At 52.8% G+C, this 69,495-nt stretch overlaps 3 protein-coding genes and 1 pseudogene across 3 annotated transcripts in view; all 4 read left to right on the forward strand.

Moving 5' to 3' along the window:
- Positions 1 to 8,995: 8,995 nt before the first annotated feature.
- Positions 8,996 to 26,165, forward strand: GPR157 (G protein-coupled receptor 157). The gene is made up of 4 exons (XM_036256541.1): positions 8,996 to 9,472; positions 21,165 to 21,378; positions 24,368 to 24,562; positions 25,001 to 26,165. The coding sequence occupies exons 1-4, from the start codon at positions 9,090 to 9,092 to the stop codon at positions 25,211 to 25,213; spliced, it is 1,005 nt and encodes a 334-aa protein (XP_036112434.1). The 5' UTR covers positions 8,996 to 9,089; the 3' UTR covers positions 25,214 to 26,165.
- A 3,256-nt stretch (positions 26,166 to 29,421) lies between these two features.
- Positions 29,422 to 30,169, forward strand: LOC118626838 (annotated as a pseudogene).
- A 10,079-nt stretch (positions 30,170 to 40,248) lies between these two features.
- SLC2A5 (solute carrier family 2 member 5) lies at positions 40,249 to 57,133 on the forward strand. The gene is made up of 12 exons (XM_036256762.1): positions 40,249 to 40,303; positions 44,147 to 44,245; positions 44,789 to 44,949; positions 48,760 to 48,884; positions 51,382 to 51,534; positions 54,818 to 54,943; positions 55,040 to 55,227; positions 55,324 to 55,434; positions 55,904 to 56,005; positions 56,236 to 56,311; positions 56,701 to 56,828; positions 56,930 to 57,133. Exons 1-12 carry the CDS (start codon positions 40,271 to 40,273, stop codon positions 57,131 to 57,133), a joined length of 1,506 nt encoding a protein of 501 aa, XP_036112655.1. The 5' UTR covers positions 40,249 to 40,270.
- Positions 57,134 to 66,749: 9,616 nt separating this feature from the next.
- The window catches only part of SLC2A7 (solute carrier family 2 member 7), a 17,717-nt gene continuing 14,971 nt past the window's right edge, over positions 66,750 to 69,495 (forward strand). The window contains exons 1-3 of the mRNA XM_036256870.1: positions 66,750 to 66,779; positions 67,862 to 67,960; positions 68,049 to 68,209. Of these exons, the coding sequence (XP_036112763.1) occupies positions 66,750 to 66,779; positions 67,862 to 67,960; positions 68,049 to 68,209 (290 nt within the window). The remainder of the gene's footprint in view (positions 66,780 to 67,861; positions 67,961 to 68,048; positions 68,210 to 69,495) is intronic.

The following is a 69,495-nucleotide window of genomic DNA, read 5'->3' on the forward strand; positions in this document are numbered from 1 at the left end:
CAGAGATTAAAAAAATTTCCAGGACCTGTTGCTCACCTTTGTAGGTCAAGGAGATGCTCGATTCCCGTGGGCGGTTGGTGAGAACAGATGCACCTGGCCGCCCTCTAGGTAAGACCCCAGGTAGAGCCCTGGCCGGTTTGGCTCAGCGGTTAGAGCATCAGCCTGCGGTCCGCAGAGACCCGGGTTCGGTTCCCGCTAAGGGCATGTACCTTGGCTGCAGTTTGTCCCCGGCCCTGGTTGGGTCGTGTGGGTGGCGGCCACTCGATGTGTCCCTTTCACATCGATGTTTCTCTCTCTTCCTCTCTCTCCTTCCCGCTCTATCTGAGTAAAAAATGGAAGGGTGTCCTCGGGTGAGGATAAAAAAAAAAAAAAAAAAAAAAAAAGACCCCAGGTAGGCACCCCGCCTGAGAAAGGCAGTCGGGGCCACTGCACTTACCTCACCAGGGCCCAAGTGGCTGTCTGGCTGCTCCGTAGTTCCAGTACTTGTCCCATAAACATTTATCAAGGGCCTACTGTGTGACAGATACAGTACATAACATAGACCAGGTCCCTGTCCTTCCCAAGAGTGCAGTCCACAGAGACAGATGACAAGCACTGCATGCAACAGACTCTGCGTGCTCAGAATCTCAGTCACGTGTTCCTGTTGACTACTGTGTACTACACAGCATGTCCCGTGTAATGGATACATGATTCTTTTCATTGAAAGTGTTTGTTGTTTTTGTTTTTTTAATACTTAACAGTTTCTATTGTGAACAGGCACTGTGAAGCACTTTGCCTGCATCTGTCCCATTAGGTGTCCTGTTCCAAGCCAAGGCAGGTGAGGCGCAGGTGAACTGAGTGGTGTGCCCAAGACCCACGGCTGATGAGGGGCAGACAAGCTAGGGGCCGGGCCTGAGGAAGTTGGGGCTTTCCCACCACACTGTCCTCCCCAACCCACCCCCAGTACCCCCAACAAGTCCTGGTCTTTGCTTAACAGTATTTGTTAAATACAAATTTTATTGTTTCTCACGTGTATTATAACTGCCTCTTTGTTGGAATTCCTGCATCTCTCCTGCTCCTTTGCAAACCATTCTCTACTTGACAACACAGTGTTTAATAAAATACAAATGTGCCCAGGCCGGTTTGGCTCAGCGGTTAGAGCGTCGGCCTGCGGTCCAGAGAGACCTGGGTTCGGTTCCCGCTAGGGGCACGTTACCTCGGTTGCAGTTTGTCCCCGGCCCTGGTTGGGTCATGCGGGTGGCAGCCACTCGATGTGTCCCTTTCACGTCGATGTTTCTCTCTCTCTCTCTCTCTCTCTCTCTCTCTCTCTCTCTCTCCCCCTCCCTCTATCTGAACAAAATATCAAAAAGTGTTCTCGGGTGAGAATTAAAAAATAAATAAAAAACACAAATGTGGCCCTGGCCAGTGTGGCTCAGTTGGCCGGAGCATCATCCATACACCGACAACTCTCACATTCAAGTCCCAGTATGTTGTTTTTGTTTTAATCCTCACCCGGGGACATTTTTCTATTTATCTTCCAGTAGAGGGGGAGGGAGGGAGGAGGGAGAGAGAGAGAGAGAGAGAGAGAGAGAGAGAGAGAGAGAGAAAGAAATATTGACATGAGAGGGACACATCGACTGGTTGCCTCCTGCACGACCCAACCAGGGCCTTACCAGGACCAGGGACGAACTGCAACCGAGGTACGTGCCCTTGACCGGAATTGAACCCGAGACTCTTTGGTCTGTGGGCCAACGCTCCAACCGCCAAGCCAAACCAGCCAGGGCCCATGATCCCTTTTTATAAGGCAAAGGAGACCTCGCATCCTCTGGCAAATTCCGAAGAGCTTCTGGGAGGGAGGAGTCCTCATGCCTCACCAAACCCCCATTAAGAATCACTGCTTCTTCATAACAGTATTATTCACAATAGCCAAAAGGTGGAAACCACCCCGGTGCCCATCGGCAGATGAGTGGATGCACAAAATACCCACGCAGCAGAATGTTGTTTGGCCATAAAAGGAGATGACGAGCCCACAGATATGAACCTCAAGACGTTATGGTGAGTGAAGAAGCCAGACACAGAATCTCGCCTGTTGTCTGATTCCCGGATGTAGAATGTCCAGAACAGGGAAACCCACGGGGACAGAAGGTAGATGAGTGGTTGGCAGGGGCTGGGGAGAGGAGGCCATGGGAAGCTGTTGCTTAAGGGGCACAGAGTTTCTGTTTGGAGTGATGAAAACGTTTTTGAAATAGTGGTGATGATTACACAAACTTGTGAATATCACTGAATTGTGTACTTTAAAATGGTCGAAATGGCAATTGTTTATGTTAGATACATTTTAGCACAATTTAAAAACTAGAGTCAGATTTAAAGGCATCTTTCTGGCTGGATACACTGACTCATGCCCACTCCTGGCAACGGCAGTGCCCGGGCTCCCCTTGCTGACGTCCCCCAGCCTTGGGGAGCTCTCAGCTCTCCCGGCTTAAACCCCATCTTCACGCCGACTGCCTCCAAATTTCTCTCTCCAGACAGGCTCTCCCCAGAAGTCCAAGTTGCCCCACTTGGCATGTCTAACAGGAATGTAACAGTACAGAACTGAGCCCCTGCGGTTGTTCCTTCACACACCTGTTCCTTCCATTGAAGAGCAGCTGTCCTTTCATCTTAGAAATCTAGACTCTTCCTTTGCTCACACTGACATCTGACCTTTCAGTTAATCCCGTCATCTCTGCCTCCAGAACATAGCCATGACCCCTCACCTAGATGACGCAGAAGCCTCTAAGCCGGCTTTATTCTTTACAAGTAGCTCACACCTCTGCTCCGCCTTCCAATGGCTCCCGTGTCGCTCTGTGTAACTGCTGAAGTCCTCATGCTGACTGGGGGCCTCGTGTGGTCTCCCTGCCCCTCTGCCCCCCCCCTCCCACACTGCCCCAGCCACACTGGCCCCTTGCTGGTCACTGAACACATTAACCATCCTTCCCCCTCAGGGCCTTTGCACATGCTGTAAAAAAACAGGATACCAGAAATGAAAAACAGACACCTGTGCAGGGCACTGAGCATGAACGGAGCTGGCAGGACTGGAAGTTGCTCTGGGTGAGTCAGTGAGTGGTGAGTATTTGTAAAGTACACCACTCTGGACATTAAAAACCTGTCCACTGAGGACACACGAAACTTATAGCACAAAGGAGATTAAATCAAACACCAAAGAAAATGATGCAATCAAGAGACATGGTAAAAACTGCCACGTCACGTGGCATACTGTTTTACAGCAAACTTTTTATTAGGTAAAGAGTATACTCTAAAATAATGATAGAAGTATGGTATAGTAAATCTATAAACCAGTAACATAGTCACTTATTGTCATTATCAAGTGTTATACATGGTACATAATTATATGTGCTATACTTTTATAAGAGAGGCAGCCCAGGAGGTTTGATTACAGCAGCATCACCACAAGCTCAGAGTTCCCAGTGAGATCCCACTTCCTGGCTTGTAGACAAGCACCTTCTTGCTGTATCTTCACATGGTCGAGAGAGAGGGAGCTCTGGGGTTTGTTCCTCTTCTTACAAAGACACCCATCCCACCAGAAGGGCTCCATCCTCATGACTTCTGGCCTGAAGAACTTTCCAAAGGCCCCACCTCCTGATACCATCACATTGAGGGTTAGGGGGTGAGACAAACCTTCAGTTTTAGTGGGCCTTTAATTACACCGAACTTAGTGTATGAGTAAATAACCAGGGGACAGGAGTCTGGAGTTGGGATCTTTAGAATTCTGCCCCCAGACGTGGTCAGGATGGAGCGGCAGCAGAACCGCCCCTCCACCCCCCCAGTAACAAGACATCTTTCCTGCGGGCAGTACTGTGCGCTAAGCTGGTCCCACTGCAAAGTGGGTCCCGAGTAGAGGTACCGAGTAAAACAGCCTTTCTCATCAGTGCCTTAGCTTTTCTTGAGTTGTCCTGGGTGGCTGGAAATAGTGGTGATGATTACACAAACTTGTGAATATCACTGAATTGTGTACAGTGGCCGTCCCAGGAGCTGGTGCCACGGCAGAGCCCATCAGAACCAGTGTCTTCAAGGTCTCTGCAGGCGGGAGGGCCAGGTGCACAGCTAGCTAGGGGCAAAGCCTACAGAGTTTGGGGTGGGGACAGGAAAGGCTCAAGGTGATGGGGGAGAGTTGAATCAAGACCTGAGGACTTGTCTTAAAGGAAAATACCTCCAGCAGATGGTGCCCTTTGAAGAGGAGGCCCTGATTTCAGAAATGTGGCTGGTCAGGTTCGTCCTGGTCTTTCGCCCGGTGGCCCAGTGGCCACGTGCGCATGCCCAGGGATTGCTGCCGGTGGGAGAGTATGGAGGGGCTCCCGTGGGCTGGGCTCCTCTTCCACGGCCACTGCTCGTGACACCTGAATAGGAAGAGGCAAGACAAGGAGCCCTCACTTTTAAATAGGGAAATGAGAAAGGTAACCGGCCCCCATCTCTACCGACCACATGAGGAAAGTCCCTGTTCTGTTCTAGGGTTAAGAATCACATATGTGGCTTGTTACTCGGGTTGGAGTTGAGCTCAGAAAATCACCCAGGGTGCCTTGGGTTCAGAGACGCCTTTTCGCAATTGTCGGGGGAGGGGCATCGGCTGCCAGTCGCTGGGGTCGGGAGAGGGAGGAGAGAGAAACCAGAGTCCATCTGCTCCTGGGGCCACCGGCCACGGTTTGGGGGCCTCTCTGGGTCTGGGCCCTAGATCTGCAGCCAGATAGCGGGTGCAAGGGAGGTTGTCACAGTGTGTCAGGACCTTGGACGTGGCCCCTTTGGATGCTGGACATGGAGCAGCAGACAGCTGCCAGCTGTCTTGGCGTGGATGCCAAAGAAATGGCTCAGGGTCTCAGACAACTCCGTCTGAGTTTCTTATCAATTCTGCCACAGAGCAGGAGGGAGGGGGACGAAGAGAACACTGCATACCACATGGGGTGGGCACCGCGGAGGCAGCTCGGAGCAGAGGTTCCTCTGGTTCTGCTGTTGTTGATCAGGCCTCTCTGGAGGACGAGGAGGATAAGAGACGCAGAGCCCTGGGACTCTGATGACAAGCTGGGAGTCAAAAGTCTCTGGCTCCCTTTGGGGGAGGCCACACTGGGTGGCTTAAAATCATCCAGCAACCTAGGAGTCATGATTTTTACCTCCCGCTTGATGCCAGGACCCACTGGGGCAATATCAGTGAGGTCAGACTGTGGGAATTAGCTTCAAACGTAGGGCTAAGCGACTTGAAGCTATATTATTGCCTGCCTGGCCCGTTTTTCCCCAGTAGTGGAGGTTCTTTGCATATTGACTTCCAGTGCAAAGAAAGCCAAGCAGTCTCCTGATCAAACAGTGAGCCACTCGCCTGGGGAGGGGAACAGAGCGCTTCCATCCCGATAAAGCAGGAAAGAGCTCGCCAGGTTTGACCTGCCCACAAAGCAGCTTGCCAGAGACCTCTCCTGTTCCACTTTCTCCCCTAAATTCCCTAAGGATTACATGACTATGATCTGGGGAGAAAGTCCATGCCAGGTTCTTGCCCAGCCATAATTCCAAAGCCCAGGGCTAGTTGCACAACCCAAGCTTGAAACTATTCATACCAGTAAAAAGCTGAGAGGCTTCACTGACAGCCAGGGTCTGTTTATGGCCTGGGGTCCTCTCAGGAGGAGGTCAGCGGCTTCTGGAGTGACGTGGAAGGAAGGCAGCTGTTCTCGGCTCTCTGCAGGGCCAAGTCCATGAACACGCTTGCTCAGACTGCTGAGAATTGCTTTTAGTAACTGGTTTCCTAATTAGGAGAGAATTTACGCTCATTCTAGCATGGCTTGTAATAGCCAAAACCTGGAAACAACCCAAATATCCCAAAACAGTAGAATGGATAAACATATTATTTTTATCGTGGAAAACTATACAGCAATGAAAATGAACTGCAACTTCATGCACGAATGTGGATGAATCTCACAAAAATGTTGAGCAAAAAACAGAAGATGCAAAAGGTAACCGAGTATGATTCCATTTGTATGAAGTTCAATGACAGGCAAACTATACTATTTTGTTTAGGGACACATACATGAATGTTGTTTTTTAAAAAGGCAAGAGAATGACAGAGGAGGAAGAAAGAGGTTTCTGGTGTGCTGGTAATGTTCATATTTCTCGCTCTGGATGGCTACTTGCTTTATAATTATTTATTAAATCATACAGTTGTATGTTAGGCACTTTGCAGTATGCATAGTTCATAATCAATGATTTTAAAAGCTAGCTACAAGAAGATAAACCTACACCTATGATAATCTGCCTTTTATGACTGAAAGGCAAACTCAAATCTAAAGAACTCTGAAAATTACAAAACATCAGTGGAAGAAATTAAAGATGACCTAATTAAATGGGAAGACATCCCATGTACACGGATAAAAATATTTAACATCATTAAGATAGCATTATTCCCTCCGATTTATCTACAGCTGCAACACAATCCCTGTCAGAATCCCAGCGGGCTTTATTTGCAGAAACAGAAAAGCTGATCCTCAAGTTGAGACAGAATTGCAAGGGACTCCAAACAGCCAAAACAATACTGAAAAAGCAAAAACAGTGTTGGTCCCTAATTCCACAACATATTACAGTGCTATAGTAACTGAAACCAGGTGGTACTGGCAAGAAAGAAAACTTCCTGTAGATGGTCTTTTTTTTTTTTTTTTTTAAGAATGTTTACTTTTATTTATTCATTTTTGTTGTTGTTAATCCTCACCCAATGATTTTCCATTGATTTTTAGACAGAGTGGAAGGGAAGAAGGAAGAGAAAGAGAAACATTGATGTGAGAGACACATCAACTGGGGCTGGGGATTGAACCTGCAACCCAGGTACATGCCCTTAACTGGGAATCAAACCTTCGACCCTTCAGTCCACGTGCTGAGCCAAACCAGCCAGGGCTTGGCTGTAAATCTTCGTGAGTTTGGATCAGGCAGTGGTTTCTTAGATAGGACACCAGAAAGCACAGTAACAAAAAAAAAGTTGGTAATGTGGACAGGGACAAAATAAAAACTCCTGCGCTTCCAAGTACACTATCAAGAAAGTAAAGAGCCCAGTCAGTGTGGCTCAGTGGATTGAGGGTTGTCCCATGGACTAAGAGGACAGGGTTCGATTCCCGGTCAGGGCACATGCTCAGGCTGCAGGCTCGATTCCCCAGCAGTGGGTGTGCAGGAGGCAGCCGATCCATGCATCTCTTTCACTCTCTCCCAGTTTCTCTCTCTAAAAAAATTTTAAAAATCAATAAAACCATATTTTTAAAAAGCAGATAAACCATGTCAGGAGAATGTGAAGAAACTGCAACCTTCATATCATACATTGTTGTAGTAATAGAAAATGGTGCAGCCACACAACGCTAATCATTGAGTAAGCATATGACCCAGCAATTTCACTTCAAGAGAACTGAAAACATATGTTCACACAAAAACTTATACATGAATGTTCATAGCAGCATTATTCATAATAGCAAAAAAGTGTCCAAATGACCATCAACTGATGAATGGAAAAACAAATGTGGTCTATGCACATGAGGGAATATTGTTGGCATAAAAAGAAATGAAGTACCCTGGCCGGTTTGGCTCAGCGGTTAGAGCGTCGGCCTGCGGTCCGGAGAGGCCCAGGTTCTGTTCCTGCTAAGGGCACGTACCTCGGTTGCAGTTTGTCCCCGGCCCTGGTTGGGTCGTGCCGGTGGCAGCCGCTCGATGTGTCCCTTTCGCGTCGATGTTTCTCTCTCTCTCTCTTCCACTCCCTCCCACTCTGTCTGAACAAAAAATGGAAAAAAGAAAGAAAGAAATGAAGCACTGATACCTGCTACCACATGGATGAACCTCGAAGACATGGTAAGTGAAAGAGGCCAGTGACAGAGGCCACCTATTGTTTGATTCCATCTGTGTGGACCCTCTGGAAGAGGTGAATCCGTAGGCACAGACGGTGAATTCGTGATTGCTAAGAGCTGGGCGAGGGAGAAATAGGCAGTGACCACTAAATGGGTTTCTTTTGGGGAGTGATGACTATGTTGTGGAATTAGACAATAACCATGCTCACATAAACTTGTGAATCTACTAAAAACGACTGACCTGTGTATTTCAAGTGCCAATTTTATGGTAAGTTATTTCTCAATTAAAAATATGAAATCATGAGAAAACCAATTAATTGGGACTGCTTCTTTTTAAAAAAAAATTACACCTAATAAGATTATTATTATTTTTTTATCCTCACCCAGGACACTCTTCAATATTTTGTTCAGATAGAGTGGGAGGGAGAGAGAAAGAAACATTGACGTGAAAGGGTCACACCCAGTGTCTGCCACCCGAACAACCCAACCAGAGCCGGGGACAAACTGCAACCGATGTACGTGCCCTTAGCTGGAACCGAACCTGGGTCTCTCTGGGCCACAGGCTGATGCTCTAACCACTGAGCCAAACCCGCCAGGGCGAGATTAATGTTTTTCAAGATAGTGTGCTCATTGAAAGAAAAACTGCCCACACCCCTTGGGGAAGTCGCCACCACCGCCCTGTGAACACTCTGTACCCGTGCTTAGGGAAGGAGGATCACAGATGCAGACTTGTTTTGTTACCAGTGGAAAGAATGCCTCCATCCCCCGCTCCCCCACACACAGGCTGGAAGGAAGGAAGGTAACACTACCCCTAAAAATGCAAGTCCTTGGCTCTCCAGGGCCAGACTTCCCAGCCAACTGGTAAGAGCAGCGCTGGCCCTTCCGAAGGGTGGGGCTCAAGCTCTAGGAGCCCGACCGCGGACGGGATTTGGGCTCAGGGGCGTGGTGTGAAATCGTTCGCGGGGCGCGGGGGCGGGGCCGGGGCGGGGCGTAAGGGCGGGACCCTGAGCGCGGACCCGGCGTGAGGGCCTTGGGGATGGTTGGCGGAGGGCGCGGGGGCGGGGCGTGAGGGCCTGGGCGGGGCCCGGGCCGAGCCAAGGAGCCCGGGCGGGGAGAGGGGCCGAAGCTCGCGGGCGCGGAGGGGTCGGGACTCCAGCGGCGGGCGCCTGGGTGCCGAGTCGGCGGCGGCCGCACCGGCGGCCCGGCGTCTGTCCTCGTGGCGCCGTCGTATTCCCGCCGCGGCCCGCTCCCTGCCCGGCCATGCCGCCGCCCGCGCCGCCCACCGTGCTGGTGCCGTCGGAGCGCGCCGTGGTGCTGCTGTCGTGCGTGCTGTCCGCGCTCGGCTCGGGCCTGCTGGTGGCCACGCACGCCCTGTGGCCCGACCTGCGCAGCCGAGCGCGGCGCCTGCTGCTCTTCCTGTCGCTGGCCGACCTGCTGTCGGCCGCCTCCTACTTCTACGGGGTGCTGCAGGACTTCTCGGGCCCCTCGTGGGACTGCGTGCTGCAGGGCGCGCTCTCCACCTTCGCCAACACCAGCTCCTTCTTCTGGACCGTGGCCATCGCCCTCTACCTGTACCTCAGCATTGTCCGCACCACGCGCGGACCCCGGTACGGCCGCCTGCTCTGGGCCTTCCACGTCGTCAGGTGGGTGGCCGCCCCTGGGGCCCTCGAGCCCTCTGGCGCCCACGTCTCGGTGGAGTCCCTGGCAGGGCGCCCAGCGGGCAGTGCCTGCTCACTCCCCAGGGCAGCCCTGGATGAGCGGGACGATGTCAGGCTTGCTTGAGAGGTGGGCCTGTCCTGAGCATCACCGCCCAGGGCGCCCCGTTTTGCTTGCCCCCGCCTGAATCTCCGCGAGGTGGGCGCCTCAGCTCAGCACCTGGAGGGAGGAGGGCCAGAGCTCGCCCTTAGAGCTCGGCTCCGGGAACTTAGAGGCGCATGGGGAGCCAGGACACCCTTGAGCCCTTCAGCTCCTGCTTCACTGAGTTCTGACCATCTGTGCTGCACATGGGGAGAAGCACCTGGATCCCAGGCTGGGTGATGAGTCAGGTGGCTGCCCCAGGTTGGAGAGCCTGCCAGCTCCCAATCCCCTGCCACCACCCACACCCTGAGCCCCAGGTGTGGTGCATTCAGCTACTCCTAGGCCGCCCGTTCGCCTAGCCTTCTGCCAAATGCAGTGCCTCCGTGTAAAATGTACAAAAGACTTTCTTTTCTCTCTGCTCATCTCTCAACCCCAGGCCCCTGTCTGTTGTTATCTCTGTTCTAGAGGATCTTGACTTGCTAGAGTTGAGCAACTCAGGCTGAGGTCAGTAGCCGTGGCTGGTCTGGAAGAGGGCCACCAGCTGCCTGGACTATGTGAGCATAGGGAAAATGAAAGCCTTGTCCTGCCCTGGCATTGAAGCATCTCATCAAATACCCCTCACCTAAGGAAGAAGGTTGGCCCCTTCCTGGTGTAATTTGAAGATTCAAACATCTGGTGCTGTCCTGTGTTGAACCGGGACAGGAATTTTGTAGGGCATGTTTCCTCTCTCCCTCCCCAGATAAGAACACCAAATACTGCCCTAATTATAGGTCCTCTCTGTTAAATGTTTGAGTGCTTTCCAAAAATTGAGGACAGTCAGCACTTCAGTAGAGACAGGTCACCTGGGTGTCACAACAGTGAGGTCACAAGCCTGAAGAGTCACTTGACCTCAGAGCTGTTGGATGGAGGCCAGTTGGACCCTGGGAAACTAAATGGCCTGCTTCTCAGCTGTTCAAGCCAGAGCTGCAGTGAGCCATTCAAACAGTGCCCTGGATGCTGCAAAGGTCCACGGAGATGGGGGCTGCCTTTCCTCCCCTCGCAGCATCCTGCCTGAACTGTGGCCATTTCAAAGACCTGGGCCTTGGCAGGCTGGCTGGGCGTGGGCAGTGTGTACCCAGAGCTCACATGTACTTGGGAAAGTGCCCAAGACTTTCTGTGCAAGAATCTCTTCTCCCCCCCCCCACCTTTTTAAAAAATACTGAATCTAATATATTTTTTAAAGTGATAAAGATAAGCTGAGCGCGGTTCCTATAGAAAAGACAACTTTCCTAAGACACCTGAGTTGTGAGTTCTTTCTGTTCACTTCTAGGGGGTTTTCTGTGATGTTTAGGAAAGTCCTCCTGAGAAAGTCTGTGTGTCTCCTTCTGGCCTTAAAAAAATATGCAAATTATTTATCTCGTTCATTGAATATGATCCACCTACTTCTTTTTTTTTTTTTTTTTATCCTCACCTGAGGACATTTTTCCATTTTTTGTTCAGATAGAGTGGGAGGGAGAGAGAGGAAGAGAGAGAGAGAGAAACATCGATGTGAAAGGGACACATCGAGTGGCTGCCTCCCGCACAGCACTGACCCAACCAGGGCCAGGGACAAACTGCAACCGAGGTACGCGTCCCTAGCGGGAACTGAACCCGGGTCTCTTTGGACCACAGGCCGACGCTCTCACCGCTGAGCCAAACCGGCCAGGGCGATCCACCTACTTCTTAAAAGAAAAAAGAAGAGAGTCCTGGCCAGTTTGGCTCAGCACTTAGAGCATCAGGACCAAAGGGTTGCAGGTTCGATCCATGACCCCAGTCTGGGGTTGTGCAGCAGGCAGCCAGTCGATATGTCTCTCTCACATTGATGTTTCTCTCTTTCTCTCCCCCCCTCCCTCCTTTCCACTCTCTAAAAATGATGGAAAGATATCCTTGGGTGAGGATTAACAAAAAAAAAGGAAAGAAAGAAAATACAGCCGTCTCTGGTTTATCGCGGTTAATCCGTTCCAGCCTCCAGCAGTTGCACCTGACGTTGAAGGAGTCCTGGGTGCTCGAATACATAGGCCTACAGTCCATACGTACAGTAATTTTAATTGTAATTGTAATACAGAAGTATATCATTGACTCAGACAACAAAGTGTGCGCTGTATCATTTTCACTGTCTGGATCAACTTTTTAATGAATATGTTTGAAAAAACCGCAATAGAGTGAAGCCGCCAAAGTCGAAGCACGAAGTGGCGAGGGACAACTGTACCTGTGTCCAAGCTAGAAAGGGTCTTGGACAGTTTATTCCCTTTCAGAAGTAAGCACCCACATTTTAGTAGACTGAGAGAATTGGTAAAACCTGTCTAACAGGTTCATCTATTGACCTAGACCCCCCACCCCCCACCCCAGACTAGAGAGCTAATGACGGTACTAAGGACTCTCCAGCGTCTTTGAAGAATCAGTTGTGTTGGTTCAGTGCCCGTTGGCGTGAGAAATGTCATCTTCAGACATGGGCTAGACCGTCATCACTTGTTACCACTTCAGCCAACTGAAAATCAGTTCACTCTTTCAACCCTTCTGGTCTTAGAAAGATTTTAAAATATGACAACACCAAAGGTTGCTATCTTTATTCCATAAAGAGTTTTTATGAATTGATTTATTGTTGTTGTTACTACTCACCTGAGGATATTTTTCCATTGATTTTTTTTCAGCTAGAGTGGAAGGGGGGGTGGAGAGAGAGAAACATTGATGTGAGAGAGACACATCAATTGGTTGCCTCTCTTACAACCCCAACCAGGACTGGGGATTGAACCTGCAACCCAGGTATGTGCCCTTGACCAGAAATCGAACCAACAACTCTTTGGCCTACATGCAGACACTCCAACTGTTGAGCCAAACCAGCAGGCTAAAGTGATTTTTTTTTTAAACCAACAAATATCCACCCTGGACGATCGGGCTCAGCAGTTAGAGCACCTCCACCTAAAGGCCGAAGAGTTTCCAGTTCAATTCCAGTCAAGGGCACGTACCTTGGTTGCAGTTTGATTCCCAGCCCTGGGTCAGGGTAATTTGGGAGGCAACCAATCAATGTGTGTCTCTCACATCGATGTTTCTTTCTTTCTCTCTCAATCTCTCTCTCTCTCTCTCTCTCTCTCTCTCCTCACTCCCTCCCTCCCCCCTTCCCTCTCTTCCTCCCTCCCACTGTATCTGAAAACCAATGGGAAGATATCCTCAGGTGAGGATTAAAACGAAATGATAAGGGGTTAAAAAAATAAACCAACAATTATCCTGATAACTGGACAAAGGCCACATTCAGGCAAAATAGTAAAAGTTGGTAAATATATATGGGGAAAACTTTAGCCCCATTAGTACTCAAAACAATGCAAGTTATGGCATTGAGGTATCATTTTCTCTTTTAATTAAGAAAAAAATAGTAAGGCAGAACACGAACGTGCTAAATGCCGATGAAACTGGTATTTTCCTACATTGTTCTTGGCAATGTAAATTGGAATAATCCACGTGGAAAGTATTTGGTTCATACCCCTTGATCCAGTAATCCTATTTATAGAGACCTAGTCTAAGGAGATAATCTAAAATGCACACAAAGCTGTATGTGCAAAGGAGTCTGTGAGGCACTGTTGTCAGGGAGAGAATCTGAAAGCAACCTCAATGTCCAGGAAATAGTAAGTTATAGATGCCAGCCCCACTGGAAATGTTATGTAGCCAATCCTGGCTGTGAACTCTACACATCATTTTTTTTTAAATGTTATGATACAATGTTAAGTGAAAATAACCATCTGTAAAACTGAACGCAGCCATGTACAGCAGGAGGCTGGAGAGAAGCCTGCCCACACCCAGGCTCCCAGAATTCACCTGCTCCGGGGGCCCCATCGTGGCACCGGCCATGGTTCCCTTTGCAGAAAGACTTGTTTTCTCATTGGAAAAGGAGGGCAGCTTAGACTCATCCCCAGGGAAACCGTATTTCATATGAGCTCCATCTGGCTCCTGAGCTCTTGCAAAGTGCTGTCCCAGTCCTTAGCTCGCTGGTCACCAGTAAGGAAACAGACAGGACGATTACCTCTCAGTCATAGTTGATGAGACCTGCCCAAGGCCACATAGTGGGAGGCTCGGGGTCAGAACTCCAAGGTCTGTCCTCCTTTGATGGTTCCATCTTGTCTCTTGGCCTCGACAATAATTTTTTAAATTGAGATATAGTTTGACTGATTTATTTTTAGCATTTTAGATTGTCCCCTTATTAGCATTTTATCACGTTACCTTTAGCTTCTCCGGTTATTGTTTCCCGGAACCCTTTAAGAGAAAGTCAGTCGCAGACCTGATGCCCCCGAGTGTGTTTGCAGAAGGCAAGGGTAGTCTCTTAAGGACCCACACAGGCCTTCCAGAGGCAGGAGGGAGTGATGCTGTTAATCTGGCTGTGGGCCTTACTGACTCATTGTCAGTCTTGTAATAATGTCCCCGAGAGCAAAGAAAACGCTTGGCCTATATGTTGACTTAGCCTCCAGTCTCTTTGTTCGCTGTCTTTCTGGGTGCCCTATGACATTGACTTTGGAAGAGTGCAGGCCATTAGCTTGTAGCCCATCCCTCTGCTTGGGTCGTCTGGCACTTCGTCATCAGTGGATTTTGTTTCTAGAGTGTAGACAGGAGCCTCAGGGAGCCCCGTCCTGTCCCTTCCTCCCAGTGACTTGGGTCCGTGCACTCCTGGCCATGTCCCTTTGATCGCTTGGCCGAGGTTATCAGCCACTGCAGTTACTGTTTTTCCTGTTGTAACTCATAAATGTCTTGTTGAGATAAATGTCCTCTTACTCCTCAGACGTTCAGCTTCCCTGACAGCATTGTGAAGCGAATTTCCTGGTTGTCGTGGGAGAATGTTCATTGTTCAGGGCAAAGCCCTGTATTGAGTTCCCTTCTGCTCTGTTGAGGCAGCCTGCTGCAGACGCCCGGGATTTTACGTTCGAAGTCTGTGGACATCGGCTGCAGTACTCACCTGAGGCGCTCAGGCTGCTGTGGGGGGTCCGTTCCTTCCCATAGATAAGCCCCGCTGGCCTGAAACCATCCCTGCCTTTCAAAAGCGGTTGTCAGCCCCTCCTCCCCCAAAAGGTGGTGAGCCAGAAGCTGGTAATGGGTCGGGCTGGGCTGGTGCACGGCCCCCCACCTGCCATTGCCCGGGCCCCCACTGTGCCAGGCACCAGTCTGTGTGTCCTAGGAGCCTGAGGGAGAGTCGGGCTGGGGGGCCCATCTCACCATGGCAAGAGTAGAAGGGTCCTGGCCAAGCTGGCCACCTCGAGCAGTCTGGGACTTCTGGCTCCACTGAGGTGGGAGTGGGTGTGGGCATGACCCTCGGCAGGGACGGGCCCTGTGTTCCAGGCCCAGGTGCTCACCCACCCTCTGGCCTTTGCGTGGGGGTTCTGGAGGAAGAAGGAGTCTGTGGCATCCCAAGTTCACCGTAAAAAACCCTGCTATGGGGAGTGGGAAGTTCTAATCAAAGAAAAGGGGAAACATGACCCTGAAAGGGAAGGTCCTCTAAGTTCTTTCATTGGAGACCAGCTCACGGCTGTGAGGCCCAGTGACAGGGCCCCAAGCAGGCAGTGTCTGAATGACAGATGGACACAGGCTGCACGAACAGCACCCCACGTCTATCATTGTTCCCCAAAATGACAAGAGCTGAACTGGCTGTTTTACTACCTCCAGAATGTTTGCAGAGAGCGCTGCTGAGGAGCAAATAGTCATGCTGCATTCACATGTTCCTGGGAAGCCGCCTCTGCCAGGGCGGGGTCAGGCCTGCCCGTCCCCAGGTAGACAGGAAGCATCTCTGAGCACTGCAGGTGGATCCGAGGTGCCCACCAGAACGAGCGAGGGCTGCAGATGATGCCAGGGGGTGTGTTTAAAAGTTCCCTTGGGCACCCTTCCCCCTCCTTCGGCCAGAGCTGCAGAGTGACCTCGTGGTGGCCTGGCCAGTAGCTGACTCCCCCAAATTCTCCCACGTCCCACCCCTCTGCTCCACACTTAACAATTAGTGCCCATTGTTCTGGAAAGAGACCTCGAGGCAGCATGGCCCTTGTGACTCCTCTCTCCAGGCCCCGCTCACTGCAGCTGCGTTTCCCTCTGGGGCTCCGTCCTGCTCCGGAGAGCTTTCTAAATCGGCACATTGTTGCCTGATAGTTTTGTTCTCAAAGCGTTTTTTTGGAGTTATGTTAACATTCAAGGCTTCCCATAGGCCACACGGCACCTAGACAGGGCACTGCTGTCTGGCCTGTGGGAGGCGGGAGAAGACCCCTTTGTTTCCTTCCCCACCAATTCTCCACCCCCAACCCAGATCTGTAGGAAGCTTGAGGTTTGGGGAGAGGGCAAAGTGGAGGAACCCAGCAGTGGGGGCAAACTATTGACAGACCTTGAGCCCCTGGCAGGCTGACCCTTCGTGGTGGTGGTGGGGGGGGTACTTCTTTTTGCGCGTGAAGTGGGAAGTGGAAGAGGCTCTCTGTCACCCCAGGTGTCCCCCATCCTGACTGGCCTGAGAGGTTTTGGAAGATCCCCAGCTGGGCAGAGCCGGGAACTCTGAGGGAAGCCCAGAGCACCCGCTGTTCTGTGTTCTGGGCACCGTGCGTGTTGAAGTCAGCCGGCAAATGTCAGGGACTGGGAGGTGGCTTACTCGCCACCTGGCTAGTCTAGTTCCACTTCCCTGGAGGAGATCTGAAAACAAAAAGGACACCAGTTCTAGGAAGCGCTGAGCTCCTTGTGATGGATCTGAATGTCTTTGGTCGGTTTCCTCCTCCGCCAAGCTCTGCCAGTCTGGGTGCGGCGGGGGAGGGTGTCTCCATCCAGCCCTTCCCCTCTGGGAGTGGGGTCCCCAGGAGCCAGGACCTTGACCCCTGACCAGAGCATGTCTCTCTTCCCTTGTAGTTTGTAGAAAACCTTTGTGTTAGTGTCCTGGGTCTTACGTAACAGAGTGCCCCGGATGGAGCAGCTCAAACCGCAGATACCTGTCCTCTCCCGGTCCCGCAGGCTGGAAGGGAGAGCTCGCTCCTTGCCTTGGAGCGGCTGTCTGTGCCCTGTGCCTCACATGCTCGTCCTTCTAGGTGTGTCTGTGACCTAATCTCTCGTAAGGACACCAGTCCGATTGGATTAGGGCCCACCCTAGTGGCCTCGTTTTACCTTGATCGCCCCTTTAGATTCCCTCTCTCCAACTCCAGTCACCTCCTGAGGTACTGGGGCTTAGTGCTTCGACATATGAGTTCGGGGGGGGGGGGGGGGCCCAGCTCAGCCCACCACAGCCTCTGAAGGGGGAGGTCGCTGACTCGGACCTCAGTTTCCAGGCAGGCAGAAGTGAGAGCTGGGGCCCAGGCCCCTCTGGGAGAAGCCATTGGAGCCTCTCCTGGGGGTTCCGCTCAGTGCGTTGACCTCGGGCTCCTTCCATCTAGATGACCCCAGCCTTGCTTCCCCTCAGCCTCAGAGCCCTGGGTTTGGAGAGAAGGGGACTTACCAGTCACCTGCTTTAACCATGTGCCACCCACCCCAGTGCACGTCTTTGTATCCCCTACACATGGCCCTGTGGTTTCCGTCAGGTTCAGGGCTGAGCAGGACACCCTGCCCTTCTCCCCATCTGGCCCCTTCTCCCCAGCAGGAGTCTTTAAACATCTGAGAACAAGGCCCAGCTTGTCCTACGTGCCCAGCTCTGGTGCCAGCTTCACAGCCTCAGGTTTAGAGTGTGGGTCGCAGGTGCCCACACAGAGGCAGGACTCTGAACTCCCACATCGAGGCATCGGGCAACCTCTCGGAGCACCTGGGCTTCTAGGTCAAAACCAACGGGAGCCCCTGGTCCTTTTCGAACATGCTGTTTGTTATTCAGCTATCTTACTTGTTCTGGTGCTGTTTCATTTTTGGTTGACGACTTCCTTTCTGTGGAGGAATAAAGAACAGTGAAGTGGTATATGTCAGAGATTGGAAGCATATATTTCTGGGAAGCGGGAATTATGTCACACGTCTTTGCGGAGTGTCTTCCAGACCATCCCGCCTACGGGAGAGTAGGGTTTTCTCAGCTCCCTAGCCTTTGCTGTTCTGTCCACGTTTGGTGTCCTGCAAGACAGCTGCCGAGACCCGATGGTTAAATTTTAGGGCATTTTTTGAGCTGATTGTTATATACAGCCATGCTTAAAAATGAGGTTATATAAACTTAAAATTAAGTGAATTATATTAAAAACAAAAGTCACAAAAATACTCAGAATCAATCACATCCTGATTATTGGACTGCATTTTACTCTCTTCTGTGCGCGTGAGGTGGTTTTTACTGTCGCACCTGTGTGATAGAAACCCTAGCTGATGGTATGCGGCTGTGCGTGCGTGTGAACTGGTGGCTTGAACTTGGCCGTGGTGGGAATATTTACACCTTGGAAATTGGCAAACAGTACAGATCAGGGCTTGATTGGTTGTCTTGTTGATTGTGTAGGGCAGAAGGCAGCATACTTTTCCTGTAAAGGACCAGACAGTAAATATTTTCAGCTTCCTGGGCCATGTGATCTGAGTTGCAACTGCTCAGCTCTGCTTTTGCAACCTGAAAGCAGCCTAGATGTAAACAAACGAGTGTGACTATGTTGCAATAAAACTTTATTTTAAAAGATCAGATCATGGGCCAAATTTGGTCTGGGGGCCATAGTTTGCTGGACCCCTGATTTGGATTTAAGAAAGTGATGGAGAATACATTAATAAGTAAAGATTAGACTTAAACGTGTTACTTGTCTCTGAACTTAAGCAGAGATGGCAGCCATGGTGGGGGGACGGCAAGCAGGAAGCCAAGTGTTTCAGGGGGAGATGATGGGAAGAGGCAATGTCACGAGCAGGAGAAAAAGAAATACTTCTCTACTGTTGGAAAATCATTGACTGTGCCCACAAGGAAGTTGCTGGTACCACTGTCAACCAGTGAAGTTGCGGCATTTGTCTTATCCCTGATGTCTTCCTAATTCCCTTTCCTCTCCCCTGAGGAAGAGGAAACATCCATCTGCTCCACGCCCTGGAACTACTTCTTTGCTAATTGCTGCCATAGCGCGGCTGCGGATGGATATCAACACAGACATTCTGTGAGATCCAATTGGCCAGATGGAATCTACTGTGAGGAGTTTTGAGTATTCTTCCTTGTAAATTGTGCTTCACATCTCTTTTTGTTTGTTGTTAATCCTGACCCGAGGATATTTTTCCATTGATTTTTAGATAGAGTGGAAGGGGGTGGGGGGAGAGAGAAGCATCGATATGAGAGAGAGAAGCATCGATATGAGAGAGACGCATTGATCGGTTGGCTCTTGCAGGACCCTGACTGGGGCCAGGGATTGAACCTGCAACCCAGATACGGACCCTTGACTGGGAATCAAACCCATGACCCTTTGGTCTGCAGGCCAACATTCTAACTGCCGAGCCAAACTGGTCAGGGCCACATCTTTTATATCGAACCGGCGACCTCTTGGTGCATGGGTCAACACTGAGCCACACCGGCTGGGCACATTTTATAATAAGTGTACATGTGCACATTCACATACCAGCATGCATGTGTACAAATACATTTTCGGGAGCCAGTTGCTAAGCATTACCAGTGCACCACAGGCGTATGCATTAGTGTATGTTACGGTCTGGTTCAGCCAGCTTTGCTGGATTAGGAGGCAGTCCCTCCCACTTCATTCCCACCGGCTCCGGCTCCGTGATCTTGCCTCTTCTACTAAATACCTCCCGGAACAGCTTCTGGCACCAACGGAACTGCCGTCTATGCTTAAATTCAAACAGCAACTCTGATTGGTCAACCCTCGTTCTTGACCCTTTCAAAGCCTTCTCTCTGCCTCTTTGGTCTTCTCTCTGGCAACTCCCAGCACACAGTCAGCCCTGGGCACACCCCAGTAATCTAGAGGAAGTACATCACTTTGTAGCTTTAGTAGGACACATCTGAAGTCTCGGAATGTCACTGTGTGGTCCCCAGGTCTCCTGTCAGGGCCAGCAGGACCTGAGCAAGGGGAAAGGATCACCTCGCTGCCTGGAGTGGGCGCCCTCCTCAGGTTCTTTCTCTGCTCCTGCTTCCAACCTGATTGGGGATCCTCCACTCCAGCCCAGCCTCCTTCCCCGTGACCGTCCCTGCACACGGTGCTTTTCCCTTCCCGGAATTCCTTGGAGGAGCCTCGCAGACCATCGAGGGATGAGAAGCCAGGCATACAACTTCAGGATTGCCATTTTAGCAACTTTAAAAGCCCTTTACTTCCTTTTCAGTACTGCGCACACAGCGAATGTGTAAGGAGTGAATTGGAGAAACCTCTCAGTCACTTGGCTTGAGTTGGTTGGTTCGTTCATTCATTTGTTCATTCATTCATTCGTTCGTTCATTCATTCAGCAGGCCCTTCTTTTGCCCCTACCTGGTGACAGAATAGTGAACCAGCACGGCCTTCACCCTCATGGACTCTTAGCTGTGAAATGTCCTAAAAATCCCAGGATGGCATGAGTTTTAAAAAGGTAAATGCTGCCCTGGCCGGTTTGGCTCAGTGGTTAGAGCTTCGGCCCACGGTCCAGAGAGACCTGGGTTCAGTTCCCACTAAGGGCACGTACCTCAGTTGCGGTTCATCCCCTGGTTGGGGTCGTGCAGGAGGCAGTCACTGGAAGTGTCCCTTTCATGTCGATGTTTTTCTCTCTCTCTCTCTCTCTCCTCCTCTCTCTCCCTCCCGCTCTATCTGAACAAAAATGGAAAAATGTCCTCAGGTGAGGATAAAAAAAAAAAAGGTAAATGCTTGCATAGAACAATATAACTTTAGTTTTTTTTCTTTATTGATTTTAGAGACAAAGGGAGAGAGAGAGAAACATTGATGAGAGAAAACATCGATTGGCTGCTTCCTGCATGCCCCCCACTGGGGATTGGGCCCACAACTTGGGCACGTGCCCTGCCCCGGAATCAAACGGCATGCACAAACTCCTGGGTGTAACTTGATACCTTTGACATACCCTTTAACTTGTGAGGGGTTTTGCCCCTTCCGTGCCTTTGTGACTTCTAGGAGGACAAGCTCCTTCCTGCCTCCCCTGTTGGGGGCAGAGACACTGAGGTCACTGGGATGGGGCCGTAGGTTCAGGCCTCATCCGTGCTGCGTCGCTCTGGGGATAGTAATGAAACTCCAGAAAAGTGATCCTGGTGCTGCCCTGGGCTTTCTGCTTTAGAGAACCCCCTTTGACCCGTGCTAGGGCACGACCCCACATAGAGCGAGGAGGCCTCAGGACTTGGGAGGTGTGTCTGCCCAAAGCCCAGATCCCCTTCCAGGTCCTGCTGCAGGTACACGGGACCCTGGACCTCCGTGCCCAAGCAAGCCCAGGTCATCAGTCTGTGTACCCCTAGACCCGGGCTGGTCGGAGGGCTGGCTGTTGGGCATTGGGGTGGGCTTGGCAGGCTCAGGCAGAGCAGGGCTGGACCGAGGCCTTGAGGACCCCTGCCCCCCTTTCCTCCGGGAACGCAGGGCAGGGGTCTCCTCGTCTGAGGAGCATCCCAGTCATTTCTCCCTGCTGGCTGTGCCGGGAGCCAGGGCTGACCTCGGTGCCTGTTTACTCCTTATCCCTCAGCTGGGGGGTTCCACTGGCCATCACCGTGGCAGCTGTCGCTCTAAAGAAGATCGGCTACGACGCCTCGGACGTGTCCGTGGGCTGGTGCTGGATCGACCTGGAGGCGGAGGACCACGTTCTGTGGATGCTGCTGACCGGGAAGCTGTGGGAGATGCTGGCCTACGTCACGCTACCCGTGCTCTACCTCCTCGTCAGGAAGCACATAAACAGGGCGGTAGGTGCCCAGAGCCCGTGTGGCCGCCGAGCCGGTGTGGGCTTGCCCTGCGTCCTGGCGTTGGGCTCGGCCACCTAGGGGACAGAACTAGGAATGGAGGGTTTGCTGTGTGTCCGTCGCCGTGAATTACACGCGTCGTGGGTTGTCTGCTTTGCTGACTACACAGCCCTGGCAGGAACGGGCTCTGTGACTCCTTGTTTTTAGATGAGGAAAGGGGTGCTTGCGGAGGTCAAGGGCTCCCCAGACCTGCTCAGCTTTGGAGGAGAGAGCCAGCCTGTGCTCGGCCACAGCCCTCCCGGACAGACACCGCGTGGCCCAGCCTCGAGCGGAATGTAGGGGAATGGCATCCAAGGAAAAATTGAGCTGGAAGGGAGGCCCTGAGTCTCAGCATCAGTGATGCAATAACTCACCTCATTGTCCTTGATTAGAATTAGATCACATAGGCAGGCTTTCCAGGTACTCGGGGATTCCTAAATCAGACTCTGGGCCGGCTGGCCAGTTCTAGGAAAGAATGGTTTTTCTCTGCCAGTCTGGCCAACTGGTTCCTTTTTCTTCACTCCTGGTTCTGCAAATGTCAACTACGGCTTCCTCCTGGCCACAAGCAAACTGCTACCCAGAAAGCCCCAGAGTAACTCATCCATTGATCTGATCAGCCACTCATTCAGTACATTTTTTTTTTATCCTCACCGGAGAACATTTTTCCATTTTTTTGTTCAGAACGAGTGGGAGGGAGGGAGAGAAAGAGAGAGAGAGAGAGAGAAACATCGACGTGAAAGGGACACATCGAGTGGCTGCCACCCGCCTGACCCAACCAGGACCGGGGACAGACCACAACCAAGTTACGTGCCCTTAGCGGGAACCGAACCCGGGTCTCTCTGGACCGCAGGCCGACACTCTAACTGCTGAGCCAAACCGGCCAGGGCTCATTCATACATTTTTGTTGAGAATCTCCTATGCACAGAAGCACAGTGTGCGGTGGGAGTGTACCCCGAGAACTCAGATGGGGGTCCTGGCCCAGGCGGAGGCAGTTGTGTAAGTAACTGAGATACAAGGTGAAGGTGACAGTGGCCAGAGCAGGGAGACAGGTTCCCGTGAAACTCCGAACGCGGACTTCCTGGCTCGTCCTGCAGGGTCGCCGCTGGTGTGCCCTGCGCGGGCAAGGCTGCGGCGTTGGCCAGTGCGTCCAACGCTCAGGGCGCACTGGCGGCTCAGCAGCCGCTCCTGAGTCTGTAGGGTGCTCCTGGCAGCTGATCCCCACCTGTATTCCCGCTCGCATCGAGACTTCTGGTTCTCCTTTTACTCGGAACTGATTCTCATCCCTCCCCGCGGCCCCTTCTGTCTCAGCTGGAGAGATGCCCGCAGGGCTTAGCAACTGGTCTGAAACCCTCTCTGTCCTCTGCCTGGGCCAGGGGTGCCCTCCTCCCCGAAGGCTACCAGCGCTCCACCGGGCTCTGCCCAGGATGCCCCTCTGGAGCTGCCCTTCCTGCCATGGGCAGTAAGCCTGGGGCCGCGGGGCCAGTCCAAAAGAAGGAAGAACAGTGGGTGGGGAGGAGTTGATGGCTCCCTGCCTCTAGCTCGGAAGGAGAGCTCACGGGGCGCCTTGGAGCCACCTGGCCCTGCCCGTGGCGGCCGGTGCTGGACGGGGCCGCTGCTGAGGGCCCCGGGGAGGAGGCAGGTGCTCTGAGCAGGTGAGTTGCAGCAGCTCAGGTGCCCACAGATGCCAAGGTGTGTGGTTCCTCCTCTCACTTGGACCTTCAGTGCCCTGGCGCAGAGCCAGGCTCAAAAACGCATCTTTGTCATGAACAGTTTTGTCTGTTTTTACAAGGGCAGTTGGGATCTGGAAGGGGAGCCTCCCCCTTCGCACTGAAGGGCGTCCCCAGGGCTGGGGAGGCCACAGCTGGTGCCCACTCGCCTCTTCTTTCTGCCCCAGCTTGGGGGGAGCCCCTCCTGCGAGCTTCTCCTCTGGGGCAGGATCTGGGGAGCCTGTATTCTGGGGGGGTGCTGATAAACGAAAGAGAACGACATCTAGGAAGGAGGAGGAGAAGAGCTGTGGAAAGCAGACACAGACAGAGAGCTGGCTGTGGGGAGGGGCTGCATGGGAAATGCCTTTGCAGGTCGGTAGGGTCATTAGGTTAGGCCTTATTCAGAAGGCGACTCTGGAACAAAGACGGGAAGAGGGTGAGGGGCTGAGGCACACGGGTGGGTGGGGAAGAGCATCCTGGTAGAGGGAATCACTAGTGCAAAGGCCCTGGGGGGGATGTGCTTGGCAAGTTGGGGAATAATAAGGAGACCGTGAGACTGCAGGAGAGGAAGTGGAGGGGAAGTGGAGGGGAAGTGGAGGGGAAGTGGAGGGGTGAGGCCAGGCTAGCCTGGGTGGGAGGCTTCGTCAGGAACTGATGAAATGGGAGGGCACCGAGAGCTTCAAGTGGAAGACTGGCTAGATCTGACTCAGGTTCCCGAGCAACTGTGCTGCTTCTGCGCTGAGAACAGGGCCATCGGGGGGAGGGGGTTGGTGGTCAGGGTGACGGCGGACCAGGAGAGGCAGCAGCCATCCAGAGAAGCTGTGGTGGAGCTTGGACCACATTGGTGGCAGGGGACCGAACATCCAGATTCGGGGTCTCTTGTGAGGGTAGAGCCCACGGGACTTGTCCCCAGATAGGATGTGGGGTAACAAGGAAAAAGAAATCAGAGATGACACCCAAATTTTGGCCCGAGCACCTGGAAGGATGGTGTTTCCATGAGCTGAGATGGGGAGGCATGCGGCGGGCTTGGGGTCCAGATAAGGTGTTCTGTTTTCAGAAGTGTTAAGGCATCCATGTGGGGATGCAGCATAGGCCGTGGATCGAGGAGAGGGGAGCTCAGGAGAAGGACCCAGGCTGGAGAGGGGACTGGGCTCCAGCGTGCAGGTGGAGGCACTCCATGGCTCACTGCTTTCTCCTCCTCGGAGCATCCCGCCCTGCTCACGCCAGCTCTCGGTGTCCCCGCACAGCACCAGGCGCTCTCCGAGTACCGGCCCATCCTGTCGGAGGTGCACCGACTTCAGCATCACAGCTCCATGGCTGATAAGAAGCTGGTTCTCATCCCGCTCATCTTCATTTGCCTTCGGGTCTGGAGCACTGTGCGCTTCGTCCTGACCCTCTGCGGCTCCCCGGCCGTGCAGACCCCGGTGTTGGTTGTTCTGCACGTACGTAGGCCCGCCCTCCCTGGCCCCGCTGCCCCCTGCAGAGGGGACACGTCCCAGTGCCTCAGCCAACATGGGGCTGGCGGGGCCGCTCCACTGTGCCCTCCTTCCTGCCCAAGACAGTGAGCCTTGGTGAGAGAAGGTGCAAGGTCAGTGTGGCTCTCGTGTAGCCCGAGGAGCGGAAACCGGGTGCTGTCCAGCAGCCTAAGAGTAGACCTAGGAGAGTGAACGGATCCTGGGTCCTTCCCAACCCAGAGGACCTGGAGACAGGTCTGGGCCAGGTCTGCAAGTTAGACTTTCCCAGGGCCCAGCCGAAGGCCCACATGGCAGGGTCACCGAAGCCCAGCCCCAGGGGTGGAGGACAAGGTTCTGGGTTTGCAGCACTTGCCAGCCCCTGGGGCATGTGTCTGAGACCCCGGCCTCTTCTCTCCTCCCTGGCAGGGCATCGGGAACACGTTTCAGGGAGGCGCCAACTGCATCATGTTCGTCCTCTGCACCCGCGCGGTCCGGACACGGCTCTTCTCTCGCTGCTGCTGCTGCTGCCCTGCCCAGCTGCCCGCGGAGACCCCCACCAGCCTGCCCCAGGCTCCTGCCCCCTCCAGGGCGCGAGACTCGGGGACCCAGGTGGACCCCGACGAACTTCCACACACCTGAGCACTTTGCCTGGCTCTGTGTGGGGCTGCCCTGGACAGACGGGGCTGAGTCCTGCTGCAGGGAGTGGGCAGGGACGTCTGCGGCGGGCAGCCTGCCTTATTCTGTGGGAGCTCTTGATGCCCGTCGAGGGGCAGCCACAAGCTCCGCTTCTTCTACCTCCGAGACCCTCAGGCGGCACGTGTCCTCACACCCGTGACCCGCTGCCCTCGGGCGACCGTCTGCTTGAGGGTTGGCAGGGAGACTCAGGGAACCGGTGGTACGTGGTCACTGCCGGGTTGCCTTGTGGTCCAGCGGTCCTCGGCCTCCGGACCACACAGCACTGTTTACAACGTGCGGCTCCACAGCTGTGGGAAAAGCATGACGAGCTGTGTACACCAGGGACCCACCCTAAATAAAATGTCTCTGGTACCCCCACCTAGTATCTTGGAGCAGACTCCCAGTTTGCCGGGTGCTGACCTTCCCCGGAGGGCCTGGCTCTTCTGGGAGAGTCTGCTAGTCAACAGGAGCCTGTTCCCGCCAACAGGCTCCCTGGAGGGTTCCTGGTGGCCGCCACGCGCACAGCCCAGCACGGCTGCTCCGGCAGCCGGTCTCCGCGGACGCTCCCCAGCTCTGGGCTGCCCACCTGTGGTGCAGATCGCATTTGAGTTTCAAGCACAGGCCAGAATCCAGGCTCCTGCCTGCACCAGGCACATCAGATACAGGCTTCTCGTCCAGCGCAGTGTCGGGCCAGGGAGAAGAAAGGCCGTGGCGGGGACCCCCTGCGGCGGGGACCCCCTGCGAGGCCTCGTCTCGGGTCTGTGCTGTGAAGGCTGCTTGGGGCTGCATCCGGATGGGGTCTGGCCTGTTCACCTCCTAGTTTTGTTTTTTTTTTTAGGAAAGGCAACCACCAATGGTCCACATACTGACTCCTCCCCAAAGGTGAAGCTTTGGGAGTTGGCCGGGGGAAGTGACACATGGGGCACGAATGATCAATTACGTGTAATAGAGAAATGATTTAAAATTAGCATCTGTATCTCTGTTCTGTAGCTCTCCCACCAGCCCTTGAACTGTCTCCGTGGTCAAGCCAGGGGCTCAGAATGGGAGGTGCAGACGCCGCCACCGGAGCCTCGGGCGGGGGGTCCCGTTTCCCCCACAGGTGCCCCTCCCTTGGGTCCCATGAGAACCCTGCCGAACCGAAATGATTTCCACAGCCTGTAACACAGTTCTGGCTGAAAACCAAGTCCGTCCTGTGGATCCCTGTTTTACTCTGAAAAGCGAAATCCGAAATAGGAAGGGAAGCCCAAAGGAACAGTCAGATGACTCTTTGCACGCTAGTCCAAAACACTCGTTTTGGGTTTCTGTTTTAAAGTTTCTTGATGAAAACCAGCAAGAGGTAAACACCCCCTTAGGATGCGAAGAAAGCTCTGGGCTGCGCTAGAGAGCTAGTCAGTCAGCCAGAAACAGCCTGTGGAAGGGAAATCCGTGCTTCCCTGAAGGATGTCGCCGCAGATCACGGCCACATAGCTGGTCAAGACCCTCGTGTTAGCTTCTAGAGTGGAGCAGAGGTCCAGGAGCTGTTTGCTGCAGAAGAGAGAAGGGTCCACAGCCCAGGAGGAGTGTGGACCACAGAGGAAGGGCTGCTGGAGTAATTCCTGGGGGAGGGGGCCTGGGGGCCTCCGCTCAGCCGGCCCGGGGGCGTGGCCTCCTCAGGCAGGCCGGACCTGTTTCCCCAGACAGGCTGCAGTCCCACATGGCCAGCAGAGGGAGCCCTGGGCTCGCAGAAGAGCTTCTGGGTTCCGGGGCTCCCTCAAGGTCTGTAAACACCGCCCAACAGTTCACCTGGGTGTGTCCATCTCAGCCTCCTCTGCTGCCCGCCCCGTTTCTGCAGCTGGTGAGTGGTGGAGACTGTGTGGGCAGGACCAAGGGGGCTTGTCCCAGTGCCCAGGCCTGAGGCCAGGGGCCAACCTGGAAAACAGCATCCCTCTTCCTTAGGGCCTTCCAGCTGGGTGGGTGGAGTTCAGAACAGGAGGAGGTGTGGGGATGAAGTCACATGAGGGGAGGCAGGGCTGGTGAACACGGGGGTGTTTTTACACTCTCCTCTGCGTCTTTAATGTTGATCCACCTTCAGCCCTCAGTTACAGGTGTGTGTCCTCAGCTGGAACAGGTGCTGTGGTCTCAGACAGTCTCTGAACCTTATTATTATTCTCATTATTATTAATCCTCACCCAAAGATATGCTTTCTATTGATTTTTAGAGAGAGAGCCTTAAATTTCCTCTGTACATACCCCAACCAGGGATCGAACCCATAACCTGGGTATGTGCCCTGACCAGGACTCAAACTCACAACCCTTTGGTGCAAAAGATGATGCCCCAACCAACTAAGCCACCCAGCCAGGGCTGAACCTTGGTCTTTTAAGTCTTTTAATCTGGTTTACCAGGCACTTTCTGCCTCCTTGTGCTGCAGTTACTGTTGTTTGTTTTGTTTTTAAATTTTTTTTATCCTCACCCGAGGACACTTTTTTTTTTTTTTTGCATTCATCATCAGATAGAGTGGGAGGTCGATGTGAGAGAGACACATCGAGTGGTCACCACCCACACGACCCCAACCAGGGCCGGGGACAAACTGCAACTGAGGTACGTGCCCCTAGTGGGAACCAAACCTGGGTCTCTCTGGTCCGCAGGCCGACGCTCTAACTGCTGAGCCAAACCAGCCAGGGCTGTTTTGTTTTGTTTTTGTTTTTTTTATCCTCACCCGAGGACATTTTTCCATTTTTTGTTCAGGTAGAGTGGGAGGGAGAGAGAGGAAGAGAGAGAGAGAGAAACATCGATGTGAAGGGACACATCGAGTGGCTGCCACCCGCACGACCAACCAGGGCCGGGGACAAACTGCAACCGAGGTACGTGCCCTTAGCGGGAACCGAACCCGGGTCTCTCTGTACCCCAGGCCGACACTCCAACCGCTGAGCCAAACCGGCCAGGGCTTGTTTTGTTTTTTAATAAAGAGTATTATTTGGCCCAGACTAAGGGTGCAAACAGAGCCCCTTATATGTCCACAAGAAAAAGAAACATTTTTTACAAACTTCTTGTTATGATGTAATAACATAGCGTGAGTTTTTTCGCACATGCAAAATTGTAATGAAAACACTGACCGTCTAGGTTGAGGCCAAAGTCCTGATATTTTAAATGAAATAAAATAATGATTTCCCCTTTGCGTGTGTGGTCAACTGGTTGCCTGTGATGTGGGGAGGTGGGGCACGGTGGCTCCCATGGACCTGTGCTACGGGGGGCCTCTCCAGAGCCTTCCATGTGGGGACCTGGAGATGACGTCTGGACCTTTTTTCTGGGGGGAAATGGAGTCAAGTAGGTGGCTGCCCTGCTGGCATAGCTGCTCCCATGCCTGATAGGATCACAGAGATGGGGGAGCAGGGCTTTAGAAAACAGATTCCCGGGCCCTGCCCCATATGAGTACCAACAGGTCCGAGTTCCAGGGACCCATGGCTTAGGGCTAAACTCTCGTGAGTGTGACACTTCAGTGTCGCATCCTTCCTGCACCATTTTATCACAACATACCGCCACCCGCTGCAGTGGCAGCTACAGGCTTCCTGGCGGCCGGGGACAGCCGGGACGCGGCTCTGCCCAGGGGGAGCAGCCTTCCAAAGTCAGCCATGGGAGCGGCTGCCCCGCCCCGTGCGGGTCTGCAAGCCCACGCCGGCCGCCTTCAAGCCTGGTTTTCTTTTTCCTTTAACAGCGGTATCTCAGGAACTTAGTTCTTCCAAAGTGCTGCTTGTTTATTTGTTCCACTTCGTTTTATGTGAAGTTAAAAATACATTAACTACCAAGAGAGGGAGAAGACAAGCCACAGACTGGGAGAAAGTGTTTGCAAAAGACACATCAGTATGTCTCCACGAGATGATGGATGTTTTCTAAACCCACTGCAGTAACCACTTCACGATATATGTAAGTCAGACCGTCGTGCCGTACGCCCTAAATCTGTGCAGTGACAGATGTTGGTATGTCTCGCTAAAACTGGAAAAGAACATAGCTGATAAGGGACTGTCACCCCCAATGCCCGTGAACTCTTCACAGTCAACAATTGAAAACAACTCAATCAGAAATGGGCCAGAGACCTTAACAGACACCTCCCCAAAGAAGATACACAGGCTTCAGGAGAGCCCACGAGAAGATGCTCACGTCTCGGTCATCAGGGAAATGCAAACTCCCACGACGAGATGCACTGCACCCTGTTAGAACGGCCAACGTCCAGAACACTGACAGTGCCAAGTGCAGGCGAGGACGGGAGCAGCGGGGACCTCGCGGCTGTGCAGCCTGCGGCAGCCACTTTGGAGGACAGTGTGCCGGTTTCCTACAGAACTCAACATTCTCGTGCCGTTCCGCAGTTACCTCGAGCCGAGTGCTTGTATTCACACCAAACCTGCACGTGGGTGTGGACAGCAGCCTTGTTCACATTTGCCGAAACTTGGACGGGACCGAGCTTGCGCAGGAGGCCTACGCCGCTGCTGGGCTGCTGCGGCTCCCTAGTGGCCCCAGAAGTTCCAGCGCATTTTGCGGGTACTCGACACCAGCATCGAGGGGCGGCAGTAAACAGCCTTTGCCATCACTGCAGTCGAGGACGTGGGTGAAGCTGTGCTTCCGTGGTGTCGAGGAAGCAGATAGGAGCCTCCCCACGAGGGCAGGAGAGCTCACTGAGGATGAGCGCGGTCACCATTCTGCAGAATCCACGCCAGTACAGGGTCCCAGGCTGGTTCTTGAACAGACAGAAGGACATGACGGACGGAAGATACAGCCAGGCCCCGCCCAGTGGTCTGGACAACAAGCTCCGGGAAGACCGGGGGCGGCTGAAGAAAATTCGGGCTCACAGAGGGGTCTTCGTGTTCGAGGCCTGCAAACCAAGACCATGGTCGCCGGGGTCGCACTGTGGGTGTGTCCAGGAAGAAATCTGTAGGCATTGTCTGTTAATAGTTTATACACTTAAAAAAAGAAAGTAAGAAGCAGCCAAGATGTCTGTCCTTCAGTAGGTGATGGATAAATAAACTGTGATACATCCAGACGATGAAAATGAGCTGTCAGGCCACGAAGACAGGGAGGAAACCTAAATGCATACACCTAATGAAAAGCCAGCCCGAAAAGGCTACGTGCCGTGTGATTCCAAGTACATGACGTTCTGGAAAAGGCCAAACTAAGGAGACAGTAGGAAGACCAGTGGTTGCCAGGGGTCAGAGGGGAGGGAGGGATGGACGGCAGGGCACAGAGGATTTTTAGGGCCATGAAACCACTCTGTGACTGCAATGGTGGAGACTTGTCAATACACATTTGTCCAAACCCACAGAATATCCAACACCAAGAGTGAACCTACCTAATGTGAACTATGGACTTTGGGTGATGATGATGCAACAAGACCAAAATCCTGAGATCTTCTAAGTTAAAGTTCGGCATCCAGAGAGTGAGAGCGACGAGGGTAAACCAGCTAACGAAACACGGCTCGCACTCCTGAATGCATGTGGGAGCTTTGACTCAGCCTCCGGCGTCCATTCCCTGGACGCCATCACGTCCTGCACAGGCAGGAACTTTCTGCAAATATGTCTTCCTTACAGACTATGCGCCTATCAGAGAACTTCCTGGCTTCACCTTCCCCACCCCCTTATCTGTAGCCAATGTAAGTTCTTCCAGAGCAACTTACATCTTTCTTCCCTGGAACACACTGTGTAAAAGAGCCCGTCCAATCCAGGATGGCGGACATCTAGCCCCACTGCTGATGGTCCAGGCTGCATGCCAGGACCTGGTCCTTTTCTGACTAGTGTATGGCTCAGGAACTCTTTTTTTTTTTTTTTTTTAAATATATGTTTTTAGCCCTTAGAGCGTTAGAGCATTGGCCTGCGGTCCGGAGAGACCCGGGTTCGGTTCCCGCTAAGGGCATGTACCTCGGTTGCAGTTTGTCCCCGGCCTTGGTTGGTCGTGCGGGTGACAGCCACTCGATGTGTCCCTTTCACGTCGATGTTTCTCTCTCCTCTCTCCCTCTCTCTCCCTCCCACTCTATCTGTACAAAAATTGGAAAAATGTCCTCGGGTGAGGATAAAAAAATATATATATGTTTTTATTGATTTCAGACAGGAAGGGAAAGGGAGAGAGAGAGAGAAACATCAATAAGAGAGAAACATTTATCAGCTGCCTCCTGCATACCCCCTACGGGAGATCGAGCCCACAACCCGGGCATGTGCCCTGACCAGGAATCAAACTGGCGACCTCCTGGTGCATAACTGAGCCACACCGGCTGGGCAGGAAACCTTTTCTTAAGGAAGGCTTTCAGCCATGAAAGTTCTTGTCTAACAGATGTGTCAGTGTAGTTCATCCTAGGTAACAAATGTAGACTCCGGTGGGTGGTGTTGATTATGAGGAAGGCTGTGCATGTGCGTGCGGGGGGGGGAGGGGAGGGGGAGATCTCTGTACCTTCCCCTCTGATTGGCTGTAAACTTAAAACAGCTCTAATTGCTGTTTCAACCTCTCCCAGAAACGTAATCTTAACCAACAAGTCTGGAATTTTCTGGTCAAGCACTAATACGATAATGTCATGTGGGCCCTCTCCATACCCCATACAAAGAAAAGGTAATGTGTATGATACAAAGCCTTTCCATCTCACCCCTCAAAGATAAGCTGTTCTGGCCCCCCAAATAATCCTTTCTTTTCTTTTGTCAATAGCTCCCTTGCCCCACCCTTATTCCTATAAAAACCTTCCATTCACACAACTGCTCCGAGCACCCTTCTAGTTGGAAGGGATGCTGCCGGATTCATGAACTGCTTAATAAAGCCGATTAGAGCTTCACATGGACTCTGCTGAATTGTTTTAAACAGATTAAAGAGTCGGGGGTATAAAATGCCACTTGATGCTTCCTGGTGAAGAGCTGTTGTTGAGTATGTAGCTCCAAGAAGGTTCATTTGGTGTGAACCCGAGAAGGAAAGTATCTGCTCAGATGGACTCCCCATGGTCAATGGAGGGCTCAACATTTTTTTTTTCTTTATTGATTTTAGAGAGAGAGAAAGGGAGAGGGAGAGAGAGAGAGAGAGAGAGAGAGAGAGAGAGAAACATCGATGAGAGAGAAAATCGGTTGGTCGCCTCCTACATGCCCCCCACTGGGGATCAGGCCCACAGCCTGGGCATGTGCCCTGACTGGGAATTGAACTGGCAACCTCTTGGTGCATGGGGTCGATGCTCAACCATTGAGCCACACTGACCGGGCCAGAGGACTCAACTTTTATAAGTAGTAAGAATCTAGTGACCATTTGATGACAGGGTCTTCTCATGTACTCTGTATATTGGGAAGAACCTCAGACTAAACCCTTAGCTTCCCACACCCTGCCTTGCTTGAGTCAACCACTGCAGGGAGGCCCTGGCTTCATCTTTTGATGAATAGACTGAAATCTGCCCCATCCAATCAGAACTATGCATATTATATCCTCATTTGTATCTATACCAACCAATCAGAACTGCACAATTTGGAGACCTCATTTACATAAAACTGGAAACTTTATAAAAGATGGCCTCCCCTTTGTCTCAGTGGAACACAATTTAAGTTGCTACCTGAATCTTCGTCTCCTGGGCTGCAGCTCTTTTTGCTCAAATACATGCTTTTTTATTCTTTACTAAAGTCTAAAATTAAGCAAGCATTTCTGGGAGGTTCTTGGAGTGAATATTAAAGTTATTTGTAACATAGCTTTCTGGGCCAGAATCTCCTGGGAATAGTAAAGTGAAGGCAGCCACCCATGTCTTCATCAAGCCCTACTGTGGCAGACAAGTCACAGTTGCGGTCGAAGGAAAGAGATTAGGAGAAACAGTGAGCCCAGCAACCAGGTTTGTGAACAATGAGGCTCTGGAAGGAGAGAAAATGGATCAACCTGGCTCCGTCATTTAAAACTATATCACTCAGGGCAAATGACTGTGACCTCTCTTAGCTTTGGTTCCATCTAAAATGAGACTGAAATGAAGCAGGTGCTTAGGAGAACCAGGGCTCTGCAGACCAACGTGGTCACCGCTATGTTAGCCTCTCGTGTTATCTAAGTGACACTGAAGATTCTGCTCCCTGGTCCACCCCACAGAGCTAGTCCCACCCCTGTTACCAGTGCCTTTGGCCCGGCCCCAGCATTTAGTCCATGGGGCACCCTGGGAGGGAAGAGTCTTAATTCTTGTTGGGCAGCTCCGTTTAGCAAGCACACTGGGAACTTCTCATGACAGTAATGTCAGAGGGGAAGCAGACCCTCCCTTCCTCGAATCCTTTCTATAGCTCTTCTCCCTGGCACACAGTGAACCCCTGGATTTGCCTGGGCCCACAGCTTGGGAAGAGCTTCTCAAATACCAGCAGAGCACCCCCCCCCCCCGGCAGCTGGCAGTGGCCTCCTCCCACCTGTCACCCCACCCCAGGAGGAACGCAGATGCTGAGAGTGGAGAGTCTGAGGGCAGGAGCTGGGTGCTGTCTGCAGGTAGCCAACCAGCGCCCAGAGGGGGGCGCCGAGAGCCCTGGGGTGCTGTGCCAGGCCAGGGGGTGATTCTGGCGGGAATGTAGAATGGTGCGGCTGCTGTGGGAAACAGTTTGGCAGGTCCTCACAAAGTTGCACACAGAAATGCCGCCTGACCCATTTAGATGAACTTTGAGGACGCCATGCTGAGTAAAATAAGGCAGTCCCCAAAGGCAAACACTGGGATGGCACTTACACAAGGACCCTAGGCTAGTCACATTCACAGACCCAGAAAGCAGAACGGAGGTTGCCAGAGCCAGGCGGAGGAGAAATGGGGAGTCGCTGTTTAATGGATATAGAGCCTTAGTTTTGCAAGATGAGAAAGTTCTGGAGATCAGTCTGTTGCACAACAATGTGAATAGACTTAACACTACTGAACTGGAGGTGGGGGTGGGGCTGGGTGAAAAAGGAGAAGGGATTAAGCAAAGAAAAAACCTTCACAGACAATAGTATGGTGATTATCAGTGGGAAGGGGGTGGAGCAGGCAGGAGAGGGCCAAGGGGGATAAATGGTGATGGAAGGAGACTTGGGGTAGTGAACACACAATACAATATACAGATGATGCATTATCCAATTGAACACCTGAAACCTATATAATTTTATTAGCCAATGTCACCCCAATAAAGTCAATTAAAAATACATGTAAAGAACGTGCAAAAACTAAAGTACTGCAGCCTAAAAAAATTAAATAAAAAGGTAAATTTTGTGTTTTTTACCCCAGTTAAAAAAAATGAACGTTGTCTACCCAGATTAATGTGTAACCAACAGAAGCCACTGGGACTGCTGTGGAGCCTGGTGAGCCCCTGGCTTTCACGCGCTCCGTCCGTGATTCCCCAGGGACACACCCTTTGGGCAGGTACGTTCTGATAAGCGAGGTCAAATTCTGTTTCGGGGTCAGAAAACATCAGAAGCAAGTCATGTTTCTGAAGTTTACCCACCAGGTGTGTCAGCATGGCCTGCACCTCCTTTCTCTGGGGGCATCTGATAGCATCCTGAGCTCTGTTTCAGGGGGGCAGAGCCCAGAACTGGCGCAAGAAAGTTAACTTGGATCGGGCACCTTCTCGCCCTCCTTCTACCCACATGGCACAGTTGGGGTCAGGTGTCAGGTGGCAGGCCTGGGTGGGATGTGGTGGGTCCCACTGGGCACTAAGCTTGGGCTTGAGAAGTCTTGTATCAACCAGCTAGAGGGCCCCTCCCCCAACAGCGCACAAGGAGGGCTGTGGTTGGATCCAGGCCAGAACCTGTAATTACTCCTTAGTGTCTAAACCTGGATGGGGATGACCCAAAGCCCCACTTCCTCCCTCCAATCCAGCCCTCGGCTGACACGCTGCACATGGTAGCAGCCTCATTCTGTGCCCTTGAGGCACACACAGGCCTTTCTGCTCGAATGTGACACGTGTGTTCCTAGAAAACCCCACATTCTACCATGTGACACATAAAAATAACCGGGATTAAGGGAGAAATGGGGTTGAGTTAGGCCACGCGGATCCCATGCGAGTTTTTAATCAGAACGCAAACCAAAACAAATGCAGCTTAATGAAAACAGCAGCCTGGGTGACTCTCCCCTGACATCTGCACCCTGCAGCTCAGGGGTCCACACTTTCTCCTTTGAGACGAGGGTCTTCAGGCGCTCACTTCCAAGGGGAAGCTGGTTCATCAGAATTTAAAATCTGACGCAGGCCGTAGTCAATGAAAATGTCTTCACAGCTTCTTCAAGGGTTAGGCTCCCCTCTCGCATTCTGTTCTAATAGACTTTCAGGCAGAGGTTTGATGGTTCTATCAGTGAGAGTTGGGCTCAGCTGCAAGTAACAGAAAACAAAATGGAAGAGTATTTCTTTCGTGTTAAGTTCAGGCGGTGGTCTGGGGCCGGAATAACAGCCCACAAAGTAAAAGACCCAGGCTCCTTCCATCTTGTTGCTCTGTTCCATGTGGCCTCAACCTTGTGGTCCACGCTGGTGGCACCCTCAGTTCAGGCAGCAATGCGGAGAAAGGGACAAAGATGAGAGCAAGGGTGCAGGAAGCCACCACATGACACCTTTTCATATGTCACATTGGGCAGAACCATGTTATTTGTCTATCCAAGTACAGAGGCAATGGGGAGATGCAGTCTTTATTTTGGGCAGCCACGGGTCCCACCACAGATAATGCCATTACTGTTGAGGAGGGACTGGGCAAATAGATTTGGGGATGGGTTGGGGGGTGGGCACAGCAGTCTACAATAGAAGCCCACAGCAAAAGTTTAAAATTCCACAACATTCCTAAGTAGAGGTGAGGCCATCAATGACCTGAAGTTCTTTTACTACTGTCTGGTCTCAGAACAGCCCAGGGATTGTCCAACCTGCTTTGAGATGCTAATTCAACATGTTATGTTCAGGTTACATTTTCCTATATAAACTTTTTTTTAATCCTGAAAAGCTTCATTTTCAAAAAGATTGTTTTTATTTTTCATTTTATTCCAACAGTAATATAGAAATTCTCTTATTTCTCCACACCATCATCCTGTCAATCACCGAGTTTCATCAACTTGACATCCTCTCTCTCAGATAGATCCTCTAACCTCTTGCACCATGCTGGTCCAAGTCACCACCATCCTTCACCTATTCCACAGCCAAGAACTGCTCCATTCCTCTTCCCCACTCTCATTGGTCTCTTGTCCCCCTCAAAGATTAGTACATTTTTAAAAACACAAATCTGATCACTCTCCAAAACTCTTCATGCTTTCTCTCTGCTCCTAAGACAAAAATCAAGCTCCTTAATACCACCTACAAGTGCTAAATATGGTCTGGCCCGGCCCATCTCACCACCCCCTTCTCCCTCCACTCTTCCCCTCTGTTCTGTGTTCTTGAGCCACACTGGTCTTACAGTTTCTTGAAGGCACCACATTCTCTGCTACCACAGGGCTTTGGCATGAACTGTTCCCTCTCTGAGAAGTTCTCTCCACCATCCCATCCCTAACCCCCAGCCCCTTTGCCTAGGTAAGCTCTGTTCATCCTTCCGTCTAGTCTCATCTCAGCTCAAGGTCACTTTCTTGAAGAAGCCTTTTCTGACCAGCCTTACCCCCACCTCAGTCTTTAGAGCCACCCCACCCCCCTTTTTAATCCTCACTCGAGGATATTATTCCACTGATTTTTTTTTTTTTTTTTAGATAAAGTGGGAGGTAGAGAGAAAAACATCCATGTGAGAAAAGACATATTGACTGGTTGCCTCCCACATGGCCCCGACTGGGGCCAGGGACAGAACCTGCAACTGAGGTACGTGCCCTTGACTGGGAATTGAACCCGAGACTCTCTGGTTCTTGGGCCAACACTCTAACCACTGAGAGACCAGCCAGGGCAAGCCCTTTAAAAACAAACAAACAAACAAACAAACAACACATGTTTTTATTGTTTTTTAGGGAGAGAAAGATAGAAACATCGATGGGCTGTCTTCTGCACGCCCCCTACTGGGGATGGAGCCTGCAACCCGAGCATGTGCCCTGTCCGGGAATCTAACCAGGACTTCTCAGTCATGGGGCCACGCACAACTGAGCCCCACTTTCAGGCTTTAGAGCCCTTTTATAGCTATAAATTCATCAATATGTTTATTTGACTAAAGTCTGTTTCCTCCACTAGTCTAGTTGAGGCGGAGGCTATTTTTATTTCTGCACCCTGTTGTACCTACCTCGTCTACTTCCGCAGTTGCTCAGTAAAATAAATGTAAGCATCTGCCAGGAGTCGAGCCCTAACCTCACATCCCAGAATCACCACTGTTTTCAGATCCTGGCAAGTCCTCTCAAACTGTGCGCTCACATATTCACATTTTCCAACATAATAAGTGTTAGCAATAAATGGGGAAAAGGATCTGGGAATGGGGGTCTGGAACCCAAACCCTCCTGTCGGGATCCTTGGTACGCAAGGATGCTCGGAAGGCTTTGCCCATCGTGAGAGGCTATGGAGAGGACCTTTGGATCCTTTTCTCCCTCGGGGATCGAGTCCTAAGATGACTCCCTAGGAATGGATCAACCTGTGGAAGGAGGGGAGGAGCAGGTCGGGAAGGCCCTGCCTGCACCCGGGTGTGGCCCTGCCACCACCCACTTTCCCTCAACTTTAAAAGTGATTTCTGGACTCTCATCCGAGATCATTTCAAAACACAAATCAGTTTCTTGAAAATATGAAGACATGTCCGGGTGACACACCTTAGCCGGTTATCTGCCATTAGACAAAAAGTCCCTGGACTGATCACTGCTGTTTATTACTGTCATTTTAAACCCCAAGGCAAAAATAGACATCCGTGGTCAAGTTCCCTTCCAGTCCAGACTGGACAGACAGAGGAACGGGGGGAGGCCCACCCAGTAAGCGGGACTCAGAAACCCACACCCGAGTTTCAGTTCCGGTGGCGAGTGAAAATTTCGGAAAACCGAAAGGCCGACTTGCGGGGGCAAACCCTGACCACACACCTCAGGTCAGTCTGAGGCAGGGGTCTGGAAGGACCCCCAGGAGGGACAGTCCCTGTCTGAGCCCCCAGGTCTCTGAGAGCCCGGCGACCGCCTGACACGCCTAAGGGCGGCCTGATACCAGAGGCTGCTGTGCCCTCCGGGGCTGGGAAGGACCCGGCAGGGGCAGTGCCCAGGCCTTTGGGCCCATGCACGACTATCCCAGGCCCTCGGAGACCCCCGGTGTCCTCGGAGCCTTCAGACCTCGGCCAGGCCTCATGCTGCCCCAGGGCCGGGGGCCGGGGGCAGGGGGCCGCGGGCTCCACCCCAGCCAGGAGGCCGCGGACTGTCTGAGCCGCTTGGAGCCCACTTTCCGCGGCCCCAGCAGTGGCCTCGCGCAGCGTCGCGATCTCGCGCGCAGCGTCACGATCACGTGTCCTCGCGCTGCTCCCCTGCGCCCCGGAGGCGTTGGTGACACGGCCATGCCTGGGATTCTCTGGGACCCGCAGCAGCCAGGTACTGCGCCCCGCCTCCCGGAGAGCCCCCGGGGGGCCTACTCTCCAGGTGGGGAAGTCGAGGCAGGGTGGACGTGTCTGCGCCCGCCATCACCCCCAGCGCTCGGTTCCCCCCGGCCCAGAGGTGTGCAGGGAAGGCAGTGGAGGATCTGGGCCGAGGGGGTCTTCCGAGCTCCTGGCCTGACTTGCACGCTTCCGACACCGATTTCTGTTTACACCACCGGCACCGTCCCCCGTCCCCAGGAGTGGGTACCCGCCTCCCATTGAAAGTGCATTTTCTTTGGAGAATTTTTATAACTCTGAAATGATTGGAAGCCTCTGGCCTGGCCAAGCTAGTTGGAAATCACTGTATTATGGCTGGCGGGTCCTCCCTTCTGAATAGGGACACCCCCTCACCCGTAAAACACACACACGGACCACTACCCTGTCACCCTCTTCACAGTCCCCCACACAGTGGAGCCTGGTCACAGTTCCCAGCGTGGCTGCTGAGGCGGGGATCTGCCTGACCCCAGGTTTATGTGAAGGTGAAGGAGGGAGAAACGGCTAAACGAACTGGATTTGTGCCTCAGCAAATAAAACAGGGATTATGTCCCCTAGAGACGAAAGTCTGCAGCCTTGTGGGACTTTGCCCTGGGTATTGGCCGCTTGACCCACTACGTCCCAGGGCAGCCGAGCACGTGCCCGCGTGGGGGTCTGACTGTGGCCAGGTCATGCCCAGCCCAGCAGCTGTGACTCACTGTCCTTGCCTTCAGAAAATGGGATTTGAAATATTTACTTCTTTCTTTCTTTCTTTCTTTCTTTCTTTCTTTCTTTCTTTCTTTCTTTCTTTCTTTCTTTCTTTCTTTCTTTCTTTCTTTCTTTCTTTCATTTTATCCTCACCCGAGGACATTTGTCCATTTTTTGTTCAGATAGAATGGGAGGGGGAGAGAGAGAGAAACATTGATGTGAAAGGGACACATCGAGTGGCTGCCACCCGCACGACCAACCAAGGTCGGGGGACAAACTGCAACCGAGGTACATGCCCTTAGCGGGAACTGAACCCAGGTCTCTCCGGACCACAGCCGCGCTCTAACCGCTGAGCCAAACCGGCCAGGGCGTGCTTGTTCAATAGCAGTCAATGCACAGAAAACAACAACTCTAGGCCACTCTGGTTTCTTAAAAAGGAAAGTGAGAAACTCCAAGGAAGTGTTGCACGGCCATTTGGGCAAAGCTGAGTGTCCAGGCAGGGACCGCTTCCTCCTGTCCCGCTGCTGCCCCAGAGTGCTCCACGTGGTGTCGGCTTGGTGGCAGCTGTTGCTTTCTTTCTGTGTGTTCGTGACAGAAATAACCCTCAGTCACTCACCATGAGCCTGCCCAGTGAAGTTTCGCAGTGGGGATCGAAGACTGTCCCATCACCTAGGCGCTGGTGCCCACGCGCTGAGCTAAACCCCAGACATTTAAAAGAAGTGAAAGAATGACAGACCTCTGGGTTCCCGAAAGGGTTATTCTGCCTTAGCCTGGCTGTAAAAATGCTCTTGGCCATTACTTGACTCGGCCAAAGTGCAGCCAGGATGTCTTCTGTCTCCAACCAGCGCACTCGTCACTATGGCTGAAGGGGAGTCAGCAGCACATCTTCCCGGAGCAAGGATGGAGCCACAGGATGAGCTCACGAAGGAAGGGGTGAGTGAACTTCGGGGAAGGGCACTGAGCAGCCCCCGGGGCATCGAGGGGTGACGTCCTGGGAGCTCCGGGTCGGGGAGCGCCGTCTTGGCGGCCTGCCCCCCACGGTTCACCCAGCGGCTAGGCTTTTACTGGGACTAGAGAAAGGAGACATTTAGAGACTTTGAGATGTAGCAGTTCTTTGGGAATCATGCTACTGGAGCAGCCTTTACAAAGACCTGCAGTCAAAGTGAAGAGACTCAGGGGAGTCATTTGTCCCAACTTCCTTCACCGAAGGAATTTGAAGTAAAGAGACTCCAAAACCAGAAACAAACTTCTTAGACATTGCTTCGTGGCAGGTGTCTTTTTATTGTTGCTCTTTGATTTTGGTTTCATACTTTATATATATATATACACACACACACACACACATTCACTGAGGATATTTTTTTCATTGATTTTTAGAGAGAGTGAAAGGGGGAGGGGGGAGAGACATCAATTGGTTGCCTCCTGCACTACCCTAACCAGGGCCAGAGATGGAACCTGCAACCCAGGTATGTGCCCTGGACCAGAATCAAACCCAAGACCCTTCAGTCCTATGCTCTAACCGCTGACCCAAACGGACCAGGGCAGCTTCAGACTTTTTAAATTGACCTTTTCAGCAGATAACATAATTAAGCCAACGTGAATTTAGATGTTGCAAGATTTGAACGTGATTCAAACCTGTAGAAGACATTCCCTGCCTTTTAGGTGATGAGACTTGTTTTATTTTAGAGACAAAGGTTTTTCTGGACCTGCTGTTACACTTTTAGAGTCTCTTGATTGAGGAAAATACATCGAAACAGAAAGAATTCAAATTTATTAACATTTTCCAGAAATTTGTATTTTTTTCATTCCAACAGCATCTGCTTATATTTATGGGCAGAGAGGTACCGATCTGTACAAATTACGATTTATTTGGTCACGTGTGTGAGACCCTTGCCACAGGGAGGTGTGGAACAGACTCTCGCTCATAGAGTAAGAGCAGGTTTAGGAGGTAGAGGTACCTGAAATGAATGTCTGCTCCATCTTATTCTGAATGTGGGGACTTGGGCAAGCTATTTACTGGGCACCCGGATTTTCTCATCTACAAAATGCATATAATAACCATACCATCTCCTAGGGCTGCTGGAACAATCAAATGAGATAATGCATGTAAATTACTGGCACATAGTGAATTCCCCATGGGTGTTCTTACTTTTTGATCATCTATCTCTAAGAGCAAGGCAACTGTTGACATTTGGGCCGGATAATTCCTTGCTAGGGGCTGACCTGTGTGCTGTAGGGCGTTGAGCGACATCCACGGTCTCCCCTTCCTAGCTGCCAATACACATTCACCCCAAGGAATCACTGCTTCAGAGACTACGGAATACCTTCACCTGGATTACCTTGTTTGATTTGCACAGCTAAGAAAGTGCTAGTTAAGTGTTAGCCCCTCTGTTCTATAGAGAAGGGACTGGGAGCCAACTAGAATATAGGGGGTGGGGGATTAGAGGAGTCCCTGATCTGGCCTGTGACCCCTCTTCAAAGAGAAATACACTGCCCAGCTGTGTCCCCAGGGCACTGCAGAAAATGGAAACGCCCCCACGTGGTGGTGCCCGAAAATGAGCAATACATTTTGAAAGGAAATGATTAAAATGATCACATGCAAAAGGTATGGGCTACCTGCCCCCTCCATTCTCCAGGGAAGGAAGCCTGCAGTGCCCAGTGACCAGGGCCCAGCGCCCAGTAGGCTTCCCGTGGGGCCACCTGAGGGTGGACCAGCCTCTTTGGGCACGTGCTGGGCTTCCTAGCAGTCATCAAAACAAAACTGTTGCACTGGTGACTAATTGTAAGAGCCTGCGAATCATTAAGCGAAGCTGAGGGGAGATTTGGGAGTCAGGGAGCAGCGGAGGGGCCAGCAAAGGCTGCAGGGAGCAGGGCTGGGCTGCCAGGGGCTGCTCTGGCAGGGGGCAGGGCCCTGCCCTCTGTCCCCTGGTGGCCGTGCGATCCCGGCCTCACTGGTCTTTGGGTTCCTCATATGTAAAGAGAAAAGAATCTGTCCAGTGCATGTCAAGGATTTTTTGCCAGGGAAGAGACTCTTGGTCTAAAAGGAGAAAATACAATGGATTCGGGGCGGGGTGGGAATGCCAAAGTGCTTTGGAAAATGAAAATGCACATTTTTTGTGTGGCGTGCTCCCGCCCCCAATTAGTTCGGTGCCTTTGAGTAAGCAACTTTCACTCTGGTCCTCCCTGTTAATAATTGATAATGATAGCAAACCCGCGTGTAACACTGATTGCAGGCCAGGTGTGGTTGTAAGCGCTTTATATACGGGGCAGGCAAAGTGGTTTATTGATGACAATAAAAAACTCTGTGCCAAAGTGTGCTTGAGTATACGAGTAGCCCACAAGAACAAGTGACTGACGAAGGCCGGCCATTTGAGCACGCACGAGATTGTACCTCAGTGCACAGTGCCATTGTGACGTTCTTTTGAGTTCATAAAGCTATTGTAATCATCATAACCTGCATGTCTTTTTCTTTCTTTTTTTTTTTATCCTCACCTGAGGACATTTTTGCACTTATCTTCAGATAGAGCGGGAGAGAGGGAGGGAAGAAGAGAAATATCAATGTGAGAGAGACACATCAACTGGTTGCCACCCACACGACCCCAACCAGGGCTGGGGACAAACTACAACCGAGGTACATGCCCTTAACAGGAACCGAACCCAGGTCTCTCCAGTCCGCGGGCTGACGTTCTAACCGCTGAGCCAAACCGGCCAGGGCCCTGCATGCCTTTTTCCATACAAACAACTATAACCCTACTTTTGCTCACCCCTGTATATGAACCCGTTTATTCTTCACATCAGTCCTGTAAGAAAGGTAGTGTCATTGTCCCCATTTTACAGGTAAAGGAACCAAGACACAGAGAAGTTCCGTAGCTGGCCCAGGGCCACACAGCCAGCAGCAGGAGAGCCCCCGCGGCCACAAGACAAGGCACCGCCAGCTCGCTCCCCTCTCCGTGTAGACCCCAGTGTCTGTAAACTTTTGGTTCCATCACGGGCTAAAGTGACTTACGGTGTTGATAAAACTCACCCTTCCAGGCATAGTGGCATTCTGCCCGGAGAGTCCTTACGCCGAGGTGTCCGTGACGGTGGACACGGAGTGTGGAGGGGGCTGACGGTGCCAGGGCCTCCCTCCCCGCGTCCCGAGCCAGAGTCAGAGGGCCGGCCCTGCGAACGGTTATCTCGCTGGTCCCGTTTCTGGGCATTGTGGAAGCAGGAAGCCAGCTGCACATGGGCATGAGGGATGTGCTTCCTGGTTTCTCCAGAATCCAAAAGTGAAGGAAAAAGAAAAAAGATGCCCGACCAGCTGAGCCCTGCCGACCAGGGCTTCCCTCTGGTTTGGGGGAGCTGGTGTGGAGGCGGCGCTGGAGGGCATTTGCGGGTCTGAATACGCAGACACAGAAGCCATTCAGACATGAGATGGGGTGTTGGAGTAGGCCCCCCAGTGTCTCTGACCCAGGGGTTCTCAATGGGAGGCAATTCCCCGCCCACCAGGGGCAGGTGGACATTTAGCAATGTCTGGAGACATTTGGGTTGTCAAGGGTGGGGCAGGGGTACCCCCACAATGCATGCAGGACAGCGGCCCCTCACAAAGGATCATCAGGCCCTCAGTGCCACACTGAGAAAGCCCGTCCTAACCCCAGGTAGGTGGAGGGCAGGTTTCCGGAGAGGGAGCCAATGAAACAACACAGACCTTCCGGTTCCATTTGTCTTCCGACAAGACAGTGAAGTCAGTGGGGACCCCTCTGCCTGCTGACCTAAGCCTGACCTCTCCTCCCGCAGAGGCTGACGCTGGTGCTTGCCCTGGCCACGTTCATAGCTGCCTTTGGGTCGTCCTTCCAGTATGGGTACAATGTGGCCGTTATTAACTCCCCTGACGAGGTAGGTCACTGTCACTGTGGCGAAGAGACTGGGCCCCCAGGAAACAGGGAGGTGGGTTTGGAGCAGCCCAGTCCCCAAGGGGTGGCCGCCCGGGTGGACTGCACACCTGTGGGGGGCACCCTATGGGTCCTCGAGCAAAGGGACGCAGCAGAGGCCCTAGGGGATGGGCAGGCACAGGGCCATGGGGATGCACCAGGCCCCAGGCCTGGCTGGACGCGTGGTGGGCTGGCCTCCGCTCTTCTGCAGCCTCGCAGTCTGTGGAAGAGTCCGGAGCCGCAGGGGGCGCCCAACAGGTGGGAAGACGCGTCAGGCCTTCCTGGTGTTGGAAAGATCCTGGCAGTTTGCCTGCCGGAGGCCTCGCGGCCCTCCCCGGGGGCCCTGCTAATTGCAGTTAATACAGTTTTCTCCTGACTCCCACCTCTCCACCAAGCAATGTTGACATCTGTGTGGCCAGGCTGTCCCATTGTCGGCCCAATGACTTACGGTGCTCTTTCTGCAAAACCAGGTCAAATAACTTCGGTGTTCTGTTGCTTTGTTCTCCAGCTCATGAAAGAATTTTATAACGAGACCTACTATGATAGGACCAGTGACTACTTGAGCGACTTTTCCTTGACTCTGCTGTGGGCTATTTCTGTGTCCATGTTCCCGTTTGGAGGCCTCATCGGATCCCTCATGGTCGGTGTCTTGGTGAATAAATTTGGCCGGTAAGGGAAAGGGAATTTTCAACTCTGCAAAACTCATGGACCCCGTCGGAGTGGAAAACCCAGGCCTGAAACTGAGATCCTTATTGTGAGACTAGGCAATACCACTGAGATGATCTTTGTTTTCTTTTTCTTTTTTTTCAATCCTCACCCGAGGATATTTTTTAAAATTTATCTTCAGATAGAGCGGGAGGGAGGGACTGAGGGAGGGAGAGAGGGGGAGAGAGAGAGAGAAACATCTGTGTGAGAGGGACACATCAACTGGTTACCTTCTACACGACCCTGACCAGGGCTGGGGACTGAACCGAAACCGAGGCACATGCCCTGGCTGGAATCAAACCCACAACTCATTGGTCCAAGGGCCGACGCTCTAATGGCTGAGCCAAGGTGGCCAGGGCTGCGCTCTGTTTTCTAACGTGGTCTTAAGACCAAACACTGACCAAGTACTAGGGGACCCAGGCAAAGTCTTTGGGCTAGAAGTGAGGGGGCTGGTGTCAGGCTCTGAGGTGGACACAGAAAGAACAGAGTACCTCAAGATCAGGCTTCATCCCCACGATCTCTGCTCTCTCACCTGGAGGTCTTTCATGTTGTTTATACCAAAACCAAAGCCAAGTTCTCACTTCTGTTTTTGCCTTTGGAAGAGTCAAACACCAGATGACGTGGCCAAGAGGTCAGTCCTAAGGTCAATCATAGCATAGTGTTCTTGAACTTTACCTTCTAAACAAACACAAACTAACTTCTTTCTTTCTTTCTTTCTTTCTTTCTTTCTTTCTTTCTTTCTTTCTTTCTTTAACTTTTCTATTGAATTTATTGGGTTGACATTGGTTAATAAAAGTATATAGGTTTCAGGTGTATAATTCTATAATACATCATCTGTATATTGTATTGTGTGTTCACCACCCCAAATCAAGTCTCCTTCCATCACCATGTATTCCTCCTTTACCTTCTTCTACCTCCAGCCCCCCCCCTTCTTTGCTCTTTAACCTTGAGACCAAGTAATATGGAAACTTTAGCCCGAATTAAATTCCCGCGAAACTCTGAAACGGCTGAGATTGTCCGGCACTCTCCTGAGGCCGTGTGGTCGCGGGTCGGCTCTCCCTGTGAGTGTGGTGGGCATCAAGGGCAGGGCTTATATCTTTGACCCTAATTCTAGGAGCATTGGACATTCTGTATTTGACTCCGAAAAAGGTCCTTATTCACCCCAGTCCCCCGTAGAGATTGCATGGGCACGATAAACAGCATTTAAGAGCTTCTCCCTGCCCTGTCCAGTTTGGCTCAGCGGTTAGAGTGTCGGCCTGCAGACCAATGAGTCACGGGTTCAATTCCGGTCGAGGGCATGTACCTCAGTTGTGGTTCATGCTCAGTCCTGGTCGGGTCGTGTGACACAGAGACAGTTGATGTGGCTCTATCACATTGATGTTTCTCTCTGTCTCTCTCCCTCTCTCCCACTCCATCTGATGATAAATAGAAAAATATCCTTGGGTGAGGAATATAAAAAGAAGCTTCTCCACTCTACCTGTGCCGTCACGGATGAGCAGGGGGGCTGGGTGGGGTCAGTTCCCCTTCTCAGCCACAGAGCTAGTTAGCTCAGGAGTCAAGGCCAGAACCCAGACCTGGTTCCTTCTCCAGCATTTTCAGAGTCTGCGAAGAGGAACGCATAGCCTCTGGTTTGGGATTTAGATCCTAAGGTCTTCCTGGGAGGTTGGTCTTGACTCACGGTCTTCCCAATGGGCCCCCCGGGAGCAGGATGTCAGTCCAGTCCGTCGGGTCTGCAGGACCCTTCTCCTTGAGTGAAGGCCTGCAGGTTGGTCCACAGATGGGCTGACAGTGGCTTGTTCACCTGTGTGCTTGGGGATGTGCTAAATGCTATTTAATTGTTCATGGTTTCTTAACGATTGATAGGTGTACTTTAAATAAGAGTAGCAACTAACATGTTTTGATGGGTTCCTATGTGCCAGGCTCTATCCTGAGAGCTTTTAGGGTTATGAATCCCTCTAATCCTTACAAAAGCCCGATCCCCTTTTCAAAGATGGGAAAAGGGGGCACAGAGATGCTGTGACACCCCAAGATTTCACAGCTGGGAGGAAATGTCACTTCCGAGCATGTGCAAGTCACCACCACACTGTCCTCTGTGATCTCAGGCAAACGTCTTCTCAGCCTGTTGCTTTATTTATTTATTTTCAGAGAGAGTAAAAGAAAGGGAAGGGGGGAGGGAGGGAGGGAGAGAGAAATATCAGTGCAAGAGAGACACATCTTTCGGTTGCCTCCCGAAAGACCCCAATGGGGGCCGGGGACAGAACTTGCAGCACAGGTATGCCCTTTGGGCCACAGGCCGACTCTAACCACTGAGCCAAGCTGACCAGGGCAATTGTTGCTTTATTTTTTTAATCATACATATAGTAGTATCTCTCTTATATAAAATTTTTCATTGGCCACATGGTCAACTTGAACTCTAACTTAGAATTTTTGTTTTCTGTGTCTTAATACAGCATTCCCTTTCTGGAGTCATAAGGATAGTATTGTATAATTAAAAAAATAATAATCTAACTGTTTTGTTTTTCCCAGATAGATCTGGAATTTTATTTTGTATACAGTGAGTGGTGAGAGAAAGCTACTTTTTTTGCCCCTGAAACCAGTATAATTTTGTTAACCAGTGTCACCCAATAAATTCTGCAAAAAATAAAATAAAATAAAATAAAGTGACTACTGATAGGAAAGTACAAAAAAAGAAAAAAAGAAAGCTAATTGTCTTCCATGTGAAAAGTCACGTATTCTTAAATTTATCTTAGTTATTCATGTTCTTTTACTCTTCTGTGTTCATTTTTAAATTCGTTTATCAAAATTCCTGGAAAAAGATTCTCCTTGGCATTGCCTTGACGTTTGTCATAGGGTTTTAGGAGATATCACCTTTCTCAGCTTACAAAGGTTCTCTCTATTTATAGACTGTTCAGGCTGTTTTCCTAAAAATCATAATAGATATCAAACTTTATTGACTTCTTTTGCAGCTTTAATTGATAATCTCCTATTTCCCCCAGTGTACGCTTTAATAATGTGTTTTTCACATTGAAATATCTTATATATGTGGTAGAATTCGATCTGCTGATATTTCATTGAGGGTGTTTGCATCTGTCATGATAAGTGAGGTTGGCCCAGTCTTTTTTTTTCTTCTTCTAATGCTCTTACCCAGATTGGGTTTGTGTGTTTTTTATCCTCACCCGAGGACAGTTTTTGATATTTTGTTCAGATAGAGTGGGAGGGAGAAAGAGAGAGAGAGAAACATCGACATGAAAGGGACACGTTGAGTGGTTGCCACCCGCACGACCCAACCAGGACTGGGGACAAATTGCAACCAAGGTACGTGCCCTTAGCGGAAACCGAACCCGGGTCTCTCTGGACCGCAGGCTGATGCTCTAACCGCTGAGCCAAACCGGCCAGGGCCACATTGGGTTTTAAGGTGACACCAAAATAATGTCAGTTTATGATGGCAAAAACCTTGTACCGTATCCCTGGGTACTGGATCCTGGATCTTGTCACTAAGAACACACTCGGTGAACATTGTTAAACGAATGAGTGAATCCTTAGACCAAAGTGGTTGTTCTGTGTGTGTGTGTGTGTTTAATTTATTGATTTCAGAGAGAGGGAAGAAGGGAGAGAGAGAGAGCAACACTGATTTGTTGTTCCACTCATTTATGCATTCATTGGTTGCTGCTTTTATGGGGAATGAACTCGCAACCTTGGTGTATCGGGACGATGCTCTGACCGACTGAGCTGGCCAGCCAGCACCCAAACTGGTTGACGTTTTGTCCTCTGCAGGAAAGGGACCTTGCTTCTGAACAACATCTTCTCCATTGTGCCCGCGATCTTAATGGGGTACAGCAAGGTTGCCAGGTCATTTGAGATGATCATTTTGTCCAGACTGTTGGTGGGCATATGCGCAGGTAAGCAAGGCTACACCGCGTCACCGTGCTGTGACTGGGAGCAGTCACCAGGAGGGTCCACATCAATCTGGGGTCGACACTAACTGCTGAGCCAAACTGGCCAGGGCATACATTTTGTTTTTTAAATAGAGTCGACTGTGGTCCAGCGGGTGTGGCTCAGTGGTTGAGCATCATCCCAGGCACCAAGAGGTCACCAGTTCGATTCCCGGTCAGGACACATGCCCAGGTTGTGGGCCCGATCCCCAGTGGGGAGCATGCAGGAGGTGGCCAATCGATGTTCTCTCTCATTGATGTTTCTACCTCTCTCTCCTTCTCTCTTCCTCTCTCTCTAAAAATAAAAAAAATAAAAATAGATGATGGCTAAAAGTTGTCAGCAGTGATCAGGCACAGTCCCTGTCCTGTTGACCAGCCAACAATTCAGAGTCAGGTCTGACAGATAACGGGTCACAGCTCAAAACCCCAACCTTTGCTCTCAAGTCAGCATTAAAGTCAGCAGCTCTCAAACTGTTCGGCCTTAGGATCCCTCCTTTATGCTCTTAAACTTACCGAAAACTCCCAAGAGCTTTGTTCATATGGGCTCTATAGATCAATAGTTGCCATATTAGAAGTTGCTCCCAAGAAAATGTATGCATTCATTTAAAAACAGCAATAATCCCACTCCATGTCTTTGTAAAATAACTGTATTTTCTAAAGCAAAAAAATTGTGTGAGAAAAGTGGGTATGGCTTTACATTTTTGCAAATCTCTTTAACGTCTGGCTTCACAGAGGAAGCCGAGTCTCAAACCCCCATCTGTGTTCTGCCGGTTCCAACACCGCACGGCCTGTCGCCTCCGAGCACCCCGCCGTGTGCTTATGAGAGAACAAAAATGCAAAGAACAGCTCAGGATTGTCCTGAAAATAGTTCTGATCTCAGAGAGCCCTGATGCCAGGAACTCCCTGGGTCCTCAGATCCTACTTGGAGAACAGCCACGGAAGCAGAATCCACGTGTGGCGGATTCATGCCCACACCTCCTGGGAAGTCAGGGGGTGTAACCCCGCTCCCCAGACACTCTGCAAATGTGCAAACAGTCGCTCCGGCCAAGGGGCTGAGAGAGAAATGTGACCTGGACTCAGGTGCTCCCAGCTCACTGGCGGCTCCTAGGCAGCCGCTTGGCAAGGACACTGAGCGCTGTCACTGAAGGGCGTCACCGTTCAGGCCGCTTTCTCTGGCTCTGGTTTCAGCACAGGCTGGGGCTGCCCCCCCCCATCCCCCAGTCATTTTTAAGACCAAATAGAGATTGCGCTCCACCAACATGAAGGGAATCTCATCTCTTCACAAACTGCCCGATGTTTCACTCTTCAGTGTCCACCTCAGTCAAGGTCAGAAGTCCTTGCCATGAGGATGAGGCCACCAGGGTCTGAGTGGTGACCTGGAGCCCTCCCCAGGCTTTGGGGCACTGGGCCTGCGGGGTGCCCTCCCCCCAAGACACCTAAGAGCTGCTCTAAAGACTGTACCTCTTTGCTCCGATAAGCAGAAAGAATCGGAATTAATGAACGGCGGTGTCTCTTCAATACTAAGCAGCGATGTCCTTGGGGAGAGGTGCGAAGCTTGGAAACGTGGTCTTCAGTTCCCACCTAGCTCAGCGTCACCACGTACCGTCAGACCCCCATCGCCTGAGCAGCCGCACAGCGCGCGGCCTGGCAACAGCCCACCCGACCCGCTGACAGGCCCAGCCTTTCGCTGGGCTTTGAGCAGAATTAAGTGGGATAACAAATGTGCCAAACTCCAGAGCCCGTTGGGCAAAACATAAATCCCACACAGCAGTGATTCCACAGATGTTCTTAATGCTTATTGGTCAATATAGCCTCAGTGTCTGTGGAGGGATGTGGATTGGTGCATCACGTAACAGACTGTCTCCGAAGGTGAAGCTGGTGGGGCAGGCGACTTGATCTCTCATTAACAGATTCCCCGCAAGGGGCAAGAGGGGAGAGAGTGTCTGGACCACCCTGGGCTTCTCTTCTCCGAGACCAAACCAGTTAGGGGGAAGCCTGAAGCCAGGCTGGCTTGTGTCCCCCGCTGACACCCGTCAGGAAACCAAGGCACCTGTCCATGACCTCCTGTGCTCAGACTGTGTTCTCCTTCCTCAACGTTTAAAGGACCTAGAATTAAAAGAGGTGTTTGCTTACTTCGGCAGTTTTTGTTTTTTTAATCCTCACCTGAGGATATGTTTCTATTGATTTTTAGAGAGAGCAAGAGAGAGAAACATCGATGTGAGAGAGACACATCGATCGGTTGCCTCCCGCACACACCCTGACCAGGGATCGAACCTGCAACTTTTTGGTGTACGGAACAGCGTTCCAACTAACTGAGCCACCCGGCCAGAGGATGTCGGCAGGTTTGAGAAAGTTGCAGCCCAACTGATGTGACCACTGAGTGAGAATAAATGTACTTGAAGTGACAGCCTGCCCCCCCCACCGACTCTTTCCTGATCCTGTTTTTGTTTCAACCTCCTCCCAGGTCTGTCTTCCAACGTTGTTCCTATGTACTTAGGGGAGATGGCCCCCAAGAACCTGAGGGGGGCTCTGGGGGTGGTGCCCCAGCTCTTCATCACCGTGGGCATCCTCGTGGCCCAGATCTTAGGCCTTCAGAACATCCTCGCAAACAAGGAAGGTAGGCTCAGACGCCTCCGGGCCCCGGCCCTCCCTCCGCTCGCTGCTCGTGTCTGTGAGCTGGTCTTTTCTCTCTCATGGGCTGGCTGTCCTTCTGGGCCCCAACACTGCCCTGGCCCCTCAGTTGGTGGTGATAGAGTGGCTGGCTGTCCTTCTGGGCCCCAACACTGCCCTGACCCCTCAGTTGGTGGTGATAGAGTGGCTGGCTGTCCTTCTGGGCCCCAACACTGCCCTGACCCCTCAGTTGGTGGTGATAGAGTGGCTGGCTGTCCTTCTGGGCCCCAACACTGCCCTGACCCCTTAGTTGGTGGTGACAGAGTGGCTGGCTGTCCTTCTGGGCCCCAACACTGCCCTGACCCCTCAGTTGGTGGTGACAGAGTGGCTGGCATTTTCTAGTCTCTCTCAGGACATGAGTGAGGTGGCTTTCAGTGAGCAGGAAGCGCTGTTGTCTGACTTTCCCTTGGCCTGATGGTGGCTGTCCATACAGGGCCTGGGGCACGGTCCCGATGGCACCCGCCTGCCAGGCTCCATGCCTGTGGCTTCCAGGCGGCTGTGCATTACCCATTCCCCAGACCAGGCCCCTGTGGGTGAGGTGGGGAGTCCTGGGCCACCCAGACCCTCACACCGGAGCCACACAGCCCACCCTGAGAGTCCGGTGCCTGGCGCATAGTAGGTGCACAGTAACTCCTAACTCGTTGTTTTTGAGTGACCTCCTCTTCCTTTGTCTTGGGTCTCGAACCTCTGAAAGGGATATCACCATCAATAACACCAGTCGAAATGTATAAAGTGCTTGTTGTGGGCCGGGCACCAGGTCTTCCATATCGATCCATTTAACCCTCCAGGCAGGCCGGCGAAGCACATGTTGTTGTTGTTGTGCCCATCCTACAGGTGCGGAAACTCAGGCATAGTAAGGTTATGACATGTTCAAGGCCTCGTTCGGGCACAGACTCAGGCAGCTCAGGCCTAGGCCACGTCTGACCTCCACTCTTCCCACCTTCCAGCCCCGCTTGGAGAGCGCGGGACCAGGAGGGGACTGGGGTCCTCTCTCCTGCCGATCGCATGGAAAGAGCAAGCAGAGCCCAGAGCGGTGGCAGGGCCTGGCGTCTCTGAAGTGCTCTGTGGGTGTGGGAGGGTGTGGTCCCACCAGGGAGGGGCCTCAGAGAGGGCCTGCCCTTGAGGGGAGCGGGACTGGCTTCCAGACACGGGCGGAGCGTGTGAGCGTGTGAAAGTGCTTTTCGCATCCTGGGAACTGCGTTTTGTCCCCCCGTCCTCCCTGAGACACTGACCAGCGGTGCCCTTCCTGCAGGCAGGTGTGTGCAGGGCAGGGCCTGGCCTCACTCATCTTTGACTCCCCAGCACAATTCCTGGCACATAACAGGTGCTCAGGGAACAAGGGAGGGAGGGAGGGAGGCGAGACGAGAACAGCGTCAGGAAGGACGCGGCGGTCACAGTGCAGACACTGCAAACTCGGCATCCGAGCTGGACAGTTCAAAGTCTCCCAGAAGAGTTTCAGTGCGGGGGTGAGTGGGGGTGGGGACCAGAGGCAGAGGGCGGTGGCCCGAGTGGGCCGCGGGTGCGCACGAGGCTGTGCAGGGTGACGGAGCAGCACCCAGGCGGAGTGGCTCCTGGCTCAGAGCTGAGGTCGGGAAGGAGGTCCAGCCCGTGTGGGCGGGCACGGTTGAACCTGACACTGCACAGCTCTCATTGTCTTTTTTTTAATTTATTTTTTTATCCTCACCCGAGGACATTTTTCCATTTTTTGTTCAGGTAGAGTGGGGAGGGAGAGAGAGGAACAGAGAGAGAGAGAGAAACATCGACGTGAAGGGACACATCGAGTGGCTGCCACCCGCACAACCGACCAGGGCCGGGGACAAACTGCAACCGAGGTACATGCCCTTAGTGGGAACCGAACCCGGGTCTCTCCGGACCGTAGGCCGACGCTCTAACCGCTGAGCCAAACCGGCCAGGGCAGCTCTCATTGTCTTGGTGGCCGCGAGCGATGGGGCGGTGGGATGGGGCGAGGTTCAGGGAGTGACACATGACTTGGAAACGACGTCTAAACGAGGGTGTTCTTCAGGTGTTTCCCTCCCATTTCAGTGGTTGGCATCTATTTAATAAGCGGCAAATCACTGGTCGTCAGGTGATCCTCAGGTGGTCCTCACCTTCAGTTCGATGAAAAGTCTGCATAGCATGTGGTTTAGGGTGCCCAGGGTCCCACGTGCCTGGGTTCACGTCTCAGATCTGCCACTAAATAACTGATCCTGGGCCAGGGACCGACACCCTCCAGGTCTCTCAGGGTTCACACGTGTGAAAGGGGGCTGGTCCCGGCACCTGCCTCGTGACGTTGCTGGGACGAAGCGAGTTAACACAAGAGCCGGGTGTGCAGCGCACAGACGTCTCGGTCAGCTCGCTGCAAGCCCAGGAGAAATGGGGTGAGCCGGGGCATCGACCGCCCCTAGAAGCAGCCCGAACTCCTCTCACGCACTGCGCCGTCCCTGCGCGGTGAAGGAGGAAGCATGTATAAAACATAAAGGTGCATTTGGTCCAACAGAAATCAAACACCCAGGTGACCGCCACCCGGGGCCAGAACTAGAACCCCACCAGCCCCCCGGAAGCCCGCTGTGTGCCCTCGGCTGTGGCCTTCCCACCCCAAAAGGAGCCAATGAGTTGATATTAATGATCACCCCAGCCTTGCTTCACCATCTTTTGCCAAGATAAAGCGGATTTTCCGTCCCGGGCTTCCTGCCACAGGGGCTCCTTGTCTCGCTCTCAGTATCGAATCCACTTTTCTCGTCCCCACACCACCCCAGGGGGCATGTGCATTGCTCCCGGGTTTCATTCTGCCGTCGGCTGCTCTGACCTTTCTGGCTGCGTGCCCTGGTGGCCCGGGCACACACCCGAGCAGGTCTGCCGGGTCAGCGCCCGTGAGGGCGGCCAGCATCAGCCGTTCCTGCCAGCCTGTCTACATTCTCACCAGCATTTGGTGGTGTCAGAGTTTTTATTTTGTCCACCTGCTAGGTGGACACTAGGTGTTCATCGCTGTGCATTTTGTAAGTATTTACAGAGTGTTTGTTAAGCATCATCCTAGGTGCTGGGGACACAGGGATGAGCAAGATAAAGGCCCCGTCCCCGCGGAGCCTGTGTCCCGGTTCCGAAGGGAACTGGCCAGGGCGACAGGACTCAGTAGCCGGCTGGGGGCTGGAGGGGGCGGGAGTCTTGGCTCGGGGGCCTCTCTGGCACGTAGTATTGGATCCGGCTCTCACAGAGACGCTGGTTCCTTGCAGGCTGGCCGATCCTCCTTGGGGTGACTGGGATCCCCGCAGGTCTGCAGCTTCTGCTGCTGCCCTTCTTCCCCGAGAGCCCCAGGTACTTGCTGGTTCAGAAGAAAGACGAAGAAGCCGCCAGGAAGGGTGAGGCCCTCCCGTGGGGGGAGGGACAGGGCTGCAGCACCTTCACTCGGCGAAGCTGTGGTTCACCCCAGACGGTCCCCTGGTCCCCTCCCTTAGCGCTGAGGAGACTGCGCGGCTGGGAGGACGTGGAGGCTGAGATGGAGGAGATTCGGCTGGAGAACGAGGCGGAGAAGGCTGCTGGCTTCATCTCCGTGGTGAAGCTGTTCAAGATGAGGTCCCTGCGGTGGCAGCTCATCTCCATCATCATCCTCATGGGCGGCCAGCAGCTGTCGGGAGTGAACGCGGTAGGGGGCGCCCAGGGCGGGGGCAGCGGGCAGCGGGCAGCGGGCAGCGGCCGGGCTGCGGCCGGGCCAGCCCACCAGCCCCGGGTTGCCTTCCAGATCTACTACTACGCAGGCCAGATCTACCGGAACGCTGGGGTGGGAGCCAGCGACGTCCAGTATGTGACGGCGGGCACCGGGGCTGTCAACATGGTGATAACCATGTTAGCTGTGAGTGTCCCGGGGAGCTGGGTCCCAGCAGCTGCCAAGGATGGAGGGCATCTCGAGAGTGGGGGTCCTGCCCCTCAGTCCCTCCACGGGTAGCCTCTGGGCTCTGGCAGGTGACAGCCGGTCTCTCGTGGGAGGTAACCCTGGCTCTTCACGATGGAGACAAGCCTCCCCCGGTCCCAAAGCTCCCCTGGGTGAGGTGGCGCTCTGACCTCTTGGAAACCACTGCCTGTGCCAGGGCCACCACATGCAGGAGCAAAGGGGCCCCTGGACTGGGCAGTGCTGTGGCCCGCTGGCCATTCGGGGGCACACCCTTGGGGGCACACCACGCCTGGGCTCTCCTCACAGATGCCCTTCAGAGGGGGTGTGCGGGGCGGGCAAGGAGCTTCCTGCGAAGGCAGCACTGGGCAGGGGTGTCCGGCGGGGCTTGGGGCTCCTGAGCCCCCCTGCTTTTCCTGGCCCCTCCCCCCAGGTGTTCGTGGTGGAGCTCTTGGGGCGGAGAGTCCTGCTCCTCCTGGGCTTCTCCATCTGCTGCACCTCCTGCTGCGTGCTGACCACCGCCCTGGCTCTGCAGGTGAGGCGGTGGGGCCTGGCTGGGCATGTGGGCCCCCACCCCCGTAGCCCACAGCCCACTTCCTGCCGACTTTCCGATGGCAGCAGGTGGCACTGCCTGTTGAAGGAGGAGCCAGGTGCCATCCTTCCCCAACCCGGGCAGAGCAGCTGGCCCTCTGGGAACCAGGTTCCTGGCATTCCCTGTCCCAGGTTGTCTCTGCCAGGTGTGATCCAACTGTTTCCTCCCCACAGGACACAGTGTCCTGGATGCCGTACCTCAGCATCGCCTGTGTCTTCGCCTACGTCATAGGACATGCCCTTGGGCCCAGTATGTACCCAGAGCTGGTGCTGCGCTTCCCTGGCCCCCTTCCTGCGCCGTCGCCATGGACATGTCCGGCTTGAGCTCCTGGGGGCTCCAGGGACGCCCGTTTCCCTGTTGCCGTGGGGTGTGGGCAGCGTAATTAAGTGAAAACAGTGAAGCAGCCGGTGTAGGCTGAACCACCTGCCCTGTGCGATTAGCGCCGAGAGCCTTACAGATGGTCACGGCCCCTCTTAGGGACATCACGGGATGTGGCTCGCGCTTTTGGCCTTCTCGTACTGTTTCTGCACAGGCCCAGGAGTCCTAGACTCATCACCCCCTCTGGCACCCCGCAGGGGCTCCGGGGCCCTTGCCGGGCTTGCTCCGCCTTGCGCGAGTGGAGCCCCCTCTCCCCGCAGGTCCCATCCCCGCGCTGCTCATCACCGAGATCTTCTTGCAGTCCTCGCGGTCCTCGGCCTTCATGGTGGGCGGCAGCGTCCACTGGCTCTCCAACTTCACCGTGGGTTTGCTCTTCCCCTTCATTCAAGTAAGTGGGTCCCCGGAGGCTCTGGATCCACAAAGTCCTCAAGCCGTAAAGGGAAAACCTCTTCAAGAGTGATAACCTGGCCCCCTCCCCCCCCCACACAGAAGGGCCTTGAAGCTTACAGCTTCATCATCTTTGCTGCGATTTGTCTGCTCACCACCATCTACGTATTCCTGGCTGTGCCCGAGACCAAGGCCAAGACGTTCATGGAGATCAATCAGATTTTCGCCAAGATGAACAAGATGTCAGAGGTGTACCCAGAAAAGGAGGAACTGAAGGAGCTCCCGCCCTCCACCTTGGAGCAGTAACTCAAGCCGGGGGTGTGTGTTCAGTGGGTCTGTGTGGAGCTCCCTTCTAGGGATTTTTTCTGACTAGTAGTTGTCTGTAAATATCCGGAACTCGGACAAGTCCAGTGTGGAACACAGGTCCCACTGGGGCTGCCCAGAGGGCTTCTGTGCAGGGTTAAAGCCAGGCTGTCTCTCTCCAGACTGGCCCAGCACCAGCCCCGAGTCACAGCGAGCAGCCGTCCCTCGACCATGGCTGGGTCAGCCATTGTGGGGCTGCTGTAACCCTCGCTCTTATACCAAAAAGCATTACTATGGGAGAGGGGAGACAGAAGGAATCAAATTTGGCCAGAGAAACATCTTCTCCAATCCCCTGGGTCTTCTGGGGGCCACGGGCACGTGCTCAGGGCAGAATCATTCTCTCGTCTGATCTGTCCCCAGAATCACCACTCTTGAAAAGTGTGAGGTCACAATTCATAGTGTCTAGGAAGTTGGGGAACAGGTCTCTGTGGAGACTTTAACCAAGTGAGGGATTATTAACCCTAAATTTTATTGTTAGAGGACAATGAAATTGTCTCTGTATACTCAATAAAACAAATATAATCGCTGATCACCAAGATGTGCTTCTTTTCCGTGAGCAGGTGAGTGGGGGTATTCCTTGCTGCGTCAAGCAGCCTGGCTGCACTGGAGTGTCAGCCCCTTGAGGACACGGCTTTGGCCGGGTTTGTTTATCCCAGAATCCCCACTGCCTAGAGCAGGCATGGAGAAAGCACTCAGTGATATTTTCTGAAAGAAGGGGAGAAGAGAGGGACGATTTTTTAAATGTGAGATCGGGGAAGCTTTTGCTCGTCCTAAAGGTGACACAGGGAGGGAGGGAGTGAGGAGGGAATGCAGTCCCCCAATACTGCAGAGCTAGAGGCTTTGCAGAGAGACCTGTGTGTGTCTGAAGAGGGTGTGTGCAAGAAGGTGGAGAAAACTTTGAGGGGTGGGACAGGAAAGTGGAGGGAACACCTGCTGAGTAGAAAATACGGTATTAGTGGAGGCAATGGCTCAGGACCAGGTGGGACAGAGGTGGGATTGGGAACAGCTTTTGGGGGAGTAGAATGATTAATTATATAACGTATAAGAGTGCTGAGGGCACAGATGAAGTAAATAGCACAATGCTGGGATTGAACCGTCCTTGACCTTCTGCAGGAGGGATCTTCAGTGTAGTCTCTGAGGAGCGGTAAGGCTGGAAAGTCAGAAGTCAAGGGACTGTGGCATCATTCATTCAGCTCACGTTATCTACACCTCGTACACAGGAAGGCTGTGGAGTCCATGACTCTGGAGGTCTGCTCTGTGGGGTCAACCTCGGTTCTGCCTCTTAGTAATTGCTTAACTTGGCTTCAACCCTTCTGTACCTTCTGGCTTTTTTGTACCTCAGTTTCCTCTTCTGTTAAATGGAAGGAATAATAAATGTCTCACATGGTTGGTTAGGAGAATTAGATACTGTGTTTATAGTGTTTAGATCAGTGCCTGGTGTGTAGTTATTTCTAAGTGCTTGGGAATGAGCTTTGATCTTGAGAGCAAATAAACCCACAGGTAAAATACAATGAGAGACCTGTATTATACATGTATACTGAGATCAATCAGGCAAGTACATGGATGGCAGACGGTAGGAACCATCTCATTGTTGCAGTGGGAAATTACAGGAAACCAAGAGAGGGGGTCTATAATGATCCACGTGGTAATTGATTAGAGCTAGAGATAATTGCTATGAGCTCATGTGCAGCTTACTATAGACACCGGTAGCTACGCATAGAAATATTAATAGATGTGTGTATTTACATGGGCCAGTAAAATTCAACAAGAAGAGAAAGCTGTGGGCCTGGTTGCAATGAAGGAAGAGGTGGAATTAGGAAAGACGAGACGAATTTCTCCAGGTGGAGAAGCTGCCATTGGAAGGTGAAGGGTGGATGCTCCAGGTGAGACGTGGAGGTGTTTAGGGGAACCTCCGGGTGGTTCGACCTGAAAGTGAAGCCAGAAAGATGTGGGAAGCTGATCTCGAACCTGTGGGTCCTTCTGAGCCAAACTGAGTCAGAACTTGGTCCTCTAGAGAATCCCAGCGTTTCTGTGACCACTGAGTTTCAGAGAGAGTCATGGCAGTAAAAAGGATGGGGTGGAACTTGGTTAGGGAGAACAATCCCTAAGACATAACGAGGGCCCTGCAGAGCCAACAGTGGTCAGGCCCAGCCGTGAGGGAGAATCCAGAGAGAAACTCAGGATTTCGGGACCACTAGGCCATCACAGGGGAGGTGTCTGGTGTCCTTGCCAGGTTTCCAAAGTGGGCCAGTGGTGAACGGTTGAGAGGCAGCTGAGAGGCAGGTTTGGGAGAAGATAGTAAAATTTGGGGACATGTTGAGATGGAGGAGCTCATGAGACACACAGAAGATGTCTAGAAGGACATTGGCCATATGGCCCTGGAGCTCAGGTGAGCAGGAATATAGATTTGGGAGAAACTACACTCATTAGTTGAACACCTACTGTGTTCCAGGCACTGAGGCTACAGCAATGAAGAACACCATGCCATGGCGTGAGAGGCGTGATAAAGAAAAAGGGAGCAGCGTCAGGGTGACAGGGAGGAAGAGGGAGGCCTCCCGAGGAGGCTGGGGCCAGCAGGGCAGAATCTGCACAGCACGGGCCTGGCCGAGGGAGCAGGCGCACAGGTCTGAGGTCAGAGGTCAGAGCGGACTGGCCAAGTTCGGGAATGGCGAGAGGTCGGTGGATTCGGAGCGGAAAGGGAGGAAGAGGGGACAGGAAGAGATTTGGTAGGCCTGAGTGTCCTCATCTGGTCTGCAATTTAGAGTCATCGCAGCTGATTTCTCCAAAAGGTCTCCAAACAGGGCGAAGCCCCATGTTGCCTGCTATTGCCCTGCCGCCCAGAGGGGGACAGTGGCAGGTATGAGGAGAGACTATCGAACAAGGGACACGGAGCCACCGGAGAAGTCCCAGCTGCCAGCTCTGCCATCTTCTGGGACCAGAAAGGGAAGTGCCCGGTGGCTTGATGACTCGGTGGCCTCAAGGAGAGCAAGTCTGCGGAGAGAGAGGGCGGAAGGGAGCCTGCTAGGGTGTTGGCAGAGAACAAAACAGTAGGACCGACATCTATCTTTATTTCTGCCTCCCTTCACAATTCCTGTGTGAGTGTGTTTTATCACACCGCACATCCATGCATATGACTTAAAAACAACCAATACGCACATACTGGAGATTTGTGTGCAAAATCTGATCACCGATAGAAGGTATCATGGAAAGGGTTCGAGGGCCGTGGCAGGCCAAGCCGACTACGGGATGAGTGACGGCGAAGGAGGAACGACGCTTTGCAACTGAAAAATGTCCGGGCTGAGAGGCCCTTGGAAGCTGACGGAGGTCAAGGTCGGGGCAGCAGCAAGTGAGGAAGAGGGAGATGAGGAGGAGCCACAGACCGCGCTCACTCACTGCCGTGCCCACGGTGCTGAGAACGTGGCCGGCACGCAGCCAGGTCGGGCGTGGTTTGGGAGTGGACGGGGTTTGGCGAGATGACTGGAAATGGGGAAATGAAGGCAGAGCAGAGCTGAGCTGACGTGGGCAAGAGCGTACCTGGGGAGGCGTTGGCAGCCCCAAGGTGACATGTTCGTAACTCGGTTGGGCAGCTGGAAGGTGGCTTTCATGAGCAGTCTCCACACTTACGGATTTCACAGACCAGAACTGGTAATCTACCATCGGGGTACCTACTTTTCTGTCTTTATTGACTTGAGAGAGAGGAAGAAAGAGGGAGAGAGAGAGAGAAACATCGATGAGAGAGAAGATCGACTGACCGCCTCCTGCATGCCCACACTGGGGATCAGGCCCATAACCTGGGCATGTGCCCTGAAATCAAACCAGCGACCTGTTGGTGCATGGGTCGATGCTCAACCACTGAGCCACACCAGCCGGGCTAGCCTACCTACTTCTAATTTTGCAAGTGAAAACACTAAAAAAATGAATCAATGAACAACTCCTAACTACGATCATAATGAAAAATACACAATTTTTTAAAAGGGTACTTTAGCCTGGCCAGCGTGGCTCAGTGGATTGAGCGTCATCCCATGGACTGAGAGGTCCCGGTTTGGTTCCCAGTCAGGGCACATGCCCGGGTTACTGGCTTGATCCCCAGTAGGGGGCGTGCAGGAGGCAGCTGATCGATGTTTCTCTCACACATCAATGTTTCTCTCTCACATCGATGTTTCTATCTCTTTCTCCCTTCCTCTCTCTCTAAAAAGTAAATTAAAAATAAATGAAAGGTCCCTTTACTACATCGGAAGAATGCGACCACAGACTGAATTTCAGTCCTTTAAATGGAGTAGGTTTTCTCTGTGGAGGCCTGACCGCACTGCCCTCTATCCGGAGGTCACTTCACCGTGGGGACAGGAGGGCGGCAACATTGGCCGTTTTCCTTATGGGTGGGGGGTGGGGGTGGGGGGTCAAAGACGGAATGTAAATGAGGCAGTCTCGCCATCTCTTGTTGTTAATCGTCACCTGAGGATATTTTTTCCATTGATTTTTAGAGAGAATAGGAGGGAGGGAGGGATGGGGAGAGAGGGAGAGAAAAAGAAAAACTACATCGATGTGAGAGAGACACATCGATTGACTGCCTCCTGCATGTGCCCAGACTGGGGCCAGGGATCGAACCTGCAACCCAGGTACATGCCCTTGACCTGGAATCTAACCCAAGACCCTGCGATGTACATGCTGATACTCTAACCACCAAGCCACACCGGCCAGGGCAAGTCTTGCTCTCTTAAATCTGCCTCCTGGAGGACCGGTTCCTCAGCTCCCAGAGGAGAAGGGGGAGGCAGGTAGCTATCATCCCGACACCCTCCTTGGCACAGGTTTCTTCGTAAAGATATACGTGAGTCGGTTCTTACCCGTGACCTTGGTTGTGCTCCCCTCCCCTACTACTCCTTGGCCGCAGATGGAGTGTTCATTGAGGGCTGCCGCTGGCCTCGACATTGGGCTCAGTCCTGGGACACCGCAGTGATGCCCACAAGGCATCTTCTGTCTTCAAGGACCTTGCAGTCCAGCCAGGAAATGAAACCACATGCAAAAAGGACCCACGAGACAATAAGAATGGACACAACAGAAGCCCATTGGATCTGGCTTTGCTCTACTATGCATTGTCTTAATCGTCTGAGCAGCTCCAACGCCTTGCAGGGAGCTTGGCACCTGTTGGCGCTTAATAAATGTTGAACGACTGTGACCTGGGATGGCCTGGAGAGAAAGACGAACAAACAGTGAGCTGAGGCTTCAAGAATGGGTGAAATATGTATAGAAATGGAAGACAGAGGGTAGTTTGGAGGGTAGTGAAGGAGGGAGCATTGTAAATCAAGGACATTCATTCATTCATTCAACCAATATTTCTGAGCACCTACTATGAGCCAGGCGGTGGATATAATGGATCTAACCATGCAAACCACAAGTAAACAAATACTTAAGATCATTGCTAGTACTCGGGGTCAAGTAGCAGAGAAGGTCAGGCGAGGGTGGGTTTGCTTGTAAAAGGGTGGTGGTAGGGAGGACGTTTGCACACGCCATGGTGAGGCCGTGAGACTGAAAAGCCACCCCCAAAAGCAGAGTACAGGCCCCTCCAGCCTGGAAATCAGTGGAGTTTACTAAGGGGAACTTACACATGAGGCACATCCTGGGTGGTGGCTGCAAGACGAAATGGCCCCCCGTACAGTGTGACAAGTGACAACAAATTACACAGGGTAAAGGGGGAGGGGTTGAGTAGTCCTGGGCACTAGTATGTAAATGCTTCCAGGTACGGGAAATCACACGCCTGACCAGGTGAGGACAGCCGCCTGTTCCCGGAAACAGCACACAGCAGGAGACAAGGGAAGGGGTCTTCACAGAATGAACATTGAGATCAGAGCGTCTCGAGGTGTGTGTGGGGGGCGGGGTGCAGGTCCACACATGGTTCTGGCAGCAGTCACATCATGGGGCCCACAGAGGACCTCCCCAAGGAGGTGACGTTTCAGCTGAGACCTGGGGGCAGATGATTCAAGCAGCGGGAACAGCAGGAAGGAGCTTGGTTTTGCCTTCAGCTTAACTGTGCTGCTGTGGTTGACTCCGAGGGAGGCAGGGAAGACCTCCAGAGTTCATCAGTGTTATCAGAGTGTGAGCCTCTGACCGCCAGACAGGAGGCACGCCAAAGGAGGACAGAAGCCAGTCAGCTGGGAGAGCTGAGAAGTCTGGGGGACCAGCACCCAGCAAAGGTCTTTAGGAGCAAACTGAAAGATAACTGTGCTAAATAGAATAGCGCCCCACCCCCACCCCAATGTGTCCACATCCTAATCCCCAGAACCTAGGGTGATGTTATGTCACATGGCAGAGGGGAATTGACATGGAAGATGGAATTACGGTTGCTAATCAGCTAACTCTGAGATGGGAGATCATTCTGGGTTATTCCAGTGGGCCCCAGGGAACCACACTGAAGAGAGAACCAGGAAGATAGCACAAGAAAGACTCAGTCTCCTGTCCTTGGCTTTGCAGACGGAGGAAGGGCCACGAGCAAGGAGGGCAGGCAGCCTCCAGGAGCTGGAAAAGGCCAGGAAACAGATTCTCCCCTGGAGCCTCCCGGAAGGAACTCAGTTCTGCCGACACCTTGATTTCAGCCTCGTGAGACCCGTGTCAGAGTCATGACCTCCAGAACTATAGAGTAAAAAACATGTGTGTGTGGGGTTTTTTAATCCTCACCCGAGGATATTTTTCCACTATCACCAAGTGAGAGGGAGGGAGAGAGAGAGAAACATTGATGTGAGAGGGACACATCAACTGACTGCCTCCCGCACAACCCGACCAGGGCTGGGGACAAACCGCAACCGAGGTACCTGCCCTTGACCGGAATCAAACCCGCAACTCATTGGGCCACAGGCCAACGCTCTAACCACTGAGCCAAACTAGCCAGGGCTAAATGTGTGTGGTCTTAAGCCACTAAGTGTGTGGTGGTCGGTTACAGCAGCCACAGGAAATCATACAGCCCTGGTCCTGGGGAGTAGGGGAGCTGGGACAAACACCTAGACAGACGCAGTGGCTTTGGCATCGGCAGTGGGAAGAGGCTGGAAGAATTTCAAGGCTCTTGATAGGAAAAGCCTGGACGGCCAAGAACAGACTGTTAATAGAGATGAATGTTGACGCCTCACTGTGCACCGGGTGGCCCAGCTGTGCAGCCAAGGTTAAAAAGCAGGTAAAGCGCCACCTAGGGGAGAGACCCATGTATGATTCAAGGTCACTGAAGGGACAGTTCCCACACCAAGCTCCAGCGGTGCGAGAGGAGAGAGCACAGATCCAGCCCCCGCTGTGTGTCTATCCCCAACTGGCCCCACCTACCCACTTCCTGCCGCCGTGGAGGGACCCTGACTCCTCCCCACGCGGCCGGAAATACAGAAGCTGGGGCAGGCCACTGCGCATGCGCTTTAAGCAGAACCCAGAAGCACACATTGAACCTGAAAAAGGGAATGATAGCCCCTCACAAGGGCTCTTTATGCCTTGCTCAGGAAGTGTCCCAGCCCCGGGACCATTCTTTTTTTAATTTTTTTTTTTATTGATTTTAGACAGAGAAGAAGGGAGAGGGAGAGAGAGATAGAAACATCGATGAGAGAGAACATCAATTGGCCGCATCCTGCATGCCTCCCACTGAGGATCAGGCCTAGAACTTGGGCATGTGCCCTGACCGGGAATCGAACCAGCAACATCTCAGTGCATGGATCGACGCTCAACCACTGAGGCACACCAGCCAGGCCCGGGGCCCATTCTTATGTGACAAAGCTAGCAGGGGCAGAGACACTTGCCTTTCCGAACAGTTGACAACTCTGCTGGCTAGGTCTCAGAAGCAACAAGGGGCACAGCCGATCAGAGCAGCGATTTTCAACCGGTGTGCCCCAAGAATCGTTAACACATGTGATACCTGACTCTTTAGTCAGGGCACGGACCTCTTTCCCCTTAGAGTGTCAAATAAAAATTGACAACAGCTAACATAACAATAGCCATCCGGTGTGAATCAAAATTATACCTTTATTTTTGGTCAGATCAAAAAAAATTTTTTGGGGTGTGCTGCAGAATTTTACTAATTAGTTTGCGTGCCAGGAGATGGAAATGGTTGAAAATCACTGCTTCAGAGAATACCTAAATTGTCACCAGCAAACCTTTAGGAGAAATAAGGAGCTCATGTTCTCTTAGCCTGTGGTGCACCTTCATGCTATGGTCCACACACCCACATATTTTTACCCAGGTTTTTCCTTTATTGATTTTAGATAGAGAGGAAGGGAGAGGGACAGAGAGATAGAAACATCGGTGAGAGAGAACATCAATTGGCTGCCTCCTGCGTGGCCCCAATGGGGATTTGGCCCACATCCTGGGTATGTGCCCTGACCGGGAATCGAACCAGCGACCTCTTGGTGCAGGGTTGATGCTCAGCCACTGAGCCACACCAGCCAAGCTTGTTTTCATTTTTTTGTTAATGCTTACCTGAAGATATTTTTTCCATTGACTTTTAGGGAGAGTGGAAGGGAGGGAGGAAGGGAAGGAGAGGGAGAGGCAGAGAGAAACATCGATGTGAGAGAGAGAGAGAGAGATATCAATTGTTTGCCTCCGGTACAGGGATGGAACCTGCAACCCAGGTACACATCTTTGGGAATCGAACCCACGATCCTTTGGTGCTCAGGCCGACACTCTAACCATGGAGCACACCAGCCAGGGCCCTAGTGTATTTTGCTTTGGTGACTTAACACAACATTTATAACATTTCCACATTCTTATGTAATTTTTGTAATTATCCTTTGCAATAGCAGCCTATCATCATTTATTCAATCATTCCCTACTTTATTCTTTTCTTTTTTTGGGGGGTGGGGTTTATCCTCACCTGAGGACCTTTTTACATTTATCTTCAGATAGAGCGGGAGGAAGAGAGAGAGAGAAACAATGATGTGAAAGAGACACATCGAGTGGCTGCCACCCACACAACCCCAATAGGGCCAGGGACAAACTGCAACCGAGGTACGTGCCCTTAGTTGGAACTGAACCCGGGTCTCTCCAGTCCACAGGCCGACACTCTAACCACTGAGCCAAACCAGCCAGGGCTATTCTTTTCTTAATAGCAATCATTCTGAAGTGAAACCTTTGTTCAATATTTTACTTATTCAATGCCAGTAGGTGTAATTAGAAATAATTAAGTTGTTTTTCTGTAAAAGTATTTTGTTTGCTCCTTCCCTCTAATGAACAATCCGTCCAGATTTGTAAGAGGACGCACAGAGAAGTAACGCAGAAGTGTTCGAGCGCCAGGCAATCGGGACAGCCGGGTTTCGGGACTGCTCATGTCTAGGGACCAACGGCAGGTAGCGTTTATCCCTCCTTGGTGCAATCGGGGAGTTGCTGGTTTGGGGCTTGGTGGAGGCAAAGACAAAATTCATGCTGTGTGTGAAACTTATCTTATCAGTATGTCCAAGGAAAGCGTGCTCCTGGGGACAGTCGGCAGGGTCCAGAGGCCACAGGGTAATAAAGCCACACAGGCCCGGGGGAGAAACGGCGGTGCAGAGCAGCCCAGGTGTCCCCTGGGAGGCACAGCGCACCTGTTTCTCACCTGAACGGGATGGAGGTGCCCAGCCCACCCCGGAAGGGGGTAAGTGCCAGGTCTAGGAAACTGCCACTGTTACTGTCCCTTTCCCTCCAGAAGAGGGGACTTGTGGGGGGAGGGGAAGGCTCCTGAAAGGCTTGTAGCAAGGAAAGGACAGCACTGCCCTGCCTTTCCTGGGGATCCCCAGCCCTGGGAGGTCAGTGTGGGGACAGCTCACACACAAGAGAGGGAAATTGAGTCTAGCTCTGATGAAGTGTGGGAGACTGGATGACACCTGTCTTCCAACCCCAGCCCCCAGCCCTGTCCCATTCCCCAGCCTCTGAAGGGGCTGGGATCCTGCACCGTGCCCTCCTCTGCAGGGCTGGTTCCCAGGATGCAGGGCTGAGGTCTGCTGGTGGGGAGATGGGGAGGGGAGGGGTTCGGTTAATAAGCCAGCAGAGGAGTGGGCTTGGCCCAAGGGTCAGCTGGTTTCTTGGGAGTCCTGGGTAGCACCCACTCAGGCGGCCACAGACTTTGCCCCTATCTGCCACTTCTCCTCAGACTTTGGCTCTGGGGCCAGTTCCCCTGAGCTGCCCTGGGTTCTGTGGTGGCCACGGGAGCCTTGGTTTCCCGGAGCGTCTGCCCAGGAGTGAAAGACAAGCCTCAGTGGGCTCCAGGGCCTCTGTCCTGCTCCCCCCACCTGCAGTCCTCCTCCCGTGCTCACAGGCTGCTCCCTCTCACCCACTCAGGGCTCAGCTCAAGGCACCTCCTGGGGAGGCCTGCCCATCCCCCTACTGAGCGTGGCTCCTCCCCCACCGGCTTCCATCCTGTTACCCTGTTCGTCCTCACAGCATTGTCCGTATCTGTTCGTCTCTCTTTCTGGCCTCCCCTGCACAAGGCCAGCGCGATGCTGGGCCTTTTCGCAAAGCATCCCCCTCCTTACTCATCCAGGGCCAGGCACGTGGCTGAAGCTCAGATCTATCTTCAGGGAGGGAATGGATGCGTGCGAGGAACGGGAAACCACGCTGCCGCGACTCCCCCCCACCCGCACCTTCCCTGGTCATGGCCTGGGGTCCCCTCCATCGGGCCAGCTTGATGGGGGAGCCCCAGCCCTGCGGCCCTGACGCAGCCCGCCCCCCGCCCCGCAGAGGCTGCAGCCCACGCTGCTGCTGGCGACGCTGAGCGCGGCCTTCGGCTCGGCCTTCCAGTACGGCTACAACATCGCCGTGGTCAACACGCCGCACACGGTGAGCACGACGCCTGCCAGGCCGCCGCCGCGGGGTCCGTCCCCGGTGGCCTGACACTCTCGGCCACGGGTGGGGCGATGTTTTGCAGGTCCTGAAGTCATTTTATAACGAGACCTACTTTGAGCGATACGGAACGTTCATGGACCAGAAGGTCATGCTGCTCCTGTGGTCTTGCACCGTCTCCATGTTCCCTCTGGGTGGCCTGTTGGGGTCGCTGATGGTCGGCCTGCTGGTGGACAGATGTGGCAGGTAAACAGAGGTGTGCTGTGCTCACGTTCGCAAACCGCACTGTCCCTTGGTGCTTGGGCACCAGGTGGGGAGTGGTGGGACCTTGAGAAGCCTGGTCCCCACTTTCCATAGACATTATGCCCTGAAAGCAAGTCCCTGCGCTTCCCGGGATTTCCGCCCTTGTCCTTGCACGGGAACAGCAGCCCCTCCTCATCCACCCGGTGGCCATGGGACAGCCCCTGAGAGCACAGTTCTGAGGGAACTTCACTTCGTGCCAGGCCAGCACTTGGAGCAGGTGTTCAGTGAGCGCTTGGTGATTGGGTTCGTTCCTGGTCAGGTGACCGTGGCCCCAAGTGGTAACAGCTGCAGCCTCTCCCCGCGCGGCCTCATCTGTGTTGTTGTTCTGAGGTCTGAGGCTCAGGCTGAGTCAGTCCCCATGCCTCTGTCTCCTGTCTTCTTTGAGAATGGACAGTCGCTCTTTGTCCTCTGCTTGGCTGCACGGACTCCCTCACCTTTGTGCCGAAGCCCACGTGATGTGGAGGTGACTCCGCAGATGAGGAAGGATGCCCAGGTCAGGGTCCCCAGGAAGGGAGGGTGTGAGCCAAGGTCTCGGGGTGAGGCACCAGCAATGCCATCTAGCCACACCCCACTCAGAGGAAGGCACGGTCACACTCGGACTTGATACGCCAAGGGTGGCAGTTTGTGGGTGCGGGCGGAAAACCCTCTAGAGCAAACTAACTGTTACGGAGCCGGAGCAGTTCCGTTTCCATGCACGGGAGCAAGTACCGGCCACTGAGCGTCAGTCATTGGTTAGAGCGGGGCCCAGAGCACCTCCTCTCCTAGATACTGATTAACCCTCTGCCACGTGCCGGGCCCTTGAATGGAGAGAGCATTCAGTAGGCTGCGATTATGCCGTCACCCAGGCTCCGTTGTACTTCAGACTGTGCTGTTCTCAGCCACACCAGGGGTGGCTGGAAGCCCAGGCTTGGCCTCCTCGCCTGACCCCACAGTCGCAGACTTGGGAAGGTGGAGATGGTCTCATCACCACCCCCTGTGCGGAGACCAGCTCACGGTGGAGCCGGCCTCGCCCCGGTGGGTCCCAGACAGCCCTGAGCAGGAAGGCTGGCGGGGGCCAGGCTGGCTGGTCCTCTGCGCTCAGACTGTGCTCTGAGGGTAGCTGTCAGGGGCACCGCCCCCCAGGAGAGAAAGGGGGCCTGAGAAAACCATTCTGCACACCTGGTCATCCAGTGCTGCCTAGTCAGGGATTTTTTTTTTTTTTTTCTTTTTGGTTAATCCTCACCAGAGGA

This window comes from Molossus molossus, unplaced genomic scaffold (genome assembly GCF_014108415.1).
Source record: "Molossus molossus isolate mMolMol1 unplaced genomic scaffold, mMolMol1.p scaffold_m16_p_12, whole genome shotgun sequence".
Lineage (NCBI taxonomy): Eukaryota > Metazoa > Chordata > Mammalia > Chiroptera > Molossidae > Molossus > Molossus molossus.

Bases quoted from the DNA above. Each gene is read 5' to 3' on its own strand.
- GPR157 (XM_036256541.1), top strand. From the start codon at position 9,090: ATGCCGCCGCCCGCGCCGCCCACCGTGCTGGTGCCGTCGGAGCGCGCC. The intron at 9,473-21,164 runs GTGGGTGGCCGC...CTTATCCCTCAG, and splicing joins TGGGCCTTCCACGTCGTCAG to CTGGGGGGTTCCACTGGCCA. The intron at 21,379-24,367 runs GTAGGTGCCCAG...GTCCCCGCACAG, and splicing joins GGAAGCACATAAACAGGGCG to CACCAGGCGCTCTCCGAGTA.
- SLC2A5 (XM_036256762.1), top strand. From the start codon at position 40,271: ATGGAGCCACAGGATGAGCTCACGAAGGAAGGG. The intron at 44,950-48,759 runs GTAAGGGAAAGG...TGTCCTCTGCAG, and splicing joins TTGGTGAATAAATTTGGCCG to GAAAGGGACCTTGCTTCTGA. The intron at 51,535-54,817 runs GTAGGCTCAGAC...GGTTCCTTGCAG, and splicing joins CATCCTCGCAAACAAGGAAG to GCTGGCCGATCCTCCTTGGG.